This window comes from Lactuca virosa, chromosome 5 (assembly GCF_052849685.1).
Source record: "Lactuca virosa cultivar CGN04683 chromosome 5, Lactuca_virosa_CGN04683_v6, whole genome shotgun sequence".
NCBI lineage: Eukaryota > Viridiplantae > Streptophyta > Magnoliopsida > Asterales > Asteraceae > Lactuca > Lactuca virosa.
In genome coordinates, this window is record NC_136430.1 from 333,709,366 (window position 1) to 333,781,454 (window position 72,089).

General features: G+C 36.5%; 3 non-coding genes across 3 annotated transcripts; all 3 read left to right on the plus strand.

The window, feature by feature from the left end:
- The first annotated feature begins 18,738 nt into the window (after nucleotides 1-18,738).
- LOC145118221 (U2 spliceosomal RNA) lies at nucleotides 18,739-18,935 on the plus strand. The gene has a single exon (XR_013713186.1). It is a non-coding gene; the product is annotated as a U2 spliceosomal RNA (small nuclear RNA).
- Nucleotides 18,936-37,298: 18,363 nt separating this feature from the next.
- On the plus strand, nucleotides 37,299-37,495 carry LOC145118222 (U2 spliceosomal RNA). The gene has a single exon (XR_013713187.1). It is a non-coding gene; the product is annotated as a U2 spliceosomal RNA (small nuclear RNA).
- Nucleotides 37,496-64,693: 27,198 nt separating this feature from the next.
- Nucleotides 64,694-64,890, plus strand: LOC145118223 (U2 spliceosomal RNA). Its single transcript, XR_013713188.1, has one exon. It is a non-coding gene; the product is annotated as a U2 spliceosomal RNA (small nuclear RNA).
- Nucleotides 64,891-72,089: the final 7,199 nt, after the last annotated feature.

Genomic DNA, 72,089 nt, shown 5'->3' on the forward strand with positions numbered 1-72,089 from the left:
CATATAAGCATATTTTTTTATTACTGTTATATTCATTTGTGAATAAATGATAACTTTTTTTTTCAGAAAATTATAAAAACAGAAAAACGTCATTTTGAGGCACTAAACAGTCCTGAATAACCGAAAAACAGCGTACGTCACGGCAAAGCTGTGAGTTTTGTAAATCACACCATTTTACATCAAATATGTGAATTTCGTCCAATTCCGAGACTAAAATTCATTGCGGCAATTTTTTTGATGATGTCACTAAATTTTCATTCCTACTAGTGATGACATCATTATGACAGGTTATTCTATTCATATATTAATAAAATTTAGAAATCATTACGACATATTTACTGATAATGTCACTAACTTCAATCCTACTACTAAAAACATCATTATAATCTATTATTTTTATTTATGTGAATAAACTATACATGTTGATTTATTCATTTGTGAATATAACCTTTATATATAAAAATAAATAATACACTATAAGAATTGGTTTGTGAATAAGTTTTTTTGTATATTGTAACAATATTATTTTATATGTAAATTTTACATTATACTTAGACAAACAACATTGTATTGGTTAATAATATTATTTACATTTGAATTTAACACGATCAAAATGAAGAATATATTACATTGTATAACATTTACACATTAATATAAAAATATATTGTCTTCGTCAATGATATCTTCTCATTTACATTAACCAATCGTCAACCATTGGGATATGAACCAACCATTGATTGAAATGTAATTCATCTATTGAGTTATAACCAATCCTGACAAACATGTGAATACACATAAAAAATGTTAATAAAAATATATTGTTAGTTTATCATAATAGCATTTTATCACATGATATATTCATATATGAATGTATAAGCATATGTGGATATTATGTGATATTTGTTGTTTATATTATATATTCATACATAGTATATTCATATGCGTACGCCGTGCGTACACCCTGTACGCCCAACGTACGCTCCACCCCAAAATCTCACATTTTCATAATTAAGACTTGAATAAAAACAAATATAATACCTGATAAATCCCGGATGTTACACCCATTCGAGAGGGTAGGTTTGGTTTTTTCTTAAGCTATGATAATTCATTTAATGAGTTCATTCATAATTCATAATACAGGTCACTTAATGTTCCTATGAGTGGATATAATTTTACCCAAATTAGTGATAATGATGAAAGTGAGCAAATTGGAAATATTTTTAGTGTTCGAGAATCTTGTAGATGTTTCAGGTTTTATATCGAGAGATCAACTTCAGATTATATAGACCCGTTCTTTTCAAACATGTGGTGCCAGATTACATACCATTCCTTTCAAGTTGTATAATTATTGGATGAAATGGGATAATTTTGACGATGTTGTTATAAAGACTTAGAATCATCCCTTAGATTTGGTTATCACAAGCAAACATGTGTTGTTTGAAAAAAAAATGAAGGGTTACCGACATAAAAAGACATTAAAATTTCAGTTTTGGTTTTAAATGACCATTTACCCTTTTTTATTTTGTACCCCTTAGACCATCCAACTCGAAATTTTACCCGTATAAAACACTATTTTGCTTAAAATTACCAGTTTCTCGGTCATAATTGTTGAATATACATTGACTTCTGATACTTAAAGCCTCCCCTTCCACCACCGTGTCCACCCTTCTATTTTCCCCTTTCTCTCTTTTCTGCGGTAAAGGGGCCCTAATTTCCTCTCACAATCTTCCAAGGTTTGCATCAATCGAAAATCACCACCGTCCACCTCTTCCCACTTCCACCGCCATTAAAATGCATTCAAGTTTCCGATTTCATTTGATTATGTGCTTGGATGATTTGCGATGGAATGTTCTCTCAAATCGATTTAGTGGTTAAAATGATCGGGCTGGGAGTTTGCCATTTCCTTCTGCTTATCTCTACATTTCCCTCCATCAGTTGATTACCAAGGATTCAATGAAAGGAAATAGAAGAAAAAAACAGGGGGTTGGAGCGTAAAGACGATGAACAGGCTTCATATTTTCGTGTCCGGTAAAAATTGAAGAACATGGAAACTTCAGTTCCCCCTCTCTTTAAACATCATGTGTGAGTAAAAGAAAATAAGATGATGAGCAGGTCAGAATTGATTTGCAGATGTAGCTTAAAGATCAAAGAACAAGGGCCAGATTTAGAATTAGAGGAACAGAGAGGAGTAGAGAGTCAGTGCAATGGAGGAGAAGGGTGGCGTGAGGGAAAAGGGTGGCGTGCAGAAGAAGAGGAGGCGGCGGCAGGAGGGTTGAAAAAGAAATAGAGATTATGTAATACAAGTGGAATTGATTATAAGAGTCAAAGGTCAACGTCTAAGTGGCATAAAATATGCCATGTCGTCTACGTTTTAGCTGAATTTATATGTTAACGCAGAACAAAAGGTGATATTCCCCTTAATAACAGGTCAATTGTGAGTTTATACCTTTAAAAGGCACAAAAACTAGTTTAAGGACCTTTTAAAACCAAACACAAAACCTTGTTGGGTTTTTATGACAATAACCCAAAAATGAATGAATTTATCAAAATTTAGGGGGAAAAAGACAAAAAGAATGGAAAAGGATGGTGAAAAGAATGTGTTACAGGAAGACTTTGTGAGATTGATCAAGGAGATGCCACTCCAAGAGTCACGGGGACCGTTTGAATATTTTGAGAAAAATTCATGATTATGAGAAATTGGAAACTTTAGATGTTATTCAAAAGCTAAGATTTAATAGAGCATTGAAAGGGACAGAAACACAAAGTACGTTAATGGTATTCTTAATTGAAAGGCCATGCAACTAGTTATTTGTGGCATAAAAGCAGTTTGTGATTACCAGGAGGATCCGCAAATTGGTGAGAATATTTTTTTTTCGTAATAAATTAAATTCAGCAGGTTCGAAGGTGGGAGAGTTCAAAAACGTAGCACACAGTGTACAACTCTTGCTTCAGATGAAGACAATTGTTTGGAAGTTCCGTGCACGATCTAGGAAATTAACAGTGTTGTTTATTCATGTAGAGGGGATAGAGTTCCGGGTCCGGATGGTTTTTCCTTTAGGTTTGTAAAAAAAATCATGGTTTTTACTAAAAAATGATATTTGTGATTGTGTCACGGAATTCTTTCTTTCGGCTAATATTCCCCATGGCTGTAGTAGTTCTTCACTCTGATTCCAAATGTGAGGAGCTCTTTAATAGTAATACATTATCCACCAATTAGTTTTAGTGGGTTAAAATACAAAATCATTGCTAATTGGTTGGCTAATTGATGATTTAAGATGAAATCATTCAAAGGTAAAAGTTAATGAACGAGGATGTTTGAAGTATATTGCTACTTCAGATTTTCGGCGAAGATAAGTGTTGTGCCTATTTGGGCGTTGACGTTATCTGAGACTCAAGTTTATTTCACGATTATAAGTTAAATAGATTTTTTCCAATAAGTGGAACTTAAAGTATGTGTCTTGTACCTATTTAAACTCCTCTTATGATGTCTTATATTGATAACTATGTGGCCGTAGGGATATAAAGGTAAAGTAACTAAAGACCTCATATGTGAAATTAAGTCTGACCTGGGTAATACTAATATGAGATGAAAAGCAATGTTAGGGGAACAAGTTATGAGTAAGAGGAATTCTTATGATGATGTAAGCACTTAAGATTAGCCTTATTGTTTATTAAAGAACAAGATATAGATAGAATGAGAGGAGAAGATTGAACTAATGGATGACATTTGGAGTTTGAAGCAAAGGAGGTTGATAGTAGTCAAGTTACATCATGAATTACATCCCAGCACTCAGTTGAGTTACTCTTTTATTTTAGAAGCTTGTTTTGAGTTTTGAAAGTCTTTGCTGTCTGATGTTTTCATGTGAACCCACTCCCATAGTTCCAACCATGGACCTGGCTTTTTATACTATAAGGACCTTTGAAGGGTTTTATTCATGTTAACAATATGGGAAGTTCCAAGAGACTCAAAAATCAGTTGGTTTTAATGATATATTTTCATCCGGAGATGAAACAAGAGACTCAAAAATCAGTTGGTTTCAATGATATATTTTCATCAGGAGATGAAACAGAACAAGATACGGTTATTATGTATGACTCATCATTGTGACAAAATGGACAAACAAGAAATTTTTGAGGTAAAAAATTTAAAAAGTGGGTGTCCATTTGAGTCGGACTAGTCGGCAATATAGGCCAGAAGAGCCAAGACTTGTTATCCTACCACTGTCGGAAGCGAGGAGTTGTCGCAGCTCTGTGAAGCCAGCCTAACGCATTGCCCCCTTCTCTAGGTTCCAAGAGACCCAAAGCCTTCGCTCAAGCCACTTGAACCAACTCTCGACTTGGAACGGGCAAGTCAAATTACACACCACCAGATCCAACCAAACTTGACCAAATCATAATCCAACCCACTTTGATACCCCCACTTGGGTTACAGGCAAACGTTACCAGGCCCGGTGACCAACTCTCTACAAGATAAATCTATAAAATCGTCTTGGAATCCTTCACACACCAATGTGGGAACATTCATCAATATATATACATAAACAAACTACATTTTCTTGTCTAAATTATTAACAGTTCAAGTTATTTTGAAAGAGTATCAGCATAAAAGTGGTGAGTTCATAAGTATTTTATGAAAAATGGATGTTGTTTCCTTAAAGTTTGTTACAAGTTTGTTTCCAGAAAATCCAATATTTTCTAAAAGGTTTGTTGTAGTCTTAACTGAAACAAGGCTTAGTATGTAAGTAAATCGTCATACTTATGTGTGTGTTTTATATTTAAATAAAACTCGTTTGTATAAAGCCTTAGAATTTTCGTGAATTGTATGTTTTGTTAATACCCCATGTGAGATGTTATAACCATACTAAAGACTAGAAGGCCTTATATGCGACGTTCTTCAGGCATCGGAATGTTATGACACTTGTCACCCCACACCTGTCGGTCTAGCTGTTGCAAGCAGCTTAGGTGCGGGTTTGTCAGACCCAGTATAGATCTATACACAACTATCATGTTCTCCCTCCAGGAGATTCTGATTATAACTAAAGGACTTTTCTGTGGTACCTAGAGTACCCCGAAGGAGAATGTCTCACAAATTTATTCATTAACAAGTTCACATAGTGTGTAGTGAAATACTCGTTTGTAACGATAGTGTTACTGTTTTCTTTGTTAAATGTAGTGTTCAAAACTATACCTATTATAGTTTATCAAAAGTGTTGTATGATAGTATGAAACCTTGTTATGCATGTCTATGTATTTCAATAAAATGACATTAAAAATACTAAGTATAAATCTTACACACCTTGCTCAACATGTTACAAGGTGTGAATAACCCCTTTTTTGTTTGTTTTGACAGTTTTATCCTTAACTGTCACTATTTTAGAGTATTTATAGAAAAATAATCGTAAGTCAAAAACTACATCTGTAAACTCGGAGAGTTTGTAAAAAGAGTCTATTGTGTTCATAAATTTTCCCATAATTTTTGGTGGTCTCAAACCAGTGTGAAAATGTTCATCTTCACAACCTGGTCCGATTTTGTTGCTGCAGTGATAGGCAGTTTTGTAAAAATCACCATAAATTTTATAAAAATCGTATGGAGATGTGCAAGTAGTCCTTTTAAAGGTATAAACGTGAACTATTTTCATATTAAAAAGTTTTGAAAAATATTAAGTTTAACTTGGGTAAAACAGTTCGTGAACAGGTCACAACTTTTCTGTTGTAAGCTGTCAAGTTAAGTTTTGAATATGTTTTGGTGTTTTAACTTGTATCCCCCCCCCCCCTGAAAACTGAAGAAAACTAGAAAATGTAGGGGTATGAACTCACATTGAGTGATTTCTATAGGAGTGGAAAGTTGAAGTCGAGGAGTATCAAGTCAAGAACACTTGATGAACACACGGAAGCTTGGATGATCCTAAGAACGATTTTTGGTATTAAGATATGAGTCGATGATCCAAGAGTGTTATGAAATTATGGAATAATACTTGAGTTTAGATGGAATGTTTACCAAAAAGTTCAGTAGTAGCTCAAGAACACTTTCACAAAGTGGTGAGAAGTAGAGAGAAAATGAGGCTCTCTTGGTGTTTTGAGAAGTATAAGTGTTTGGAATGATCAAGTAAGCCAAGAAGTTCTCCAAGGATTTCTATATATATATTGAAGGTTGTTGGAGCAACTTGTAAGTTTGAAGTGATGTTTACCTTGGTTTGTGTGATGTGGATAAGGTTGACTAATAAGGAGATGACACATGGAAGGCAAGTGGGCACACTTGACCCACTTGTGGTGTAAACATTCTTAGATATTTCTTTTAATATAAAATATTGATTTATAATTAATAAATCCTTGATAAATGAATAAAATATGAGTTTTGGGGGTTTAAAATGGTAAAAATATGAATTTGGTGAAAAATCCCCGTCAAAAATGTCAAAAACGGGCTTAAGAAGCGAAAGTAGTCGAAAACCGGGCATTAAGGAGCGAACCATCGAGTTTCGGCTCTTGGAAGTGCTGAGGAACGAAGGTAGTGAAGGAACCGAGAGAAGGGAGAAGGGACCGAAGGTGGGGGTCTCGGTCCGAAATGTGAGGGAAGCGAAATAGACCGAGCCCTCGGTCTATTTCGGCTGTATCAAGGTTCGATCCTGCTGAGGTTCGGTCCGAGGAGGGCAGTTCGCTTCTGACAAGTTCGGTTCTGACAGCTTCGATTCCGAGAGGCTTCGGCTCTAAGAGGTTCGATTCCTAAGAGGTTCGGTTCCTCAGAGGTTCGGTTCCTAAGAGGGGTTTCGGTCCTATTTAGCTGTTTTTCAATATAACTTACCGTTTTGAGCGGTTTTTGGCCAAGTTAAGGGTCGGGATGACCCGGATGACTATAAAAAGTTGAGAGAGATTTTGAGAGAGATTTTGGGAGAGATTTGGGAGAGATTTGTTTTTAGATATTATTATTGTATAATCTCGTAATGCAAGGTTCGTGAACCTCGTTATGCTTCGTTTATGATTGTTTTAAGTCCCCGAAAGGGTCCTTAGTCGTGTTTTGAAGCGTTTAACTCCCTTTTTAGGGTTTTACATTGCTAAACACATAGAATATTTGAAACACTTGAATTCTTGGCATACCAATACACATTTTATAGAATAACTTTTCACATACAAGTATTGGTTAAGTTTGACCGGTTTGACTTGTTGACTTTGACTTTGACTTGTTGACTTTGACTTTGACTTGAATTTGACGGTTGTCACATGTGTGGAGAGAGGGCATGTGCAACGGGATTCCAAAAAGAATCAGATATGCTTTCACTGTCACCAGCCAGGTCATTTCAGGTCCAGCTGTCCTGCGTTGAGGACGGAAGGAATTCAGATTCCAGCGATCTTCGTTCCTCAGGAGGTCAAGGTCAAGCCGCAAGAAGTCTCTGGTATGTAATTGGAAAACACCATTCTATAATAATATTGTGGTCAAGTCGTCTATGATCGGTATTTATTTTGTCTTGGAATATTGTTGAGTATGGATAAGCAGTAATTTCGGGTTAGTTGCCTGTTCTGATCTATGTGTTGTGAAGTTTCATGAGTTGTTAGGACATTGGAGGTGTCAGGAGAAATTTATTATCAAAGGATTGTAGGTGATTAGAGTTCATGAATTCATTAGAGGATGGGAAGTAGAGTGGTTGATTAGAATTTTATCACCTATGGCAAGGGTTGTGCCCTTTCAGTTTTTCTAGCTCGAAGGAGTGAGCAGGCTTGTCACCCCAAGATCGGGTTGTATTCCAGCTCGGGGTCAGTTGGTTGCAGGGATTGGCGATATTATTTCAGCGCAGGTGGGTCGATGTGGCATAAGTATTTTGTGAGGTCCGGTTTGCCTTGGATCTCTTGTATCAGGTGGTAAGGATTGATTGTGCGAACTATTGCAATTTTGGGATTATAGACTATGTCTTGGGAATATTTTGTAGCCGATTTAGGGAAGAGGTTGCTTCAGCTACTGCAGTTCAGCTGTGAACGTTTAAGCGGGAAACTTGTTTGGAACACCTTTGAAAAAAGGGGTAGCGTGTGGGAGGTCTGCGGTTAGGGTCCCACATAAGGGTTATTCAGCATTGTCAGGGATCAGTGGTTTTGGCAACCGTTCGTGATTGACGGACGAAAGCACCAAGGGAAGTAGCTCGTTGTCGAGGTATTAGTTGGAGTATCTATCTTTTGGTCTTCAGGACTTGAGTGTGGGCTCATTCAAACATTTGTGACAGTTGGTTTCACTGGGATTCAGGAAGTGTTCATTTGGTTCTTGAAGTGTGTGGCCAATTGGGATTGGCTAGTAATGGAGCACTAGTTAGAAGGGTTGGTTGTTATCAGATCGATCGTTGGATAGTGAGAAGGATTGGCAATTCTCCAGTTTTAATGTATTGTGAAGACTTAGTCGAATCTAAGTGGGGGAGAATCACCCCGGGATACAGAAGCACGAGCGGTGTCGAAAATTAGGTTAAGTTCCGTATCGTGGTCAGGAAGAAAGGCGGCCCAAGTGGCTATTTGGTTTGAGGGTTGTGGGAGTTGGGAGTTCGGTAAACTTCCCAGCATGTGTATCGCGTCTTCTCGGTGCTTGATAGCAGAATTTGGGGAATCAGTTTGGCGTTCCAGTCATGAATTGAGTTCATTTCGGATGTTCAGTCGGGTGTGTGATAGACTCTGAGGCTAAGTGGATTGATAGATTGAGGATAAGGTATCATACTGCGTTAGTGTTATAACGAAAGTGTTGTAAGACTACGGGGGTAGACGTAGCATTCACTAGCGGTCAGATGGTGTGGGAAGTGCTGTGAGGTTGTGAGATGATTTGTAGTATTCACGGATTCTTACAGACGATCAGGTCAGGGTGAGCCTGTTCGCAAGATTGTGGGTAGACCATAGCATAATCGGAATCAGGAAAACGGTAGGTCGTTGGAGACCAGACATGATGTAAGACTACAGTATTGTGGTAGCGTTCACTTTTCGTATATGATTTGATGGCGTCAGGTTGTTAGGTTTCTATGATCAATGGATCAGAAGGATTGATGGAGCCATGCGTGGCGATATAGTTAGGGCGGTTATTGCTAGACGAAGTTCCTTCGGGAGTCACGTGCGGCGTAGTTAGGGCGGTTATTGCTAGACGAAGTTCCTTCGGGAGTCACGTGCGGCGACTGTGAGATTACCATTGGCTCAGGAACCGGTCAGGACTTCGGTATTCCAGATAAGTTGGGACCGGGGAGGTCTCAGTGGACTTCGGAAGCAACCAGAAGACAGCCTACTGTTTCGGTCAGTTTCTGTGATCAGGGGACATTAACTACTTGGGTTTGCAGGTGTGCGAAAAGTATATGTAAGCGTTTGTAGATCTATGTACGGGTATTGAGTATGCTGCTATGTTATAGCAATCAGTAGGTTTGTCCCCAAGTATTGAACATGCTGATGGAGTATGCTGAAGACTCTGTATGGGTTTTGTTAGTTATGTGATCAGGTTCTGAGAATATATGTGTTATGGAGTAGCAACTTGTTCTGCAAGTGTACAGTGTAGGGTGAGGTTTCGGCACTGTGACGTTTGTTGGTGTTGTGAAGGACATTGTTTAGGCCCTTTTGGGCAATGGAGGAGGTGAGTGCCCCCAGGATGGAGTGCTGGGCATCTGAAGCGACGACAGCGGTGTCGATAGGTTATCGGAAGCATTCCAGTCATAAGCTGAGGGCCGGAGAGGGTGTACCAGGCTCATGTTGTGGGCTCAGAGGTAATCCAGACCTATGCTGAGGACCATGTAATGACATTCCAGTCATAGGCTGTGGGCATAAAGATTGTGTTGGTTATGTCGCTGGTAGGAGCGCGTTCGGATTGGATGTATTGTTGAGATTCGGGGGACTTGCACTCGGTTGTGACGAATCAGAGGATGGTGGATGAGACGTAAGGATAGATCCTTGGATCTCAAGTTATGAGTAGACCCGAGTCATGTCATAGAGGTATTCCAATCTAGGGTATTCCATCATGAGGATGACCGGACCCTATGATTGATTGGACCTGATATGTTTGGTATTCCAACCCGGGGGTTGATTGGGCCAAACATGTGTGGGGATACGAGGGTATTCCATCCTAGGGATGTCTGGACCCGTCGTAGGTATGCCTGGTATTCCAGACCGAGGCTGATTGGGCCAGGTATGAGTGTTTGTACTTGTTAGCTGGTTTATTATGTATGATATTTAGGGAGCTGAAGGACGCTTTATCCTGTCAGCACAAAGGGTTCGCTTCAGGAAGAGGGAAAGTTGGGTTTCCGATACTTTGGATCATCAGGATTTTGCCAGGTTGGCAAAGTGGCAAGTAGAATAGACCTTTGGAAAAAGAGTCAGTTGGATTTCACATCGCCTTTCATGTTTTGCAATTGCGGAAGTGCATGCCGGATGAGGAGGCAGTAGTATCATTGGATGACATTCAGGTTGATGAACGGTTGAATTATGTTGAGAGGCATGTGGCCATACTGGAGAGGAAGATGAAAGTTATGCGGAACAAGGAGATACCTTTGGTAAAGGTATAGTAGGAACATCGGAGGGGTTCAGAGTGGACTTGGGAGCCGGAGGCTGAGATACGGGAGCACTATCCGGAATTGTTCATCGCAGCGGACTTCGAGGACGAAGTCTAGTTCAAGTGGGGGAGAATTGTAACGCCCCGATTCTCAGGTATTAATATTGTGGCTTTAATTTTCAAGTTTCAAGGTCTACTCGACGAGTTGGATGCCCTGACTCGTCGAGTAGTAGCAGGTTTGGGACACGTGTTTAAGTGACCAACTCGCCGAGTCGGAAGAGTGACTCGACGAGTTGGAGCTGGAGGGTGAAACCCTAATTTCCGGGGTTTTGCACCCTATTTAAAGAATCATAAGCCTCCTTCAGCTAGGGGTGTAAGTGAGACAAGCCAACTCGTGAGAAACTCGAGACCGACTCAGAAAATACTCGAACTCGACTCGGCCTTAATCGAGCCGAGCTCGAGCTCGAGCTACTCGAGTACCTTATCGAGCCGAGCTCGAGTACTAAAATACTCAGCTCGTAAGGCTCGCGAGCTTAGTCGAGCTTAGTGTAATTTACATATAATTGTTCATTTATAGCATACATGTCATTTCTTTATAATTATTCATTTATGACATATATGGTTGATGTTATATTGATATTAGGTGATTAATAGTGGTTTTTTTTTTTTGTAGTTTGGACATTTGCATGTGGAATGCTTAATATTTCTTACTCAATTTAGTGATTTTGATTTTTTTTAAATATTAGTCGAGCCGCGCCGAGTCGAGCTCGAGACTGTCGAGTATTTCACGAGCCCGAGCTCGAGCTTAAAATCAAGGTTCGAGTCGAGTTCGAGCCGAGTTTCGAGCTCGAGTATTTTAGTCGAGCCGAGCTTCAAGCTTGGTAGTATTCGGCTCGACTCGGCTCGTTTACACCCCTACCTTCAGCCTCTTTACAGTCCCTTGAGAGCTCAGCAAAACCCTAATGCGTGTGTGTGTGCTCCATTGTGTGTTTTAAGCTTTGAAAGAGGATTATTGGGGAGAAGAGCTTGGGGAAAACAAGTGGATTGAAGCAAGGAACTCGTGGGAATCAAGATCTACTTCAGTTGGTATATTTTGGGAAGGTATTAAGCAATTATCTTAACCCCCATTTCATTCTAGATCTCTTTTGGATGGATTTTAGGGCTTTTCTAGTATAATAAGAAGCCATTCATGGGTATAAGCTAAGATCTAAAGTTGTAACTTCAGATTTGGACTTTCTTTGGACTCTAAGTCCATAAAGTTTCAGCTTTGGCAAGCATGAACCTTCCCTCTAGTGTGAGACTTCTTTGCAAGCTTGGTTTTTGTCATTTTAAGGCTTTAGAGCTTTGCATGCATATAAAGTTTGCAACTTTACATGATAAACATGACTTGGGAAGTTGGACCTGCAATTTGGAGCCTTAGCATGGCTTAAAAAGCCTCTGTATGGATGAAGGACTGAAGGAACTCGGCGAGTTGCATGAACAACTCGGCGAGTCCGATGAAGATTGCCTTGGGCTCGGCGAGTCGGTTAGGGTTTTCCCGACCTTTGGACACGTATGAACCCGACGAGTTGTAAAGGGGAAACTCGACGAGTTGGCCAAGAGAGTTTGCGGCCACTGACATTAGGAACTCGACGAGTCGCTCAAGTGACTCGGCGAGTTAGCAAGTTATGCAAGGAACTCAGCGAGTGGTTGGTTGTACTCGACGAGTTGAGGTCAACATGGACTGTTGACCTTGACAGTTGACTTTGACTTTGACCAGGGTTGACTATTGGACTTCTGGGGCATTTTGGGAAATTGGAAATTTACAAGCATGGTTCTATGGTGCATTCAGGTGGTGGAGTTGTACCGGCAATCCAAGAGCTTGGGTTTATCTTTGAGTTGACAGTGCGAGGTGAGTTATCCTCACTATAATCAAGGGTCTAAGGCACCAAGGCCGACCCTTTGGATTGTTATCTGGTTATGTTATGCTGGTATGATCTGTTAGATCAGTATCCTAGAGGGTAGGATAATATTATGTGGTATGTGGTATGATATGTTAGATCAGTATCCTAGAGGGTAGGATAATATTATGTAGTATGTGGTATGATCTGTTAAATCGGTATCCTGGTAGATAGGATGGTATTATGTGCTATGTGGTCTGATCCGTTAGATCAGTTGTCGTCTATGGACTGTTATGTGATTATCTGTTATATAAATGCGTACATAATTGTTTGGCGGTTGAGGCTTATCTGCTTTGTGCGAAAGCCAATAGACCTGGGCATTCCAACCTGTTGGTTGTGGGCCGTGAGTATTCCATCCCGAGGATGATTGGACTCATAGTATGTGGGCATTCCAACCTGTTGGTTGTGGGGCTGGGGTATTCCATCCCGAGGATGATTGGACCCATAGTATGTTGGCATTCCAACCTGTTGCTTGTAGGCCTGGGGTATTCCAACCCGATGGTTGACTGGACCCATAGTATGTTGTTTATGATTATATGTGTATTATTGTAGGTATGGGTATTTTGGGGGAACTCGCTAAGCTTTCGAGCTTACAACTTCAGTTTATTGTTTCCGGTACATCAGGGGATCGCGGCAAGGCGAAGGCATGGTCATACAGCTCCTCATGAATTGTTTATGTTTCTGGAAAACTCTGATATTATACATTTTGAAAACAAATTTGTAATGATTTTTAATGATTTGAAATGTTTTTAAAAGTTTTAAATTGGCCTGAATTTTATGGGTGTTACATTATTAGATGTTATAATACGATTTAAAATCGTCACAAATTTTTTATAAAAAATAAGTGGAAGAAAATATTGTTTCATTGTTAATATCAATAACATAATTATCTTTAACATGTATTTTCCAAACTTTTAACTATGTAATTTTATTTTGTGCAAAGCGCGAATATTGACCTAGTAAATAATGTATGATTCAAAACTTTTGCACCAAATCAATTGGGATATTTTTTTATTTCCTTGGTACGCAATGTTTATAAGGAACGAGAAAACGAAGTCAACCCATACGGATCAACCAAGACCACTAGTACATTTATATGGTAAGAAAACTCAAGTCGAGGAAGGGAATTCAAAATCTTTTGCCTCAATGTCGGTGGGGAGAAGGGGAGAAATGTAGTCAACATGAACATATAATGATTTTTGGATCAAAATTATCTCTTGATTGTGCTGGACTTTTCATGTATGGTTATTGGTTGTGTTCATAATGTGAAACTCATTGAAAACTTATATAAGGTGTGCAGTGAAGAATGATTTAATATGATTAAAGTTAACTATATTGGTGGCATGTTGGTGTGAATTGAATTTAAGTCTCAAAATCCTTGCATTAAGTTCAAAAAATATGAAGAGTATATTGGTACTTTAAGGAGATGAGTTTGTTAACAAATAACTTTTTGGTTGATTAAAGGATGGCGTGACTTGAAATTGAGGACCTTCCTTTGTGTGCTTATACATCTGTTGCGTTCAAGAAAATTGCAAGTTCTTAGGGTGAAGCTATGTTTATTGATGGGGATAAAAAAGAAAGACATATTTAATGGACGATTGTGTGTAAAAACCAACATAAAATCACAAAAATAGCAGAGTGTGTTACGGTGGTAATTGAAGAGGTGAAGTATACAGTGTGCGTGAAATTGATTAGATGGTGTGTTCCAAACATTTAGAAGAATGTGGATGATATAAGTCTACAAGAAGAATACAATGACCCATTTGATGGTGAGGATGCGAGTGAAAATGAGGAGGAGGATGTTTTTGTCGAGGTTGTTTAACCTACATATAAGCAAACACTAACAGTTTGGATAAAATTTATAGAGGTGGATCAAAACAAGTAGGAAAAAAAGGTATACATAAGAGGGATGCCATGTGTTTTGAGGATGATAATACTAATTCAGACTAACAAATATCTTAGAAAGAGATGGTCATTGTGAAACACATAACTAACAATAAGGAAGGATAAATAAAGTCAAATAATATCAATGAAGATGGAAGCTCGTCTCAATCCATGTCGAAACCATAAGGATTTGATGGGGGTCTATTTCATTATGTTGTTGTCGAGGGATTCCAAAAGAAAACCATAGTCGAGGAGCATGATTTTTTGTTGATAATTCATTGGATAAGCCGGTTAATTCATCCTTCTACTTAGCCACGTCCAGATGCACTCGAAATGGTGTAAATCATACATTCTTATATTATTGAGAGAGAACATGATGTATACATGAATATTCTTTCTCTTTAAATGTTTGTGGGATTAAGAGCACTTTTAAATGGAATAAATACATGAAGTTGTGTAAAAAGCATATTGTTATATTTTTGGGGATTCATAAACATGTATGGTCCCTTATATCTTGTAAAATTAAAGATTATTTAAGGAAAGGGGTATTACTATGCATTTGGGATCCTTCGGTGGTTGTAAAGGACATAGTTTCTTGTAAGGAATACATTATCATTATCGAGGTGGAGTGAGTGTTTCCTAAGTTATAATTCTTGATGATCAATATGTACAATCCTCGTGATGAAAAGGGAAAGAAGGCACTTTGGGAGCTCATCTGGTCTTTCTAGAATCTTGGTGTATATTTCATTATTATTGGAGACTTTAATTCATTTAGAGACTTTATTATTGGAAAGAAGTTAGAGACCCATTCGAGAGGGTAGGTTTGATTTTTTCATAAGCTATGATAATTCATTTAATGATTTCATTCATAATACGGGTCACTTAATGTTCCTATGAGTGGCTATAATTTTACCCAAATTAGTGATAATGATGAAAAGTGAGCAAATTGGAAAGATTTTTAATGTTTGAGAATCCTATAGATGTTTCGGGTTTTATATCAATGGCATTGGAGAGATCAATTTCAGATTATAGACCCGTTCTTTTCAAACATGTGGAGGCAGATTACATACCATTCCTTTCAAGTTGTATAATTCTTGGATGAAATGGGATGATTTTGACGATGTTGTTATAAATTCTTAGAATCATCCCTTATATTCGGTTAACACAAGCAAACAGGTGTTGTTTGAAAAAAAAATGAAGGGTTACCGACATAAAAACACATTAAAGTTTCAGTTTTGGTTTTAAATGATCATTTACCTTTTTTTTTGTACCCCTTAGACCATCAAACTCGAAATTTTACCCGTCTAAAACACTATTTTGCTTAAAATTACTAGTTTCTCGGTCATAATTGTTGAATATACATTGACTTCTGATACTTAAAGCCTCCCCTTCCACCACCACCGTGTCCACCCTTCTATTTTCCCCTTTCTCTCTTTTCTGCGGTAAAGGGGCCCTAATTTCCTCTCACAATCTTCCAAGGTTTGCATCAATCGAAAATCACCACCGTCCACCTCTTCCCACTTCCACCGCCATTAAAAAGCATTCAAGTTTCCGATTTCATTTGATTATGTGCTTGGATGATTTGCGATGGAATGTTCTCTCAAATCGATTTAGTGGTTAAAATGATCGGTGTTGTAAAGGCGATGAAAACCACACACACAGAGAGTGTATGTGTGTGTTTCAATTTTTTCATCCTCTCAGTTTATCAATTCAAGAAATTAAGTTACAATAATTTAAGAATTTACTTCTCCATTGCCACACAAACTGTAAAACGATGAAACCCAACACAAACATTGTATTTGTGTGTTGCCGTTTTCATCCCCTCATTTACTCTCACCCTGTCGTTAAGAAAACTTGAGGTATTTAAGGAGCACATCTCCATTAAAAGAGGTAAAATACCCGTCGGCCATAATGAGAATGAATTACGAAAGCGACTCTTCAAAAATAACCAAACACAAAAGCTTGTTGGGTTTTTATGACAATAACCCAAAAATGAATGAATTTATCAAAAATTAGGGAAAAAAGACAAAAAGAATGGAAAAGGATGGTGAAAAGAATGTGTTACAGGAAGACTTTATGAGATTGATCAAGGAGATGTCACTCAAAGAGTCACGGGGACCGTTTGAATATTTTGAGAAAAATTCATGATTATGAGAAATTGGAAACTTTAGATGTTATTCAAAAGCTAAGATTTATTAGAGCATTGAAAGGGACGGAAACACAAAGTACGTTAATGGTATTCTTAATTGAAAGAACATGCAACTTGTTATTTGTGGCATAAAAGCAATTTGTGATTACCAGGAGGATCCGCAAATTGGTGAGAAGATTTTTTTTTCGTAATAAATTAAATTCAGCAGGTTCGAAGGTGGGAGAGTTCAAAAACGTAGCACACAGTGTACAACTCTTGCTTCAGATGAAGACAATTGTTTGGAAGTTCCATGCACGATCAAGGAAATCAACAGTGTTGTTTATTCATGTAGAGGGGATAGAGTTCCGGGTTCGGATGGTTTTTCCTTTAGGTTTGTAAAAAAAATCATGGTTTTTACTGAAAAATGATATTTGTGATGGTGTTACGAAATTCTTTCTTTCGGCAAATATTCCCCATGACTGTAGTAGTTCTTCACTCTCATTGCAAAGGTGAGGAGCTCATTAATAGTAATACATTATCCACCAATTAGTTTTAGTGGGTTAAAATAAAAAATCATTGCTAAGTGGTTGGCTAATTGATGATTTAAGATGAAATCATTCAAAGGTAAAAGTTGATGAACGAGGATGTTTGAAGTACATTGCTACTTCAGATTTTCGGCGATGATAAGTGTTGTGCCTATTTGGGCGTTGACGTTATCTGGGACTCAAGTTTATTTCACGATTATAAGTTAAATAGATTTTTTCCAATAAGTGGAACTTAAAGTATGCGTCTTGTACCTATTTAAACTCCTCTTATGATGTCTTATATTTATAACTATGTGGCCGTAGGGATATAAAGGTAAAGTAATTAACAACCTCATATGTGAAATTAAGTCTGACCTGGGTAATACTAATATGAGATAAAAGCAATGTTAGGGGAACAAGTTATGAGTAAGAGGAATTCTTATGATGACGTAAGCACTTAAGATCTGCCCTATTGTTTATTAAAGAACAAGATATAGATAGAATGAGAGGAGAAGATTGAACTAATGGATGACATTTGGAGTTTGAAGCAAAGGGGGTTGATAGTAGTCAAGTTATTTCATGAATTACTACATCCCAGCAATCGGTTGAGTTACTCTTTTATTTTAGAAGCTTGTTTTGAGTTTCGAGTTCCATTAATGGAGACCCGACTCTTGATATCCACTACCTGAAAGTTGAAATGGACGGCTTAAATGATGCTGTGAGGCTGTTAGAACATGGATTATAGCACCTTATGTACATTCAATTGAGAAATAAACATCACAGATGGTAAAACAAGAGCGAGCATTGAGTTTCGATTGTTGAATATGGATTTTTCCTTTGCATCCATTAACTAAATTCGAATATAATGTTATTATTGAGCATTTTTTTTATTCTAAATATATTTGTTCAGTAAAAGTCATCCCCATAAATGTTAGAATCAAATTGGAAGTGATTGTAAGATGTTAGGAGGTGAAGATAGTGTGATACCAGCAATGACCAAATAGCAAGCCGATGAGAAGAGAAGGACATGTTGGTTGAAAAAGCGGATAGTATCTTGGAAAGGAATAGTGAACACTTACGGGAAGCATAATGTAAGGTTGAATGTTACCTGGTAACGGGACGACATATCGAAGAAACGGTTGCCCGGAAAATAATTTTTGTCAGGTATTTAAACGAGTAAGAAATGTGTTGGATATGATTATAAAATTATATGGTTTCAAGATATAATATGATTTTTATGAGCAAAACAAGTGAAAAGGATTATGTAGATTAAAAACACGTATTTTGATAGGATGGATTTTAACAAGTTGGACTTATCTGATTAGTTTGAGTCTGCCCATTAGTTATTGTGTTTAGTTATTAATTTACTTAATAGATATGTGATATAAAACTAAATGGACAAAAGAAAAGCATAGTAGGTACATGAGTGGAAGGAGTCATTCGTAATTGAGTAATTATCAACATGAAATGAATTTGTTTTGTTTGTTGGTGTTGAGTGAATTTAAACTACAGAAAAATAAGAAAAGAAAAGGCAATGCAATCATAAACACATATGCATATGCAGTAGTAGTCTAAGTTTGATCTGAATATATACAGAAAGTAAAGAAGCAAAAGAATAATATTTAAGTTGTTTTTGTTGTGAAGGAAGGAACCAGGAAGGGAGCTGGCAGTGAAAGTGAAAGAGTCTGCATCCCAATTCCCACATTGGGTGAATGAAGGAAGCAGGCAAGAGGGAGGCGAGTACAAAAGGGGAAGCCCACAGCTGTAAGAAGCATACCTTTCTCGGCCTTTTGGCTAAGATCAAGTGTAGTATCTGTTCTTATCAGTTTAATATCTGATATGTGGGCCATCGGCCCACTCGATATTAATCTTATTTTTTATGGGGGAAGGCCCGTTACAGTAGCTTGCTGCTGGGGTTCTTCATGCGTCGCCTTGGTCTTACACTACAGCCAAGGCCAGGCGCACCCCTCCAATACTCAGTTCAATGTTTAAAATTAGCTTAAAATAGGCTTAGAGATTTGAAAGTCTTTGCTGTCTGATGTTTTCATGTGAACGCACTCCCATAGTTCCAACCATGGACCTGGCTTTTTGTACTATAAGGACCTTTGAAGGGTTTCATTCATGTTAACAATATGGGAAGTTCCAAGAGACTCAAAAATCAGGAGGTTTTAATGACATATTTTCATCAGGAGATGAAACAGGACAAGGTACGGTTATTATGTATGACTCATCACTGTGACAAAATGGACAAACAATAAATGTTTTGAGGTAAAAATTTTAAAAAGTGGGTGACCATTTGAATCGGACTAGTCGGCAATATGGGCCTGAAGAGCCAAGACTTGTAATCCTACCACTGTCGGAAGCGAGGAGTTGTCGCAGCTCTGTGAAGCCAGCCTAACGCATTGCCCCCTTCTCTAGGTTCCAAGAGACCCAAAGCCTTCGCTCAAGCCACTTGAACCAGCTCTCGACTTCCACTGGAACGGGCAAGTCAAATTACACACCACCAGACCCAACCAAACTGGACCAAATCATAATCCAACCCACTTTGATACCCCCACTTGGGTTACAGGCAAACGTTACCAGGCCCGGTGACCAACTCTCTACAAGATAAATCTATAAAATCGTCTTGGAATCCTTCACACACCAATGTGGGAACACTCATCAATATATATACATAAACAAACTGCATTTTCTTATCTAAATTAACAGTTCAACCAACATATTGCAATTGGACTTCTCGTCATGTAAAACAAAACTATCTACGACGTTAACGACATTGAGGGATTTTCGTTCTTCGAAACCATCACATGGTTTTTTTTTCTAGTCCAACTTATCAAGAACTTGTATGACTATTAATGTGAAGAGATGACGACAAGGTCCCTCTTACTTCTAAAAGCTTCGGGAGAAGTCGTCTATGTTGCCCCACCAAAACATAACACCAACGCCAAATACAAGCTTCACCTCGCAATGTCGATTTACTTTATATGTAATCTGATTTATTGTTTATGTTATTGAAAATAATTATACTTCACACACCATACCTTTTATTTAAATAATACAAAATAGAACACAATTAATTATGAGAAACTTTGCACTTCAACTTATATAGAACATTTTTATATGTAAACATCTCGGAGGCACTCGTCGAGATATAGTATTTTCAAGTGTTAGATGGAAATGAAAGATGATTGCGGTTCAAAATGGTAAAGCACATACAATGTTAATTGTGCAACGTTTTGAAAAAAAATAGCGTTGACCTAACCTATAGCGTTTTGATGTGGTGGGGGAGGGGGGATTGTTAGCTGCATTCGAGGTGGATTCAGTGCGAAGGTCAACGAGAATCGTGTCGGATAATCCTAATGCATGCTTCCTGCAACGACCATTCCTGGTAACACGCAGGGTTGACAAAGATAGGTTAGAAAGCTATACCGGGGAGGGACCCCGGTATTACTCTCTGATGCCAAAGTTAGAAGTCATGTTCGATGATAAATTTTGGGTGGAGTCAATTTGCTTGAGATTACTTACCCTTTATGAACAGATGGAGCCTCGTTTTATAGTCATGACTAAAACCAGTCCAATGCCTCTCATCCCGAGTCTTGCCTTGGTCCTTAGGTTGCAACGGTGACACCCTTTTAAGTAAAATATGCTTGACCCCTTTTCCGTGTTTCCTAGGATGTTACTTTATAGGTTGAATAGGTTGAATACCGTTTTTGTGGTTTTTTACCGGGATGTTTTTTTTGGCAGCCTGATATTGCTTGAGTTGGCTTGATATTACTTGGGTTGACGCCCATACCCCATTAGGTAAGATATGTAGATTGTCAATGGATGTTTGGAAAGAAAACAGAATCAAATGAGAAGGCTAATTTAAAGAAGTTTGGAAATTTGCCTTTCATGAATTCTATTAAAAATTTTCATGGGGATTTGGAAATGAAGGGTATGTGGAAGATATGTGAAAAATACGGTGTAGTGGTTGATGCTTCTATGGCTAAGAAGTTGTCAGGGAGTAACTTACTTTTGTCATATTCTTGCACATTGATAATCTATCTATATATCTATAATAATATATGCATATTTTCAAGCACAACATGCATTTGAACCACCCAAAACTCTTCCAATTTCAACCTAATATATCTAATATATTAGCTTAAATATATTATTAAATGTGAAATATGATCATATTAATGGTAGATTTTTTTGAATTATCAATATAATATACTTAAAATGTTAAATCCAAAATATAAATAAAATAACATTTAAATATCATATCAAATCCAAAATATAAATAAAAATTTTGAATAAACTTAAAAATATTAAATTACTACTTTTTTAATTTATTTTAAATTTTCCAAATGTAAAACCTAAATTGACATGTCAATTTAACTAAAAGTATTTAAAATTATTATTTAAGATAATATTTTTTCCCTAATAAGTGACTTTTGATTAATTTACAATAATACTAGTTATAAATAACATAAAGTTATTTATGACATTACATTACAAAGGTCAAAAACTAATATCTAAATTAAATAATGACTTTTGATTAATTTACAATAATACTAGTTATAAATAACATAAAGTTATTTATGACATTACATTACAAAGGTCAAAAACTAATATCTAAATTAAATAATGATACTGCTCAAAAGCAACACTAAATCTAACTTCATATTTTATTTTGTTCAAAAATCAGTCGCGAGTAGCGGCAATTAATAAATATGATTTTATTAGATGTTATAATATGATTTAAAATTGTCACAAATATGTTATAAAAATCAAGTGTAAGAAAATTTTGTTTCATTGTTACTATCAATATCATAATTATCTTTAACATGTATTTTCCAAACTTTTAACTATGTAATTTTATTTTGTACAACGCGCGGATATTCACCTAATAAATAATGTATGATTCAAAACTTTTGCACCAAATCAATTGGGATATTTTTTTTATTTCCTTGGTCCGCAATGTTTATAAGGAAATAGAAAACGAAGTCAACCCATACAGGTCAACCAAGACTACTAGTACATTTATATGGTAAGAAAACTCAAGTCGAGGAAAGGAATTCAAAATCTTTTGCCTCAATGTCGGTGGGGAGAAGGGGAGACATGTAGTCAACATGAACATATAATGATTTTTGGATCAAAATTATCTCTTAATTGTTCTTGACTTGTCATGTATGGTTATTGGTTGTGTTCGAAATGTGAAACTCATTGAAAACTTATATAAGGTGTGGAGTGAAGAATGATTTAATATGATTAAAGTTAACTATATTGGTGGCATGTTGGTGTGAATTGAATTTAAGTCTCAAAATCCTTGCATTAAGTTCAAAAAATATGAAGAGTATATTGGTACTTTAAGGAGATGAGTTTGTTATCAAATAACTTTTTGGTTGATTAAAGGATGGCGTGACTTGAAATTGAGGACCTTCCTTTGTGTGCTTATACATCTGTTGTGTTCAAGAAAATTGCAAGTTCTTAGGGTGAAGCTATGTTTATTGATGGGGATAAAAAAGAAAGACACATTTAATGGACGATTGTGTGTAAAAACCAACATAAAATCACAAAAATAGCAAAGTGTGTTACGGTGGTAATTGAAGTGGTGAAGTATACAGTGTGCGTGAAATTGATTAGATGGTGTGTTCCAAACATTTAGAAGAATGTGGATGATATAAGTCTACAAGAAGAATACAATGACCCATTTGATGGTGAGGATGCGAGTGAAAATGAGGAGGATGTTTTTGTCGAGGTTGTTTAACCTACATATAAGCAAACACTAACAGTTTGGATAAAATTTATAGAGGTGGATCAAAACAAGTAGGAAAAAAAGGTATACATAAGAGGGATGCCATGTGTTTTGAGGATGATAATACTAATTCAGACTAGCAAATATCTTAGAAAGAGATGGTCATTCTGAAACACGTAACTAACAATAAGGAAGGATAAATAAAGTCAAATAATATCAATGAAGATGGAAGCTTATCTCAATCCATGTCGAAACCACAAGGATTTGATGGGGGTCTATTTCATTATGTTGTTGTCGAGGGGTTCCAAAAGCAATCCACAATCGAGGAGCATGATTTTGTGTTGATAATTCATTGGATAAGCCGGTTAATTCATCCTTCTACTCAGCCACGTCCAGATTTATTTGAAATGGTGTAAATCATACATTCTTATATTCTTGAGAGAAAACATGATGGATACATGAATATTATTTCTCTTTAAATGTTTGTGGATTAGGAGCACTTTTAAATGGAATAAATACATGAAGTTGTGTAAAGAGCATATTGTTATATTTTTGGGGATTCATAAACATGTATGGTCCCTTAGATCTTGTAAAATTAAAGATTATTTAAGGAAAGGGGTATTACTATGCATTTGGGATCCTTCGGTGGTTGTAAAGGACATAGTTACTTGTAAGGAATACATTATCATTATCGAGGTGGAGTGAGTGTTTCCTAAGTTATAATTCTTGATGATCAATGTGTACAATCCTCGTGATGAAAAGGGAAAGAAGGCACTGTGGGAGCTCATCTGGTCTTTCTAGAATCTTGGTGTATATTTTAATATTATTGGAGACTTTAATGAAGTTAGAGACCCATTCGACAGGGTAGGTTTGGTTTTTTCTTAAGCTATGATAATTCATTTAATGATTTCATTCATAATACGGGTCACTTAATGTTTCTATGAGTGGGTATAATTTTACCCAAATTAGTGATAATGATGAAAAGTTAGCAAATTGAAAAGATTTTTAGTGTTTGAGAATCCTGTAGATGTTTCGGGTTTTATATCAATGGCATTGGAGAGATCAATTTCAGATTATAGACCCGTTCTTTTCAAACATGTGGTGGCAGATTACATACCATTCCTTTCAAGTTGTATAATTCTTGGATGAAATGGGATGATTTTGACGATGTTGTTATAAATTCTTAGAATCATCCCTTATATTCGGTTAACACAAGCAAACAGGTGTTGTTTGAAAAAAAAATGAAGGGTTACCGATATAAAAACACATTAAAGTTTCAGTTTTGGTTTTAAATGATCATTTACCTTTTTTTTTTACCCCTTAGACCATAAACTTGAAATTTTACCCGTCTAAAACACTATTTTGCTTAAAATTACCAATTTATCGGTCATGATTGTTGAATATACATTGACTTCTTATACTTAAATCCTCCCCTTCCACCACCGTGTCCACCCTTCTATTTTCCCCTTTCTCCCTTTTCTGCGGTAAAGGGGCCCTAATTTCCTCTCACAATCTTCCATGGTTTGCATCAATTGAAAATCATCACCATTCACCTCTTCCCACTTCCACCGCCATTAAAAAGCATTCAAGTTTCCGATTTCATTTGATTATATGCTTGGATGATTTGTGATGGAATGTTCTCTCAAATCGATTTAGTGGGTTAAACTGATTGGTGTTGTAAAGTCGATGAAAACCACACACACAGTGTATGTGTATGTGTGTGTGTCCGTTTTTTCATCCTCTCAGTTTATCAATTCAAGAAATTATGTTACAATAATTTAAGAATTTACTTCTCCATTACCACACAAACTCAAAATCGATGAAACCCAACACACACATTGTATGTGTGTATTTCCGTTTTCATCCTCTCATTTACTCTCACCCTGTCCTTAAGAAAAGTTGAGATATTTAAGGAGCACATCTCCATTAAAAGAGGTAAAATACCCGCCGGCCATAATGTGAATGAATTACGAATGTGACTCTTCAAATTTCAAGAACCGTGACGATGTGCGTGGGGAGGGGGTGTGTTTGCCATTTCCTTCTGCTTATCTCTACATTTCCCTCCATCAGTTGATTACCAAGTCTTCAATGAAAGGAAATGGAAGAAAAAAAAACAGGGGGTTGGAGTGTAAAGACGATGAACAGGCTTCATATTTTCGTGTTCGGTAAAAATTGAAAAACATGGCAACTTTAGTTCCCCCTTTCTCTAAACATCATGTGTGGATCAAAGAAAATAAGATGATACGCATGTCAAAATCGATTTGCAGATGTAGCTTAAAGATCAAAGAACAAGGGCCAGATTTAGAATTAGAGGAGCAGAGAGGAGTAAAGAGTCAGTGCAATGGAGGAGAAGGGCGGCGTGAGGAAAAAGGGTGGCATGCAGAAGAAGAGGAGGCGGCGGCAGGAGGGTTGAAAAAGAAATAGAGATTATGTAATACAAGTGGAATTGATTATAAGAAATAGATGATGAGCAGGTCAGAATCGATTTGCAGATGTAGCTTAAAGATCAAAGAACAAGGGCCAGATTTAGAATTAGAGGAGCAGAGAGGAGTAAAGAGTCATTGCAATGGAGGAGAAGGGCGGCATGAGGAAAAAGGGTGGCGTGTAGAAGAAGAAGAGGAGGCGGCGACAGGAGGGTTGAAAAAAGAAATAGAGATTATGTAATACAAGTGGAAATGATTATAAGAGAGTCAAAGGTCAACGTCTACGTAGCATAAAATATGCCATGTGATCTACGTTTTAGCTGAATTTATATGTTAACGCGGAACAAAAGGTGATCTTCCCCTTAATAACAGGTCAATTGTGAGTTTATATCTTTAAAAGGAACAAAAACTAGTTTAAGGACCTTTTAAAACCAAACACAAAACCTTGTTAGGTTTTTATCAAAATTTAGGGAAAAAAGACAAAAACAATGGAAAAGGATGGTGAAAAGAATTTGTTACAGGAAGACTTTGTGAGATTGATCAAGGATATTAGGGGTGAAGCCAGGATCTAAGAATAACAGGGCTGATGGTCTAACGTCCTAATAATATATTAAAATATAGTGTTATATCCCAATGAAAATATAGTCTAAAATTTTATAAGAGACATTAAATTGAAGAATTTCGAGAAATAACAAAAAATGAGGGGTGGTTTAAAGAAAATAACCAAGAAAAAATATATTTCGGAAATTGACCAAATGATCCGCACAGCACCCTCTGTGGATCGATTAAAGCTTCTACGGATCCCTCGCAGCTCTGCGGAATTGCGTGGAATCGAGTTTTATGCGGAATTACAGGGATAAATTTGTAAATTCACAAAAAATACCCCTTTACGTTACACAGCTCCGCAGAAGCAGGCTAGGGCAGTCGATTCGCGAAGGAACTAGTGCGGTCTTCGATTCCTGGACGTCGAACTGAAAATGTCGGGGCGATCTCGATTCCTGGAGCAGCTGCACTCCGATGTGTTATCCGATGGATATGGAACTCAAGTAATATTTCAATTTTTTTTCCTAATCTTTGTATAAACTCGGAAGTAGAAATTGATTATATGAATTTGAAATTGATAGGTTAAATGTTACATATAAACATGTATGTTTGTTAGGGTGTTAGGACTGGAATCGAAGAAATAAGAAATCAATTTTTCCACTGGTTTTCGTCAAGAACAGATCCACAGAGACCCTCTGCTCAAGAACAGATCCGCAGAGGAGCCCTCTGCGGAACGATAAACCCCACTGCAGAATCTTTTTTTTTTTCGATTTTCTATAATTATTATCTCTTAAAATGGATTATTATCTCTTAAAATGGACCATTGAATATTGAGATCATTTTATGTTGATTATATGTAAATTAATATTAAAATCGATTTCCAATTATTTCTATAATTTAAAAAAAACATTGAAAATTTCTATAATTATTATTAAAATGGACCATTTATGTAAAATTTATAATATATATGAGACCATTTCTATAAAAATTATGTAAATTTGTTATAAAAAAGGGACAGTTTATTTTGAAAGATAATTATTCACGTAGACCATTGTATAAAAAGTTATAGAATAAAAACATTATTTTTGTTGCATAAAATTGCTAAAAAACAATATATAAGTACAATGTTATAAAAATAAAAGTACAATGCTATTTAAAGTTACTTTTCAGTATAATTTTTGAAATTTTTGCATATATGTTTAATCTTTTGCAACATAGTTTGAGTGGATGGGCTGCATAATGTACTTTTAAAGGGGCGTTGGGGACTGTGTTGAAAAAGTACATCACAAAACTAAATAGTAGGCGGGTTGAATTATTTCGAGAGACAGCTTTTGGGATCTTCATTGGTATGCCAATCCCGAATGGTGACCCGATGCTCTCTTACTTGATGATGTTGCATGAGGTTCGTGATGTAGAGGTAGCCACGGCTGGGAGGTTTCAGTTCGAGTTACAAGACAGGGTGGTTGAATATGGTGAAACGGAATTTTGTTTGATTGGCGGTTTGAGATTTGGACCGTATGTTTATATAATAAATACAAAAGTCAGCACAAGTTCAACATTAAGGAATCGTTGTTCCCCAATGCGAGAGATGAAGATTTACGACCGAAAGATTTAGAAGACTACATAAAAGGGCTTGCATTCTCGACGTGTAGCGATAAGGATGTGGTAATGGTTATGCAAATGATGTTTTTGTTGAGAGGTCTCATAGGACGAGACAACAATACGTGCATTCCGCCGGCAGTGTATGAGCTAGCTGATAGTCAATATAATTGGAACATGTATTAAATTTATTATTTATTATTTATTTATAAATACTTGATGATTTATATTAATTATAATGAGTACGACAGGTTTGCATGGGGTACGTATTTGTGGAGGTATAGTGAAACACAATTACAATTATGGTTTGGTAAAATCTATAGATATTTACGAGATAATGAGAGTGTGGGTTACGCGAAGAGGATGAAGTATACGGTGACCGGTTTTCAGCTTCCGTTTAAGGTTAGTTTTAGGTGTAATTACTTATATTTTTTAAGTGCTTATAAGTTTGGACAAAGCATAATTTTTTCTCGTAATACTAGGTATGGATTTTGAAGACATTTCCAGAATCTTTGAGGTTTGCGCATCACACAGAAAATGAAATTCCAAGAATGAGGGCATGGAGAATAAAAACACAATTATCTCTCGAGCAATGTTTACGTATATTAGACGTTTCAGTGGTATAGTTATACATTCCTTATATTAATTATACATGTTTAAAAATTACAACAATTTCATATACTCAATTTTAATTTTTTAATTTTGCAGGAAAATAACATCCCACGTGTTTTTGAACCAACGCCTGTTGAGATCAATTTGCAATTCTTAATGCGTTATGTAAGTTGGACTCTAGACAAAGTGCAGTCGCCACCGCAACAACATAGTCCTCCTAAGGAGCGGTCTCCATCACCGCAACAACAATGTCTTCCTAAGCAGCGGTCTCCATCACCTCACTTGTCTCAGTTTCAGGGAGAGGCTCTCATTTTTGGGGAGGAGATTACACCTCAGCCTCTCATTTTCAGGAAACATACCACAAACCTCCGGAAGACAGTAAAATAGACAAGTTATTTGGCGTTGTTACTCAATTGAAAACCACAATCGAGCACTTTGGGAAGAGAATGGATAAATGGGAAAAAGATAAATAATTTGGTGTGAACGATATGGAAAATGTGGATGCGGGGGAAGCATTTTATCATGGTTTGGATCCCGAGTCGGGCCATACGTAGGTGCAGACGCCACCGCCTTTTGTTGAAGTTGAAGATAACACGGTTACACCGTTAAAAGGGCAGTTAAAAATGAAATCAAAATTTTGTAGGGAGCCTTACACACAGGTATAAAATTAAGTAATTTCTATTTATATAGTATATAATCGTTCCAAATTAATTAACATATTCATTTTGTAGGTTCCGTCGACGGAACCATTGAAGAACAGAAAAGGGAAAAAACCGCAGAAGTCCAATAATGTAGAAAAAAGACCATTACTATTGGACGGTTATCTCGATAGTGATAATGAATTTTGGAAATTGTGGGGAAAGAAGATGGGAGTGATATTTTTGGAGCATAAACTTTTAAAAGGTATTTATATGAATTGGGAATTTTGGTCAAGTTTACTTGGTATTGGCTCTCGATACTTGCTCCCTGAGGCACCACACATCCCTTATTTTATATTACAAAAGTGTTGGATAATTAATTGTACGAAATGAAATGTTTTTTTTCTAACACGCATCATTTGGTTATCTGGACGTCCCTACTCAAGGAAATAAAGTCGTCGGCTGGTAGGTGGACGATGATTAATCCTGAAGGCACGACTTTGGAACCTGGGAAACAACATTATTTGAGGCGTGTAGCAGCCAGGATGGTTGATGGACCACATTGGAAGGATATTGATCGGGTTAGTATATTTATTTATATATATATCATATAATATTAAATTTGTATATATCTAATAACTTATCATTTTTTTGAAGGTTTTAATTCCCATCAACATACCGCACCTGCATTGGTATTTGGCTGATTTGGATCTCCTTACATGGAAAATGAGCATATATGATTCAGCCGAATGGTGTGGTTTTTTTTAAAACATATGCAGGTGACGATAGTTTCAAATTGTTGGGAGATAGTATATTAAGTGAACTAGACCACATATCATATTGGGCCCATTTTCCCAATAGACATAAACCTACTAAGATGGAATTCGTTAAAGCTAAACATGTGACGCAGCAGGAAAAAGTAAAAGAATGAGAAAAACGAGATTGTGGAGTTTATGTGTGCATGTTCATGGAAATGCTTACATCGGGTGTGCCAGTAGAGACACATCAGTCCCCTAGAGATACGGAATTTAGTTACCGTAATAGGATGGCAGAAATTATTTGGAATAGTAGACTTTGATTGTATTATGATTATTGATTTAAGAATATTTTCTTATGTTTTGATTATGTTATTTGGAATAGTAGACTAGTATAGTAGAGGTTTGATTAAGTTAAAATACAAGATAATACATATAACAAAACAAACGTACAACAACAGCTACATTAAGGCTAATTACCAATTGTCATTGGGATTCTACAAAAGATACAAAATGCAGCACATTACCACTTTAGGCTGACTTTACAAAAGATACAAAAAAAACTTCACATCCCAATACATACACCTTACACTAACAGCTACACCAAAAGCTTCACATCCAACACTAATTAGCTAACTTAAAACAAAACAAACATACCCAACAACCAGAACAACTACGAACATCTTGTACATAGGTATGCTCTTATTGGAATCACACATCCCCTTCTCCATGCTTGCTACTAGACTCTTCTCCTTACTCAGGAGAAACTCCAACTCAACATTCTTAGTCCTCAAGTTTTTTATGACACCAAGATCCTCTTTGGAATCCAACTGCTGCTTCATGGAATAGATGAGGTTTTTATAGTAACTATCTTCCAGTGCAACATCTTTCCATTCAAAGTAATCACATTTCCTCAGTCTTGTCTGTATGGAACCCACATGAATAAAACATCAAAACATAATCACTAATCACCAAATGCAATTTAAGAAGCCCTAAAAAATCTTGCATTAACAAATCAAACTAGATCGAAGCTTACCAAGTTGTTGTTGGAGTTCCAAAAACGTCTGTCGGGGTTAGTGAGCTTCCAGCATGTCCGATCCTTAGCTGGAACATCGCAATCATAGTTGTTAACATCGTCTTTAACAAACACACGAGCAACTTGGAGGCGATTTCTTGCATTAGGCGAGCTCGCAGACATTGTGTTGAAGAATCGAACAAGCTGATTATATAAAGGAGGGTGTTTGCTTCGACTTTTCACGAAGGGGTTAGAAAGAAATGAATGAGGTACAAATCGGGATTTTAGTTAATAGCATAATTGGGAAGATAACACGTCAGGTGCCACGTTGGAAGTCCAAGTAAGGGGTTTTTGACACATCACTTAGCGGAAATCGGTAGTGTACACCTCTGCAGATCAGTTATAGAACTGTTTTCTGTGGATCAGTGTACAGCTCTGCATAACTGTTACGGAATACGCAAAATTGTTTTCTGCAGATCAGTATACACCTCTGCGAATCTGTGTACACCTATGCGGATCAGTGTACACCTCTACAGATCAGTTATACAAGTTATAGACGTATTTAAGTGGTTTTTTGTGAGTTTGTGAGTTTCAATTACCAGTAGAAGTTGTTTTTTCATTGTGTTTGTGGAGAGTGATTTGTAAAATGAGTTTTATTATCTTGTGTACGGGAGGTTGTGGCAGTTAGTTAATGAAGAAGAGGTTTATGTTATAAATAATGTGAAAAACTATGTTTTAAAACTTCCTCCTAACATTGACCACAAAATGTTATTACAAATGGTGAGAAGTAAGGCATGTGTGTTAAATAGTCACATATGTTTGTCTTTTAAACACCCGGAGTTAGGGTATGTCATGGAGCTTGGAGATGAAACTGATGTATTTCAATTGAGACATGTAATGTCTAAATCAAAGAAGGCGGTGCATTTGTATTTAACGGTGGTAGGTGAAGAAGCTGAAGAGCAAGCGGTGGTTATCAACCAGTTTAATCCAACAAAAACTAATAGAGGTCGTTGAGAAAGCCAATGTGATGGAAACCGTTCAAGGGGAAGAGGAAATGAAGTGTCAGTGGGTGATGAAAAAAAAAGTTTCGGTTACTGATAAATTTGTATCTGATAATGTTACTTTTGTATCAGATAATGATAAAGAAGCAAAAGTGGGCATGACTGAATTACAACGTCAAAATTTGTTCGAGCTTGGAGAAGTTCCTGAAATTCATGATCGAAGATGTGAAGAAAAATCAAATGAAGGGTGGTCGGATGATGAGTACACGTAAAGAAAAAACTGCTTTAATCCATGGTATTGTATTCCTTCTATTCCTGATTGTCCAGAACCTATTCTTGAACCTGGACCATTTCATAGTTTAGGTCAGAATGATAAATTAATTGTCAATCAAACCTATAACACCAAAAAAGAGATAACATTTGCTGTTAAATTCAAAGCCGTTAGAGAAAAGTTTTAGATAAAGGTTGAAAATTCTTCAAAATCTCGGTACCAGGTTGTTTGTATGCAAGAAAACTGTCATTGGCGTTTATACGCATCTCTTATTAAAGGAACAGAAATGTTTGAAATTAAGACGTTTAATGATGAGCATACATGTTCTTCATTGCTTATACACCCAACTCATAGGCAAGCAAATAGCGAAGTTGTGGGAACCATAATACATAACATTATGGGTCAAGGAAGTTTGAGAGTTTGGAAGCCTAATGCTATAATTAGAGATATGAATGCTTTGCTACAAATAAATATGAGTTATTCACAAGCGTGGCATGCTAGAGAATTTGCTCTGGGATTGATGATGGGGACCCCCGAAGAATGTTTCTCCAAACTTCCAGTTTATTTTCACAATCTGAAGAAACATAATCCTGGTACTGTGGCGTACATAAAAACTGATTCGGAGGATCGTTTTGAGTATTGCTTTTTCGCTATTGGATGCGCGGTAATATATTTTTAAATATGTTTGTTATTTTCTTAAATGTTTATAAACAAATTATATTGTTGATATATTAATGGTTTTTATATTGTTGTTGCAAATACGTGCTTTCAGAGAGTGTTGTAGAAAAGTTATTATTATGGATGGTGCTCATTTGAAGGGAAAGTACAAAGGCACCATATTGCATGCAGTAGCCATGGATGGAAACAATCAGATCTTGCCTATTGGGTATGGAATTTGCCCAAAAGAGACTACGGATTCTTGGACATGGTTTCTTGAAAAACTACATGAATGCATTGGTGATGTGGAAGGTCTGACAATGGTCACAGATAGAGCACCCACAATTGCTGTAAGTATTCAAAATGTTTTTCCAAATGCTCAACATGGATTGTGTGGTTTTCATCTAATAGGAAACATAGTCCACACCTTTGGAAAAAACAAAAAAACAACAATTTTGTTTTGGAAGCTGGTAAGAGCTTACAAAACCACTGAGTTTGAATTTTATTGGGGGAGACTTTGTAATATAAGAGATGATGTAGCGACATATCTCAGTCAAATTCCACTTGAGAAATGGACCAGAGCGTATTGCCCTACCACAAGGTATGATTATATGACCTCAAATAGTGTGCAGTCCATGGATGTTGTATCAAATAAAGCAAGGAAGTTGCCTATATTACCACTTCTTGAGTTCTTTCGCGCACTTATGCAGAAATTGTTTTACAAACGGCGGATAGCTGCAGGAATGATTATGTTTAATTTTAAATTATATGATAAGTGTCATATATATTAATATATGTTTGTTTTAACAGAAAAAGTACAACAATACTTACAAAGTGGGCTGAAGATATGGTTAAAAAAATAAAGAGGAGATTCAAGGATGGTCGGTATCCGGTGTTGACAATACAACATATCAAGTGCATGACTTCAAAAGTGGCGTCACAGTGAATTTGAGGGAAAAGACTTGTTCTTGTAGATATTGGCAACTAACTGGTTTGCCATGTGGTCATGTGATAATGGTTTTAATGCACTTGAAAAGTGATCATTGTGGGCATATGGCTATAGATGCTAATAAAATTGAAACATATCGAAGAACGTACGAGCATGCCGTATACCCTCTTTCAGAACTTAGTGATTGGGAGGTTCTGGATGACCTTATGGTTTTTAACCCTCCTATGATGGAAATACGTCAAGCCGGTAGACCAAAAAACACCAATTGTATTCCCTCTCAAGGTGAGGAACCATAAATAAGAAGGTGTAGTAGATGCCATAGCACAACTCATAATGCAAGGACGTGTAAGTAAATCGTTCCAAAGAACCAAAGTAAAAGTAAAAAATGTACTGGGGCGTCATGGAGTGGGACAAAAGCGACAAAAGAGGAACCGACGCAAGCGACCGAAAACCAATGGCAGCATGAGCCAGAGAACCAATGGACGCAACATACCGAACAATAATGGCAGCAACAACCAGACAACCAATGGACACAACAGACCGAACATCAATGGCAGCAACAACCACATAACCAATGGACGTAAGGGACCGAATACCAACCGCAGGAAGAGCCACAGAACCAATGGCAGGGTTGCACCGAGTACCAATGGCAGCAAGAGTCAGATAACCAATGGACGCAAGTGACAGTCAACTTAGGGACACAAGCAACAGAAAACCCATGGACGGAATACGAGAACAGATCAAAGTTTCCGTGGTTCGATTTGAATGAATGAAGTTTATTTCAACGTATGTTTATTATGAAGGTTGTATGTTTATGTTTTCTAAAGTATGTTTTGTAACCTACTTAAAGTATGTTTATTATTCAGAATACCGGTGTGTGTAATTTTATAAAAAAACATGGAATATTTGTATAATTTTAATTATGTTATTTATATGCACCGGTTTGTATTACGTTATTTATATGTATTTGGTTTGTATTAGGTTATTAACGAAACCAGTTGAGTTAACTTCTACTTTATTTCATTGAACATAAAATACAAAACAGTACAAATACATGGAAAACATACATCAGTAACAAACGTATTATATAAAACATTTCATTATTTTTAACCTTTTTTTGTAAATTTTTTTACATAATAATCACATAAGGTATTGGTGTATTTAAAAAAAATTAATATTAATAAACGAAAATGAACGCAAAAAAAAACGCAAAAAATGACAAAAAAATTTAAAAAATTAAAAAACCCAATTTCCGCAGAGCTGTAGAGGGATCCATAGAAGCTTTAATCGATCCGCAGAGGGTGCTCTGCAGATCCTTTGGTCAATTTCCGAAATCTGTTTTTTCTTGGTTATTTTCTTTAAACCACCCCTCATTTTTGGTTATTTCTCGAAAATCTTCCATTAAATTTATGGCTTTTTTATTATGATTGCCTTATGATTAAAAAATCCAATTTACCAATCATAATAATATAATAATTAAATATTACAAAAGTTGTTAAGAATACAATTAAATTTAAAATATATCTTATCTTATTAATAAAAATTTGAAAGAAGCATTGTAACTCAAAGCTTTTATCATCATTTTCTTTTAACTGTGAATCGGTATTAATCATATTGGATATAAGTATTCACGTCATATTATTTTAAGCTTATTAAAACATAAGGGGGTCAATGGGCTTTTCTCACAACCTATATGGACTTGTTATATAATTTATAATTCCATGGGTACATTCAATTAAAATGGTTGGAGGGGGCGCTGCATCCGGCAGCCCCCCCACGAACTCCGCCCCTGAAGGAGATGCCACTCCAAGAGTCACGGGGACCGTTTGAATATTTTGAGAAAAATTCATGATTATGAGAAAATGAAAACTTTAGATGTTATTCAAAAAGCTAAGATTTAATAGAGCATTGAAAGGGAGGGAAACACAAAGTACGTTAATCGTATTCTTAATTGAAAGACCATGCAACTTGTTATTTGTGGCATAAAAACAGTTTGTGATTACCAGGAGGATCCGCAAATTGGTGAGAAGTTTTTTTTTCGTAATAAATTAAATTCAGCAGGTCCGAAGGTGGGAGAGTTCAAAAACGTAGCACACAGTGTACACTCTTGCTTCAAATCAAGACAATTGTTTGGAAGTTCCGTGCACGATTAAGGAAATTAAAAGTGTTGTTTATTCATGTAGAGGGGATAGAGTTCCGGGCCTGGATGGTTTTTCCTTTAGGTTTGTAAAAAAAATCATGGGATTTACTGAAAAATGATATTTTTGATGGTGTCACAGAATTCCTTCTTTCGGCTAATATTCCCCATTGTTGTAGTAGTTCTTTCTTCACTCTAATTTCAAAGGTGAGGAGCTCATTAATAGTAATACATTATCCACCAATTAGTTTTAGTGGGTTAAAATAAAAAATCATTGCTAAGTGGTTGGCTAATTGATGATTTAAGATGAAATCATTCAAAGGTAAAAGTTGATGAACGAGGATGTTTGAAGTACATTGCTACTTCAGATTTTCGGCGAAGATAAGTGTTGTGCCTATTTGGGCGTTGACGTTATCTGAGACTCAAGTTTATTTCACGATTATAAGTTAAATAGATTTTCCAATAAGTGGAACTTAAAGTATGCGTCTTGTACCTATTTAAACTCCTCTTATGATGTCTTATATTTATAACTATGTGGCCGTAGGGATATAAAGGTAAAGTAATTAACAACCTCATATGTGAAATTAAGTCTGACCTGGGTAATACTAATATGAGATAAAAGCAATGTTAGGGGAACAAGTTATGAGTAAGAGGAATTCTTATGATGACGTAAGCACTTAAGATCTGCCCTATTGTTTATTAAAGAACAAGATATAGATAGAATGAGAGGAGAAGATTGAACTAATGGATGACATTTGGAGTTTGAAGCAAAGGGGGTTGATAGTAGTCAAGTTATTTCATGAATTACTACATCCCAGCAATCGGTTGAGTTACTCTTTTATTTTAGAAGCTTGTTTTGAGTTTCGAGTTCCATTAATGGAGACCCGACTCTTGATATCCACTACCTGAAAGTTGAAATGGACGGCTTAAATGATGCTGTGAGGCTGTTAGAACATGGATTATAGCACCCTATGTACATTCAATTGAGAAATAAACATCACAGATGGTAAAACAAGAGCGAGCATTGAGTTTCGATTGTTGAATATGGATTTTTCCTTTGCATCCATTAACTAAATTCAAATATAATGTTATTATTGAGCATTTTTTTTATTCTAAATATATTTGTTCAGTAAAAGTCATCCCCATAAATGTTAGAATCAAATTGGAAGTGATTGTAAGATGTTAGGAGGTGAAGATAGTGTGATACCAGCAATGACCAAATAGCAAGCCGATGAGAAGAGAAGGACATGTTGGTTGAAAAAGCGGATAGTATCTTGGAAAGGAATAGTGAACACTTACGGGAAGCATAATGTAAGGTTGAATGTTACCTGGTAACGGGACGACATAACGAAGAAACGGTTGCCCGGAAAATAATTTTTGTCAGGTATTTAAACGAGTAAGAAATGTGTTGGATATGATTATAAAATTATATGGTTTCAAGATATAATATGATTTTTATGAGCAAAACAAGTGAAAAGGATTATGTAGATTAAAAACACGTATTTTGATAGGATGGATTTTAACAAGTTGGACTTATCTGATTAGTTTGAGTCTGCCCATTAGTTATTGTGTTTAGTTATTAATTTACTTAATAGATATGTGATATAAAACTAAATGGACAAAAGAAAAGCATAGTAGGTACATGAGTGGAAGGAGTCATTCGTAATTGAGTAATTATCAACATGAAATGAATTTGTTTTGTTTGTTGGTGTTGAGTGAATTTAAACTACAGAAAAATAAGAAAAGAAAAGGCAATGCAATCATAAACACATATGCATATGCAGTAGTAGTCTAAGTTTGATCTGAATATATACAGAAAGTAAAGAAGCAAAAGAATAATATTTAAGTTGTTTTTGTTGTGAAGGAAGGAACCAGGAAGGGAGCTGGCAGTGAAAGTGAAAGAATCTGCATCCCAATTCCCACATTGGGTGAATGAAGGAAGCAGGCAAGAGGGAGGCGAGTACAAAAGGGGAAGCCCACAGCTGTAAGAAGCATACCTTTCTCGGCCTTTTGGCTAAGATCAAGTGTAGTATCTGTTCTTATCAGTTTAATATCTGATATGTGGGCCATCGGCCCACTCGATATTAATCTTATTTTTTATGGGGGAAGGCCCGTTACAGTAGCTTGCTGCTGGGGTTCTTCATGCGTCGCCTTGGTCTTACACTACAGCCAAGGCCAGGCGCACCCCTCCAATACTCAGTTCAATGTTTAAAATTAGCTTAAAATAGGCTTAGAGATTTGAAAGTCTTTGCTGTCTGATGTTTTCATGTGAACGCACTCCCATAGTTCCAACCATGGACCTGGCTTTTTGTACTATAAGGACCTTTGAAGGGTTTCATTCATGTTAACAATACGGGAAGTTCCAAGAGACTCAAAAATCAGGTGGTTTTAATGACATATTTTCATCAGGAGATGAAACAGGACAAGGTACGGTTATTATGTATGACTCATCACTGTGACAAAATGGACAAACAATAAATGTTTTGAGGTAAAAATTTTAAAAAGTGGGTGTCCATTTGAATCGGACTAGTCGGCAATATGGGCCTGAAGAGCCAAGACTTGTAATCCTACCACTGTCGGAAGCGAGGAGTTGTCGCAGCTCTGTGAAGCCAGCCTAACGCATTGCCCCCTTCTCTAGGTTCCAAGAGACCCAAAGCCTTCGCTCAAGCCACTTGAACCAGCTCTCGACTTGGAACGGGCAAGTCAAATTACACACCACCAGACCCAACCAAACTGGACCAAATCATAATCCAACCCACTTTGATACCCCCACTTGGGTTACAGGCAAACGTTACCAGGCCCGGTGACCAACTCTCTACAAGATAAATCTATAAAATCGTCTTGGAATCCTTCACACACCAATGTGGGAACACTCATCAATATATATACATAAACAAACTGCATTTTCTTATCTAAATTAACAGTTCAACCAACATATTGCAATTGGACTTCTCGTCATGTAAAACAAAACTATCTACGACGTTAACGACATTGAGGGATTTTCGTTCTTCGAAACCATCACATGGTTTTTTTTTTCTAGTCCAACTTATCAAGAACTTGTATGACTATCCTGGTACCCCACAAGCTTTGGATTCCAGTGGGTCGGAAAGACAATTAATGTGAAGATACGACGACAAGGTCCGTCTTACTTCTGAAAGCTTCAGGATATGTTGTCTATGTTGTCCCACCAAAACATAACACCAACGCCAAATAGAAGCTTCATCTCGCAATGCCAATACCACCTTGTTCAATTTTGCAAATCGATCAAACTTTGACACGTAGAGATCCAATGTAGGGTATCCGATAATTCTCATAAATGGGGCCACTACGTCACTAGATATTTTTATACGATTGATATGACTTCGACGCATAGAGGTACACACCATCACCGTTTCGTTTATTCCATTTCATGTCAGCGTTACATACTTACATGTGCAGAGCTAGTGCATCCGCTTCAACTCCCGCTAAATGGGAAACGATGAAGGTCATTAAACCACCACTAATAGACCCTCACCCAGGAAAATCGTAGCATTTGTCTATGTAGAATTGAATCGTTATTTAGATTTCATAGTGTCACACACCCGTCATGTGATTTACTTTTTATGTAATAGAACTTGGTGTTTCCGTAATTGAAAATGATCATACTTCACACATCATAATAATACATAATATGATACAACTAACTGAGTATTCAATTTATGTAGAACAAAACACAACACTCAGTAAACATCAAGCCTAAAATCTCATAGACTGCAACATACCCAATGGAACATTTATGGACCGATCGGCCGAAAATGTATAAGCAATGAGCATGTTTAACACCAAACCCTAATGTCTACCTTATGGTCCTTGGTAAGCGCACTAGGTCTAAGGTACAAGGGAATGAAAACACACCATTGACATGATGACTTGTGTAGAAATCTCTTTCTAAACGATGCCTTTTTTTAGATTTTTCTTCGATAATTATGGGCATGTATCAACATATCAAAAGAAACCCTACGTAACATCCTATGACCATTATCGGATTACAAATAGCTTATTCGAAATGGATTTTTGAAAGGCTACATTATATGGACATCCATGTAAGATGACTTATTTGTGTTAACCCCACCAAATATAACAAACATACAGGAACATGACCTTGTAGTGTTAGGGATTCTTGGAGGATAGAAGCCCAGGTTGAGGGTTGTGAGGAGGGCTTCCTTGTATGTTATTGTTTCAATCCAGGTTTGGGATTGTATGGAATGTGTGTAATGAAAAGACACATGCACCAAGGAGTCACAATCAATCCATCATGTATTTGTAGGGGCATTAAAATTAAAGGACTTATAAATCATAAAATATGCATGTTACATTTCATCGCAAGCAATTTCATGAATATAAGACGGTTTCTGTTGAATATGTCGTTTCTTATGACATAATTCACAATAATGTATTGTTAGGCTTACTGGTATGTTCATTTGAATTTAGGACCTTTACTCAAATTTATTTCTCAATTACATGAGCATTTTCATTCCCTTTTAAATATGTTTTTGCATATTTATTGCTCATTTAATTATCATCGTACAAAAGGATAATATAATTGTTTCCTCCCCGAGGCTCGAACTCGTGACCCCCACCCTTCTATATTGCCCATCGACTTAACCACTTGAGCTAAAGTTATTCAAGTATCTTAATTAAATATATGCAAAGAAGAGAATAATATGATCTAATGGGATTAAAAATAGAACAAATTACTGAAATCGTCCCTGTGGTTTTACGAAAATTACGTGTTTGGTCCTAACTTTTTTTTTGCACTCTGACGATCCCTACCATTTTAGTTTGTTGCGTTCTTCGTCCCTGACCAAGGTGAAAAGACTCTTTTGCCCTTTCTAATATATTTTCCCTTATTATTATTATTGATTGTATGTTTATTAATAATAAAAACAATAATTAGGCCCACTTTACAACTCCCCCCCCCCCACCATAACCAGTTAACCCCACCATATTTTTGCCCCCACCCACTTCTTTCATCACCGGCAACCATTGCCGACGACCTCCAATTGCCGGACACCATCTCCGACTACCTCTTCTTTCCGATCATCACCATCATTCCCACCCTCACCCACCATACATGAAGATGAACAACTCCAATCGCCGGACACAATCTCTAACCACCTCTTCTTTCCGATCATAACCAAAACCTACAACTCTTTTGGAATCCATTTATCAAGAAAGAGAATCCATATACTGATAGAAGAAATCGATTTCATAAAGTGTATATAGAGACGTGAAACTGTAAGGAAAGAAAAAAAATGGAAAAGGGTGTGTGTGTAGGGGGGTTAGTTGCGGTAGTGTTAGCTCCGGTGGATGGCGACGTAGACAGGTGAGGTCACCGGCGTAGGGAAACGAGAGGAACAATGGTGAAGAGGGAGGAGCGAGGAGGGAGCAGATATAATCGATGGTCAGACCTCTCGATGGATCAGATGGGGGAGACGATAAGAAAACAGACTAATTAACCAGATATCCTTCCGTCTTCAGCCCTAAACCTTTGTAACTCATCTTCTTCCATCTACCACGTCTTCTTCACCCACTGAATTCAAGAAACATTTCCTTCTACCGCAACCAATTTCAATGATTGTAGGTTTTCATCGATTCAACAACCAATCAAATTGGAAATGATGGTTTTCTTCTGCTTGATTATCTCATTCCCCTCCCAAATCGGTAAAAGAACAGAACACTTACGCTCTATCTCTCGATTGTCTTCTTTCTCGACTGTCTGTTGATGAACCAGGGGAAACATGCTTTCACATTCTTCTTCTGGTTCGATTTTTGGGTTTCCGTGAAAAAGGATATCGGGGTTGTCATCTGTCTCCACCCATATGTGTTCAATAATTTCTTCTTTAATCTGCATTCCATTGTTGCTTTTCGGTGGTGATTTGGATTTCAGTTGTTTTTTTTTTGCTGGTTTTGTTTCTTGATTTGGTTTTGATTTGATTTTAGTTGATTTTGATTTGATTTCGGTAGGTGGAGAATGATGTAGAAAGAAATAATGGGGTAGAGAGTGGATCTAGGGAGAGGAAGAATTTTGATGGTGAGGGGTTCAATGGTTGCCGACGGTATAAGAGAAGGAAGGCCCCCGAAGAATGTGGCAGTCGGAGAAGATGACCCAACGGTGGCTGATTTGGGGCAACAAGAAGCAAGATAATTGATAGTGTCCGTGGGTTTGAGATGTGGGCCCATAAATATTTTTTGTTAAACTTTTTTGTTAATAAGATAATATTAATAAGAATTTAAAATCAATTATAGAAAAATAGAAAAACAAATAAAAAATAAAAGAAAGGGTATCTTAGTCATTTCAGGTGTGATAGGGACTGAACGTGCAACAAATATAATCAATAGGGATGGTCCGAGTGCAAAAAAAAAAGTTAGGGACCCAACACGCAATTTTACCCAAACCACAGGGACGATTTCAGTAATTTGTTCTTAAAAATAATTAAAGCACATCGGTATAACCTAATTAACACCAAAATAATAGGGCTAAAGGCTCTTATTCAACTGTTAGTTTCACTTTGGCTATACCCACAATTAAATATTATGGGGTCCAAAAATTATACTATGCTACATAAATATTGCAATAACCTTTGGGCATAAATACAATATTTTTGCATGTTATGCTTAAAATTCATTATATGAATCGTTATCCAATTAGCCCTTGGGTTCCTTGAATAACAACTCAAACAATTGCTTAACTACAATGTAAAGGCTAAGCAACCTTTCTTTAGTACAACCACTTAAACATTACATCAAACTTACCACTCATCATTTATAATTTTAAAATTAAAGGTTTATCCAATTTTATAGATAGTGAGCTAGTTTGATAAACACTTATAAAATCATAATTATAATATCATATGCCAACTAAATTATCTAGTTCCTGAGAAGTAACATTAAAAACCATACAATTTTAAACCCTTACATATGGTAAGTGAGACTTAAACAAATAAGATATTAGTTTATGATAACACCATATTGTACACAAATAATAGCAAAAAAAAAGTAATTAATGGCCATTAGAAAAACAACAAAACAAAACAAAACAATCTTATGCGTCTTGTATGACGATGCCATATTTTACTTAACAAGCCAAATTATTTTTTTCATGTTGAAAAAAAAATACGTCACCAAATGCTCCATTTTTTAAATTTATCTTTTCCAAAACAAATATATATATATATATATATATATATATATATATATATATATATATACATATATATATATACTAGATGTGTTCCCGCGCAAAGCGGCAGCGAAAAATATATTTTTTGGCGAATAGATTTCTTACGGGGAAATAATTATTAAATTTTAGACAAAACTGCAAATTTGGTCCTTGTGGTTTTCAAAAACTTTTGGATGGGGTCCAAAAAGTTTCCAGCTTGCATAAAAGGTCCAAAATCAAGGTTTTTCTGGGTTTTTGGTCCAAAAAAACTTAAAAAGACGATTATGCCCTTTTATTTTCTTTTTTGTATTTTTTATAATTATTCTAACACTGTTTTAATTAAAAAATAAAGAAAAAAGAAAAAAAGTATCCCCCACCTACTGTTCTCTCTCTCTCTCTCTCTCTCTCTCTCTCTCTCTCTCTCTCTCTCTCTCTCTTCATCTTCTCAAAAATCTCATGGACTTCATCTTTGATATCCCCAAATTGATGAACAAAAGCCAAAATCAAGCAATAGAAAGAAATTGAAACCCAAACACACAGACACACACATTCTAACGCAAAGCACCCACATCGATTGGAAACAATCTCATCACAGTGAGTCTCTTGTCTCGATCAGACGAAGCAAATAAAAGGGGGAAGGCAATCGCCTTCAAATTAGAGTGGTGGATGGACAGAGAGGGTCGACGGAAGCAACATTAGGAGGTGGCGATGGTTCACAGCAGTGGCAGCAACGAGGTGGTGGTCGGTGACGGGTGGCTAGCGATAGCAGCTCCGCTGCCTCGTTCCCTTTGCGTCTGGCAGCACACGACGGGGAAGACGAGGGAGGAGGGGAGAGTTTGGTGGTGGTCAAAAATTATGGTGGTAGGAGGGTAATGACGACCGCAAGCAGTGGCGGCCGTGGGTGGCAGAGGTTGCTCTGACAGCCTCCTGCTGTTGTGTCCGGGTTTCTGCTTGACGAGAATGACAAGAGGCGTATATGGGAAGGTGACAGGGGGTCGGAGTAGGGCAGGAGATACAAAGGAGGGGGTGTTTGGATTGTTGTTGTCTTGGTGGTCGGAAAACGGCTCCACCTTCGGTGGATTTTCTTGGTCGTGAATGAAGAAGAAGGAGGAGGGGTAGTATTTTTATGGTAAGATGCAAACCAGAGGGGGAAGAGATGGTATCAGAGAGAGAGAGAGAGAGAGAGAGAGAGAGAGAGAGAGAGAGAGAGAGAGAGAGAGAGAGAGAGAGAGAGATTTTAGTTTTTTTTAATTATTTACATACCAAAATAAATAAAGAAAATAGAAAAGTAAAATGAAAAGGGTAAATACGTCTTTTCAAGTGTATCGGAGACCAAAACCCCAGAAAAACTTTGATTTTGGATCTTCGATGCAAGTTGAAAACTTTTTGGACCCCATCCAAAGGTTTTTGAAAACCACAGGGACTAAATTTGCAGTTTTGTCTAAATTTTATTATTAGTTATTATGTAAAAAAGTTACCAGTTTTAAATAAAATATTTATGTTTAGACCTTATACTTATATTGTATTTTATATAGTTAATGTAAAGTAACTAATATTGGTGTCTTTTTTTCAACAGTAAAAAATTAATACTGGTGTGTATTTTAAAAAATTTAAATTAATTTATATAAATGAATTTAATATTTTAATATTATCATTTTGTTCGAAATTAAATTTCTTAATAACTTTCCTTAATTCAAGTCTTCAAATATGCATAATTGATTTATACAAAAAACTTTCTAATTTATACCTCTTAAAATTGAAAATATGATTAATATGTTTTATAATAGAGTATATATATATATATATATATATATATATATATATATATATATATATATATATATATATATATGTTTAGGTTCTATGGAAAACAAAAAACCCTAAACATCATAAAAATGCATAAAAAAAATACTTAGAGATCACAAAAAAAAATTTTGAATTTTTTTATAAATAATCGCTGCTTTTTCTTAAAATTCGCTGAAAAAAAAATAAAAAATCAAAATTTTTTTTATAAAAAAAAAATTCAAAATTTTTTTCAGCGAATTTGTATAGAAAGCTGCGATTTTTTCAAAAAAAAGTTTTATGATCTCCAGGTATTTTTTTACTGTTGAAAAAAAAAAAGACACCAATATTAATTACTTTATATTAACTATATAAAATACAATATAAGTATAAGGTCTAAACATAAATATTAATTACTTTATGAAGTGTCGATGTTTTTCTAGGTAAGTTCAATTGAGAAAAAATAAAAAGTTGAGAATGGAGGAATCAAATCTCAACCAATCATTTTTATATATGTAAAATACATTTAGATTAAGTCATTAACGTATGATGTTCTTATGGATCGTTCATATGTTCTTCATCAACATCATCTGTTTTTCATTCATCTGGATCGTTCCTGTGTTCTTCATCAATATCATTTGTTCTTCATCAACATCATATGTTCTACTACTTGTTTGTCATCAACGTCTTCATCAACATCATATGTTCTACTACTTGTTTGTCATCAACGTCACATGTTCTTCATAGAAAAACATCGACACTTCATAAAAACATTAATTCTTCATCAAAATTCTTCGTTTATTCATCAAAACGTTGTGATTCATCATCAAAAACATTTATTCATACTATTAAATGTAAGTCGTGATTTAATCTTGTCCAGTTTCGTTGATGTCAAGCAAAATCGTTAAACATAATCCATATTTATTAATGTCACGTCATTTAGCGAACACCAGTCATCGAAATTTCATCAATCGAACATCACCAATATCAAACAACAGATAGCAATCGAAACTTCATCAACATAACCATATATTTGAAGAATTTTAAAAAAAATCATTTTCCAGGTTTGAAAAAATTCGATTTTCATACATTTTTTCACAATTTTTGATCTCAACGTATTGATTATTGATCGATTTTGATAGAATTTGATTTGTGTTGTAATTATTGGCTTCAATTATTGATTTTTTTACCATAATTATATAAGATAATTTATTTGCACACAAACTGTTCGATGAAATGCTTAAACTAGATATATCACGTAATATTCACAAGTGAATATGTCTTTACACGAGAACCAATGTATGTCTTTTAAAAACACAAACTAAGTATGTAATTCATGTGTGAATAACATACAAAAATTATATTCACATGTGAATATATGTAATATTCACAAATGAATACATGTAATATTTATAAATGATAACGCATTTTTTTTGTAAAATTAAAAAAATGAAAATACTTCGTTTTGAGGTATAAAGCAAGTTTGTAATTCATATGTGAATAACATATATAAACTATATCCACATGTGAATATATGTAATATTCACAAATGAATATATGTAATAATCAAATGTGAATATATATGTATTATTCACAAATGAATAAAACTGTTAATAAAACCAAGAAGTACAAAATATATAAAATTAAAGATAAAAAAAGTATTCGATCAGAATATATATTTATTCACATATAATTAAGCTTTTTATGGTTAATAAAATAATCATATAAGCATATTTTTTTATTACTGTTATATTCATTTGTGAATAAATGATAACTTTTTTTTTTCAGAAAATTATAAAAACAGAAAAACGTCATTTTGAGGCCCTAAACAGTCCTGAATAACCGAAAAACAGCGTACGTCACGGCAAAGCTGTGAGTTTTGTAAATCACACCATTTTACATCAAATATGTGAATTTCGTCCAATTCCGAGACTAAAATTCATTGCGGCAATTTTTTTGATGATGTCACTAAATTTTCATTCCTACTAGTGATGACATCATTATGACAGGTTATTCTATTCATATATTAATAAAATTTAGAAATCATTACGACATATTTACTGATAATGTCACTAACTTCAATCCTACTACTAAAAACATCATTATAATCTATTATTTTTATTTATGTGAATAAACTATACATGTTGATTTATTCATTTGTGAATATAACCTTTATATATAAAAATAAATAATACACTATAAGAATTGGTTTGTGAATAAGTTTTTTTGTATATTGTAACAATATTATTTTATATGTAAATTTTACATTATACTTAGACAAACAACATTGTATTGGTTAATAATATTATTTACATTTGAATTTAACACGATCAAAATGAAGAATATATTACATTGTATAACATTTACACATTAATATAAAAATATATTGTCTTCGTCAATGATATCTTCTCATTTACATTAACCAATCGTCAACCATTGGGATATGAACCAACCATTGATTGAAATGTAATTCATCTATTGAGTTATAACCAATCCTGACAAACATGTGAATACACATAAAAAATGTTAATAAAAATATATTGTTAGTTTATCATAATAGCATTTTATCACATGATATATTCATATATGAATGTATAAGCATATGTGGATATTATGTGATATTTGTTGTTTATATTATATATTCATACATAGTATATTCATATGCGTACGCCGTGCGTACACCCTGTACGCCCAACGTACGCTCCACCCCAAAATCTCACATTTCATAATTAAGACTTGAATAAAAACAAATATAATACCTGATAAATCCCGGATGTTACACCCATTCGAGAGGGTAGGTTTGGTTTTTTCTTAAGCTATGATAATTCATTTAATGAGTTCATTCATAATTCATAATACAGGTCACTTAATGTTCCTATGAGTGGATATAATTTTACCCAAATTAGTGATAATGATGAAAGTGAGCAAATTGGAAATATTTTTAGTGTTCGAGAATCTTGTAGATGTTTCAGGTTTTATATCGAGAGATCAACTTCAGATTATATAGACCCGTTCTTTTCAAACATGTGGTGCCAGATTACATACCATTCCTTTCAAGTTGTATAATTATTGGATGAAATGGGATAATTTTGACGATGTTGTTATAAAGACTTAGAATCATCCCTTAGATTTGGTTATCACAAGCAAACATGTGTTGTTTGAAAAAAAAATGAAGGGTTACCGACATAAAAAGACATTAAAATTTCAGTTTTGGTTTTAAATGACCATTTACCCTTTTTTATTTTGTACCCCTTAGACCATCCAACTCGAAATTTTACCCGTATAAAACACTATTTTGCTTAAAATTACCAGTTTCTCGGTCATAATTGTTGAATATACATTGACTTCTGATACTTAAAGCCTCCCCTTCCACCACCGTGTCCACCCTTCTATTTTCCCCTTTCTCTCTTTTCTGCGGTAAAGGGGCCCTAATTTCCTCTCACAATCTTCCAAGGTTTGCATCAATCGAAAATCACCACCGTCCACCTCTTCCCACTTCCACCGCCATTAAAATGCATTCAAGTTTCCGATTTCATTTGATTATGTGCTTGGATGATTTGCGATGGAATGTTCTCTCAAATCGATTTAGTGGTTAAAATGATCGGGCTGGGAGTTTGCCATTTCCTTCTGCTTATCTCTACATTTCCCTCCATCAGTTGATTACCAAGGATTCAATGAAAGGAAATAGAAGAAAAAAACAGGGGGTTGGAGCGTAAAGACGATGAACAGGCTTCATATTTTCGTGTCCGGTAAAAATTGAAGAACATGGAAACTTCAGTTCCCCCTCTCTTTAAACATCATGTGTGAGTAAAAGAAAATAAGATGATGAGCAGGTCAGAATTGATTTGCAGATGTAGCTTAAAGATCAAAGAACAAGGGCCAGATTTAGAATTAGAGGAACAGAGAGGAGTAGAGAGTCAGTGCAATGGAGGAGAAGGGTGGCGTGAGGGAAAAGGGTGGCGTGCAGAAGAAGAGGAGGCGGCGGCAGGAGGGTTGAAAAAGAAATAGAGATTATGTAATACAAGTGGAATTGATTATAAGAGTCAAAGGTCAACGTCTAAGTGGCATAAAATATGCCATGTCGTCTACGTTTTAGCTGAATTTATATGTTAACGCAGAACAAAAGGTGATATTCCCCTTAATAACAGGTCAATTGTGAGTTTATACCTTTAAAAGGCACAAAAACTAGTTTAAGGACCTTTTAAAACCAAACACAAAACCTTGTTGGGTTTTTATGACAATAACCCAAAAATGAATGAATTTATCAAAATTTAGGGGAAAAAAGACAAAAAGAATGGAAAAGGATGGTGAAAAGAATGTGTTACAGGAAGACTTTGTGAGATTGATCAAGGAGATGCCACTCCAAGAGTCACGGGGACCGTTTGAATATTTTGAGAAAAATTCATGATTATGAGAAATTGGAAACTTTAGATGTTATTCAAAAGCTAAGATTTAATAGAGCATTGAAAGGGACGGAAACACAAAGTACGTTAATGGTATTCTTAATTGAAAGGCCATGCAACTAGTTATTTGTGGCATAAAAGCAGTTTGTGATTACCAGGAGGATCCGCAAATTGGTGAGAATATTTTTTTTTCGTAATAAATTAAATTCAGCAGGTTCGAAGGTGGGAGAGTTCAAAAACGTAGCACACAGTGTACAACTCTTGCTTCAGATGAAGACAATTGTTTGGAAGTTCCGTGCACGATCTAGGAAATTAACAGTGTTGTTTATTCATGTAGAGGGGATAGAGTTCCGGGTCCGGATGGTTTTTCCTTTAGGTTTGTAAAAAAAATCATGGTTTTTACTAAAAAATGATATTTGTGATTGTGTCACGGAATTCTTTCTTTCGGCTAATATTCCCCATGGCTGTAGTAGTTCTTCACTCTGATTCCAAATGTGAGGAGCTCTTTAATAGTAATACATTATCCACCAATTAGTTTTAGTGGGTTAAAATACAAAATCATTGCTAATTGGTTGGCTAATTGATGATTTAAGATGAAATCATTCAAAGGTAAAAGTTAATGAACGAGGATGTTTGAAGTATATTGCTACTTCAGATTTTCGGCGAAGATAAGTGTTGTGCCTATTTGGGCGTTGACGTTATCTGAGACTCAAGTTTATTTCACGATTATAAGTTAAATAGATTTTTTCCAATAAGTGGAACTTAAAGTATGTGTCTTGTACCTATTTAAACTCCTCTTATGATGTCTTATATTGATAACTATGTGGCCGTAGGGATATAAAGGTAAAGTAACTAAAGACCTCGTATGTGAAATTAAGTCTGACCTGGGTAATACTAATATGAGATGAAAAGCAATGTTAGGGGAACAAGTTATGAGTAAGAGGAATTCTTATGATGACGTAAGCACTTAAGATTAGCCTTATTGTTTATTAAAGAACAAGATATAGATAGAATGAGAGGAGAAGATTGAACTAATGGATGACATTTGGAGTTTGAAGCAAAGGAGGTTGATAGTAGTCAAGTTACATCATGAATTACATCCCAGCAATCAGTTGAGTTACTCTTTTATTTTAGAAGCTTGTTTTGAGTTTTGAAAGTCTTTGCTGTCTGATGTTTTCATGTGAACCCACTCCCATAGTTCCAACCATGGACCTGGCTTTTTATACTATAAGGACCTTTGAAGGGTTTTATTCATGTTAACAATATGGGAAGTTCCAAGAGACTCAAAAATCAGTTGGTTTTAATGATATATTTTCATCCGGAGATGAAACAAGAGACTCAAAAATCAGTTGGTTTCAATGATATATTTTCATCAGGAGATGAAACAGAACAAGATACGGTTATTATGTATGACTCATCATTGTGACAAAATGGACAAACAAGAAATTTTTGAGGTAAAAAATTTAAAAAGTGGGTGTCCATTTGAGTCGGACTAGTCGGCAATATAGGCCAGAAGAGCCAAGACTTGTTATCCTACCACTGTCGGAAGCGAGGAGTTGTCGCAGCTCTGTGAAGCCAGCCTAACGCATTGCCCCCTTCTCTAGGTTCCAAGAGACCCAAAGCCTTCGCTCAAGCCACTTGAACCAACTCTCGACTTGGAACGGGCAAGTCAAATTACACACCACCAGATCCAACCAAACTTGACCAAATCATAATCCAACCCACTTTGATACCCCCACTTGGGTTACAGGCAAACGTTACCAGGCCCGGTGACCAACTCTCTACAAGATAAATCTATAAAATCGTCTTGGAATCTTTCACACACCAATGTGGGAACATTCATCAATATATATACATAAACAAACTACATTTTCTTGTCTAAATTATTAACAGTTCAAGTTATTTTGAAAGAGTATCAGCATAAAAGTGGTGAGTTCATAAGTATTTTATGAAAAATGGATGTTGTTTCCTTAAAGTTTGTTACAAGTTTGTTTCCAGAAAATCCAATATTTTCTAAAAGGTTTGTTGTAGTCTTAACTGAAACAAGGCTTAGTATGTAAGTAAATCGTCATACTTATGTGTGTGTTTTATATTTAAATGAAACTCCTTTGTATAAAGCCTTAGAATTTTCGTGAATTGTATGTTTTGTTAATACCCCATGTGAGATGTTATAACCATACTAAAGACTAGAAGGCCTTATATGCGACGTTCTTCAGGCATCGGAATGTTATGACACTTGTCACCCCACACCTGTCGGTCTAGCTGTTGCAAGCAGCTTAGGTGCGGGTTTGTCAGACCCAGTATAGATCTATACACAACTATCATGTTCTCCCTCCAGGAGATTCTGATTATAACTAAAGGACTTTTCTGTGGTACCTAGAGTACCCCGAAGGAGAATGTCTCACAAATTTATTCATTAACAAGTTCACATAGTGTGTAGTGAAATACTCGTTTGTAACGATAGTGTTACTGTTTTCTTTGTTAAATGTAGTGTTCAAAACTATACCTATTATAGTTTATCAAAAGTGTTGTATGATAGTATGAAACCTTGTTATGCATGTCTATGTATTTCAATAAAATGACATTAAAAATACTAAGTATAAATCTTACACACCTTGCTCAACATGTTACAAGGTGTGAATAACCCCTTTTTTGTTTGTTTTGACAGTTTTATCCTTAACTGTCACTATTTTAGAGTATTTATAGAAAAATCATCGTAAGTCGAAAACTACATCTGTAAACTCGGAGAGTTTGGAAAAAGAGTCTATTGTGTTCATAAATTTTCCCATAATTTTTGGTGGTCTCAAACCAGTGTGAAAATGTTCATCTTCACAACCTGGTCCGATTTTGTTGCTGCAGTGATAGGCAGTTTTGTAAAAATCACCATAAATTTTATAAAAATCTTATGGAGATGTGCAAGTAGTCCTTTTAAAGGTATAAACGTGAACTATTTTCATATTAAAAATTTTTGAAAAATATTAAGTTTAACTTGGGTAAAACAGTTCGTGAACAGGTCACAACTTTTCTGTTGTAAGCTGTCAAGTTAAGTTTTGAATATGTTTTGGTGTTTTAACTTGTATCCCCCCCCCCCTGAAAACTGAAGAAAACTAGAAAATGTAGGGGTATGAACTCACATTGAGTGATTTCTATAGGAGTGGAAAGTTGAAGTCGAGGAGTATCAAGTCAAGAACACTTGATGAACACACGGAAGCTTGGATGATCCTAAGAACGATTTTTGGTATTAAGATATGAGTCGATGATCCAAGAGTGTTATGAAATTATGGAATAATACTTGAGTTTAGATGGAATGTTTACCAAAAAGTTCAGTAGTAGCTCAAGAACACTTTCACAAAGTGGTGAGAAGTAGAGAGAAAATGAGGCTCTCTTGGTGTTTTGAGAAGTATAAGTGTTTGGAATGATCAAGTAAGCCAAGAAGTTCTCCAAGGATTTCTATATATATATTGAAGGTTGTTGGAGCAACTTGTAAGTTTGAAGTGATGTTTACCTTGGTTTGTGTGATGTGGATAAGGTTGGCTAATAAGGAGATGACACATGGAAGGCAAGTGGGCACACTTGACCCACTTGTGGTGTAAACATTCTTAGATATTTCTTTTAATATAAAATATTGATTTATAATTAATAAATCCTTGATAAATGAATAAAATATGAGTTTTGGGGGTTTAAAATGGTAAAAATATGAATTTGGTGAAAAATCCCCGTCAAAAATGTCAAAAACGGGCTTAAGAAGCGAAAGTAGTCGAAAACCGGGCATTAAGGAGCGAACCTGCGAGTTTCGGCTCTTGGAAGTGCTGAGGAACGAAGGTAGTGAAGGAACCGAGAGAAGGGAGAAGGGACCGAAGGTGGGGGTCTCGGTCCGAAATGTGAGGGAAGCGAAATAGACCGAGCCCTCGGTCTATTTCGGCTGTATCAAGGTTCGATCCTGCTGAGGTTCGGTCCGAGGAGGGCAGTTCGCTTCTGACAAGTTCGGTTCTGACAGCTTCGGTTCCGAGAGGCTTCGGCTCTAAGAGGTTCGGTTCCTAAGAGGTTCGGTTCCTCAGAGGTTCGGTTCCTAAGAGGGGTTTCGGTCCTATTTAGCTGTTTTTCAATATAACTTACCGTTTTGAGCGGTTTTTGGCCAAGTTAAGGGTCGGGATGACCCGGATGACTATAAAAAGTTGAGAGAGATTTTGAGAGAGATTTTGGGAGAGATTTGGGAGAGATTTGTTTTTAGATATTATTATTGTATAATCTCATAATGCAAGGTTCGTGAACCTCGTTATGCTTCGTTTATGATTGTTTTAAGTCCCCGAAAGGGTCCTTAGTCGTGTTTTGAAGCGTTTAACTCCCTTTTTAGGGTTTTACATTGCTAAACACATAGAATATTTGAAACACTTGAATTCTTGGCATACCAATACACATTTTATAGAATAACTTTTCACATACAAGTATTGGTTAAGTTTGACCGGTTTGACTTGTTGACTTTGACTTTGACTTGTTGACTTTGACTTTGACTTGAATTTGACGGTTGTCACATGTGTGGAGAGAGGGCATGTGCAACGGGATTCCAAAAAGAATCAGATATGCTTTCACTGTCACCAGCCAGGTCATTTCAGGTCCAGTTGTCCTGCGTTGAGGACGGAAGGAATTCAGATTCCAGCGATCTTCGTTCCTCAGGAGGTCAAGGTCAAGCCGCAAGAAGTCTCTGGTATGTAATTGGAAAACCCCATTCTATAATAATATTGTGGTCAAGTCGTCTATGATCGGTATTTATTTTGTCTTGGAATATTGTTGAGTATGGATAAGCAGTAATTTCGGGTTAGTTGCCTGTTCTGATCTATGTGTTGTGAAGTTTCATGAGTTGTTAGGACATTGGAGGTGTCAGGAGAAATTTATTATCAAAGGATTGTAGGTGATTAGAGTTCATGAATTCATTAGAGGATGGGAAGTAGAGTGGTTGATTAGAATTTTATCACCTATGGCAAGGGTTGTGCCCTTTCAGTTTTTCTAGCTCGAAGGAGTGAGCAGGCTTGTCACCCCAAGATCGGGTTGTATTCCAGCTCGGGGTCAGTTGGTTGCAGGGATTGGCGATATTATTTCAGCGCAGGTGGGTCGATGTGGCATAAGTATTTTGTGAGGTCCGGTTTGCCTTGGATCTCTTGTATCAGGTGGTAAGGATTGATTGTGCGACCTATTGCAATTTTGGGATTATAGACTATGTCTTGGGAATATTTTGTAGCCGATTTAGGGAAGAGGTTGCTTCAGCTACTGCAGTTCAGCTGTGAACGTTTGAGCGGGAAACTTGTTTGGAACACCTTTGGAAAAAGGGGTAGCATGTGGGAGGTCTGCGGTTAGGGTCCCACAGAAGGGTTATTCAGCATTGTCAGGGATCAGTGGTTACCGTTCGTGATTGACGGACGAAAGCACCAAGGGAAGTAGCTCGTTGTCAAGGTATTAGTTGGAGTATCTATCTTTTGGTCTTCAGGACTTGAGTGTGGGCTCATTCAAACATTTGTGACAGTTGGTTTCACTGGGATTCAGGAAGTGTTCATTTGGTTCTTGAAGTGTGTGGCCAATTGGGATTGGCTAGTAATGGAGCACTAGTTAGAAGGGTTGGTTGTTATCAGATCGATCATTGGATAGTGAGAAGGATTGGCAATTCTCCAGTTTTAATGTATTGTGAAGACTTAGTCGAATCTAAGTGGGGGAGAATCACCCCGGGATACAGAAGCACGAGCGGTGTCGAAAATTAGGTTAAGTTCCGTATCGTGGTCAGGAAGAAAGGCGGCCCAAGTGGCTATTTGGTTTGAGGGTTGTAGGAGTTGGGAGTTCGGTAAACTTCCCAGCATGTGTATCGCGTCTTCTCGGTGCTTGATAGCAGAATTTGGGGAATCAGTTTGGCGTTCCAGTCATGAATTGAGTTCATTTCGGATGTTCAGTCGGGTGTGTGATAGACTCTGAGGCTAAGTGGATTGATAGATTGAGGATAAGGTATCATACTGCGTTAGTGTTAGAACGAAAGTGTTGTAAGACTACGGGGGTAGACGTAGCATTCACTAGCGGTCAGATGGTGTGGGAAGTGCTGTGAGGTTGTGAGATGATTTGTAGTATTCACGGATTCTTACAGACGATCAGGTCAGGGTGGGCCTGTTCGCAAGATTGTGGGTAGACCATAGCATAATCGGAATCAGGAAAACGGTAGGTCGTTGGAGACTAGACATGATGTAAGGCTACAGTATTGTGGTAGCGTTCACTTTTCGTATATGATTCGATGGCGTCAGGTTGTTAGGTTTCTATGATCAATGGATCAGAAGGATTGATGGAGCCATGCGTGGCGATATAGTTAGGGCGGTTATTGTTAGACGAAGTTCCTTCGGGAGTCACGTGCGGCGTAGTTAGGGCGGTTATTGCTAGACGAAGTTCCTTCGGGAGTCACGTGCGGCGACTGTGAGATTACCATTGGCTCAGGAACCGGTCAGGACTTCGGTATTCCAGATAAGTTGGGACCGGGGAGGTCTCAGTGGACTTCGGAAGCAACCAGAAGACAGCCTACTGTTTCGGTCAGTTTCTGTGATCAGGGGACATTAACTACTTGGGTTTGCAGGTGTGCGAAAAGTATATGTAAGCGTTTGTAGATCTATGTACGGGTATTGAGTATGCTGCTATGTTATAGCAATCAGTAGGTTTGTCCCCAAGTATTGAACATGCTGATGGAGTATGCTGAAGAGTCTGTATGGGTTTTGTTAGTTATGTGATCAGGTTCTGAGAATATATGTGTTATGGAGTAGCAACTTGTTCTGCAAGTGTACAGTGTAGGGTGAGGTTTCGGCACTGTGACGTTTGTTGGTGTTGTGAAGGACATTGTTTAGGCCCTTTTGGGCAATGGAGGAGGTGAGTGCCCCCAGGATGGAGTGCTGGGCATCTGAAGCGACGACAGCGGTGTCGATAGGTTATCGGAAGCATTCCAGTCATAAGCTGAGGGCCGGAGAGGGCGTACCAGGCTCATGTTGTGGGCTCAGAGGTAATCCAGACCTATGCTGAGGACCATGTAATGACATTCCAGTCATAGGCTGTGGGCATAAAGATTGTGTTGGTTATGTTGCTGGTAGGAGCGCGTTCGGATTGGATGTATTGTTGAGATTCGGGGGACTTGCACTCGGTTGTGACGAATCAGAGGATGGTGGATGAGACGTAAGGATAGATCCTTGGATCTCAAGTTATGAGTAGACCCGAGTCATGTCATAGAGGTATTCCAATCTAGGGTATTCCATCATGAGGATGACCGGACCCTATGATTGATTGGACCTGATATGTTTGGTATTCCAACCCGGGGGTTGATTGGGCCAAACATGTGTGGGGATACGAGGGTATTCCATCCTAGGGATGTCTGGACTCGTCGTAGGTATGCCTGGTATTCCAGACCGAGGCTGATTGGGCCAGGTATGAGTGTTTGTACTTGTTAGCTGGTTTATTATGTATGATATTTAGGGAGCTGAAGGACGCTTTATCCTGTCAGCACAAAGGGTTCGCTTCAGGAAGAGGGAAAGTTGGGTTTCCGATACTTTGGATCATCAGGATTTTGCCAGGTTGGCAAAGTGGCAAGTAGAATAGACCTTTGGAAAAAGAGTCAGTTGGATTTCACATCGCCTTTCACGTTTTGCAATTGTGGAAGTGCATGCCGGATGAGGAGGCAGTAGTATCATTGGATGACATTCAGGTTGATGAACGGTTGAATTATGTTGAGAGGCATGTGGCCATACTGGAGAGGAAGATGAAAGTTATGCGGAACAAGGAGATACCTTTGGTAAAGGTATAGTAGGAACATCGGAGGGGTTCCGAGTGGACTTGGGAGCCGGAGGCTGAGATACGGGAGCACTATCCGGAATTGTTCATCGCAGCGGACTTCGAGGACGAAGTCTAGTTCAAGTGGGGGAGAATTGTAACGCCCCGATTCTCAGGTATTAATATTGTGGCTTTAATTTTCAAGTTTCAAGGTCTACTCGACGAGTTGGATGCCCTGACTCGTCGAGTAGTAGCAGGTTTGGGACACGTGTTTAAGTGACCAACTCGCCGAGTCGGAAGAGTGACTCGACGAGTTGGAGCTGGAGGGTGAAACCCTAATTTCCGGGGTTTTGCACCCTATTTAAAGAATCATAAGCCTCCTTCAGCTAGGGGTGTAAGTGAGACAAGCCAACTCGTGAGAAACTCGAGACCGACTCGGAAAATACTCGAACTCGACTCGGCCTTAATCGAGCCGAGCTCGAGCTACTCGAGTACCTTATCGAGCCGAGCTCGAGTACTAAAATACTCAGCTCGTAAGGCTCGCGAGCTTAGTCGAGCTTAGTGTAATTTACATATAATTGTTCATTTATAGCATACATGTCATTTCTTTATAATTATTCATTTATGACATATATGGTTGATGTTATATTGATATTAGGTGATTAATAGTGGTTTTTTTTTTGTAGTTTGGACATTTGCATGTGGAATGCTTAATATTTCTTACTCAATTTAGTGATTTTGATTTTTTTTAAATATTAGTCGAGCCGCGCCGAGTCGAGCTCGAGACTGTCGAGTATTTCACGAGCCCGAGCTCGAGCTTAAAATCAAGGTTCGAGTCGAGTTCGAGCCGAGTTTCGAGCTCGAGTATTTTAGTCGAGCCGAGCTTCAAGCTTGGTAGTATTCGGCTCGACTCGGCTCGTTTACACCCCTACCTTCAGCCTCTTTACAGTCCCTTGAGAGCTCAGCAAAACCCTAATGCGTGTGTGTGTGCTCCATTGTGTGTTTTAAGCTTTGAAAGAGGATTATTGGGGAGAAGAGCTTGGGGAAAACAAGTGGATTGAAGCAAGGAACTCGTGGGAATCAAGATCTACTTCAGTTGGTATATTTTGGGAAGGTATTAAGCAATTATCTTAACCCCCATTTCATTCTAGATCTCTTTTGGATGGATTTTAGGGCTTTTCTAGTATAATAAGAAGCCATTCATGGGTATAAGCTAAGATCTAAAGTTGTAACTTCAGATTTGGACTTTCTTTGGACTCTAAGTCCATAAAGTTTCAGCTTTGGCAAGCATGAAACTTCCCTCTAGTGTGAGACTTCTTTGCAAGCTTGGTTTTTGTCATTTTAAGGCTTTAGAGCTTTGCATGCATATAAAGTTTGCAACTTTACATGATAAACATGACTTGGGAAGCTGGACCTGCAATTTGGAGCCTTAGCATGGCTTAAAAAGCCTCTGTATGGATGAAGGACTGAAGGAACTCGGCGAGTTGCATGAACAACTCGGCGAGTCCGATGAAGATTGCCTTGGGCTCGGCGAGTCGGTTAGGGTTTTCCCGACCTTTGGACACGTATGAACCCGACGAGTTGTAAAGGGGAAACTCGACGAGTTGGCCAAGAGAGTTTGCGGCCACTGACATTAGGAACTCGACGAGTCGCTCAAGTGACTCGGCGAGTTAGCAAGTTATGCAAGGAACTCAGCGAGTGGTTGGTTGTACTCGACGAGTTGAGGTCAACATGGACTGTTGACCTTGACAGTTGACTTTGACTTTGACCAGGGTTGACTATTGGACTTCTGGGGCATTTTGGGAAATTGGAAATTTACAAGCATGGTTCTATGGTGCATTCAGGTGGTGGAGTTGTACCGGCAATCCAAGAGCTTGGGTTTATCTTTGAGTTGACAGTGCGAGGTGAGTTATCCTCACTATAATCAAAGGTCTAAGGCACCAAGGCCGACCCTTTGGATTGTTATCTGGTTATGTTATGCTGGTATGATCTGTTAGATCAGTATCCTAGAGGGTAGGATAATATTATGTGGTATGTGGTATGATATGTTAGATCAGTATCCTAGAGGGTAGGATAATATTATGTAGTATGTGGTATGATCTGTTAAATCGGTATCCTGGTAGATAGGATGGTATTATGTGCTATGTGGTCTGATCCGTTAGATCAGTTGTCGTCTATGGACTGTTATGTGATTATCTGTTATATAAATGCGTACATAATTGTTTGGCGGTTGAGGCTTATCTGCTTTGTGCGAAAGCCAATAGACCTGGGCATTCCAACCTGTTGGTTGTGGGCCGTGAGTATTCCATCCCGAGGATGATTGGACTCATAGTATGTGGGCATTCCAACCTGTTGGTTGTGGGGCTGGGGTATTCCATCCCGAGGATGATTGGACCCATAGTATGTTGGCATTCCAACCTGTTGCTTGTAGGCCTGGGGTATTCCAACCCGATGGTTGACTGGACCCATAGTATGTTGTTTATGATTATATGTGTATTATTGTAGGTATGGGTATTTTGGGGGAACTCGCTAAGCTTTCGAGCTTACAACTTCAGTTTATTGTTTCCGGTACATCAGGGGATCGCGGCAAGGCGAAGGCATGGTCATACAGCTCCTCATGAATTGTTTATGTTTCTGGAAAACTCTGATATTATACATTTTGAAAACAAATTTGTAATGATTTTTAATGATTTGAAATGTTTTTAAAAGTTTTAAATTGGCCTGAATTTTATGGGTGTTACATTATTAGATGTTATAATACGATTTAAAATCGTCACAAATTTTTTATAAAAAATAAGTGGAAGAAAATATTGTTTCATTGTTAATATCAATAACATAATTATCTTTAACATGTATTTTCCAAACTTTTAACTATGTAATTTTATTTTGTGCAAAGCGCGAATATTGACCTAGTAAATAATGTATGATTCAAAACTTTTGCACCAAATCAATTGGGATATTTTTTTATTTCCTTGGTACGCAATGTTTATAAGGAACGAGAAAACGAAGTCAACCCATACGGATCAACCAAGACCACTAGTACATTTATATGGTAAGAAAACTCAAGTCGAGGAAGGGAATTCAAAATCTTTTGCCTCAATGTCGGTGGGGAGAAGGGGAGAAATGTAGTCAACATGAACATATAATGATTTTTGGATCAAAATTATCTCTTGATTGTGCTGGACTTTTCATGTATGGTTATTGGTTGTGTTCATAATGTGAAACTCATTGAAAACTTATATAAGGTGTGCAGTGAAGAATGATTTAATATGATTAAAGTTAACTATATTGGTGGCATGTTGGTGTGAATTGAATTTAAGTCTCAAAATCCTTGCATTAAGTTCAAAAAATATGAAGAGTATATTGGTACTTTAAGGAGATGAGTTTGTTAACAAATAACTTTTTGGTTGATTAAAGGATGGCGTGACTTGAAATTGAGGACCTTCCTTTGTGTGCTTATACATTTGTTGCGTTCAAGAAAATTGCAAGTTCTTAGGGTGAAGCTATGTTTATTGATGGGGATAAAAAAGAAAGACATATTTAATGGACGATTGTGTGTAAAAACCAACATAAAATCACAAAAATAGCAGAGTGTGTTACGGTGGTAATTGAAGAGGTGAAGTATACAGTGTGCGTGAAATTGATTAGATGGTGTGTTCCAAACATTTAGAAGAATGTGGATGATATAAGTCTACAAGAAGAATACAATGACCCATTTGATGGTGAGGATGCGAGTGAAAATGAGGAGGAGGATGTTTTTGTCGAGGTTGTTTAACCTACATATAAGCAAACACTAACAGTTTGGATAAAATTTATAGAGGTGGATCAAAACAAGTAGGAAAAAAAGGTATACATAAGAGGGATGTCATGTGTTTTGAGGATGATAATACTAATTCAGACTAGCAAATATCTTAGAAAGAGATGGTCATTGTGAAACACATAACTAACGATAAGGAAGGATAAATAAAGTCAAATAATATCAATGAAGATGGAAGCTCGTCTCAATCCATGTCGAAACCACAAGGATTTGATGGGGGTCTATTTCATTATGTTGTTGTCGAGGGATTCCAAAAGAAAACCATAGTCGAGGAGCATGATTTTTTGTTGATAATTCATTGGATAAGCCGGTTAATTCATCCTTCTACTTAGCCACGTCCAGATGCACTCGAAATGGTGTAAATCATACATTCTTATATTATTGAGAGAGAACATGATGTATACATGAATATTCTTTCTCTTTAAATGTTTGTCGGATTAAGAGCACTTTTAAATGGAATAAATACATGAAGTTGTGTAAAAAGCATATTGTTATATTTTTGGGGATTCATAAACATGTATGGTCCCTTATATCTTGTAAAATTAAAGATTATTTAAGGAAAGGGGTATTACTATGCATTTGGGATCCTTCGGTGGTTGTAAAGGACATAGTTTCTTGTAAGGAATACATTATCATTATCGAGGTGGAGTGAGTGTTTCCTAAGTTATAATTCTTGATGATCAATATGTACAATCCTCATGATGAAAAGGGAAAGAAGGCACTTTGGGAGCTCATCTGGTCTTTCTAGAATCTTGGTGTATATTTCATTATTATTGGAGACTTTAATGAAGTTAGAGACCCATTCGAGAGGGTAGGTTTGATTTTTTCATAAGCTATGATAATTCATTTAATGATTTCATTCATAATACGGGTCACTTAATGTTCCTATGAGTGGCTATAATTTTACCCAAATTAGTGATAATGATGAAAAGTGAGCAAATTGGAAAGATTTTTAGTGTTTGAGAATCCTATAGATGTTTCGGGTTTTATATCAATGGCATTGGAGAGATCAATTTCAGATTATAGACCCGTTCTTTTCAAACATGTGGAGGCAGATTACATACCATTCCTTTCAAGTTGTATAATTCTTGGATGAAATGGGATGATTTTGACGATGTTGTTATAAATTCTTAGAATCATCCCTTATATTCGGTTAACACAAGCAAACAGGTGTTGTTTGAAAAAAAAATGAAGGGTTACCGACATAAAAACACATTAAAGTTTCAATTTTGGTTTTAAATGATCATTTACCTTTTTTTTGTACCCCTTAGACCATCAAACTCGAAATTTTACCCGTCTAAAACACTATTTTGCTTAAAATTACTAGTTTCTCGGTCATAATTGTTGAATATACATTGACTTCTGATACTTAAAGCCTCCCCTTCCACCACCACCGTGTCCACCCTTCTATTTTCCCCTTTCTCTCTTTTCTGCGGTAAAGGGGCCCTAATTTCCTCTCACAATCTTCCAAGGTTTGCATCAATCGAAAATCACCACCGTCCACCTCTTCCCACTTCCACCGCCATTAAAAAGCATTCAAGTTTCCGATTTCATTTGATTATGTGCTTGGATGATTTGCGATGGAATGTTCTCTCAAATCGATTTAGTGGTTAAAATGATCGGTGTTGTAAAGGCGATGAAAACCACACACACAGAGAGTGTATGTGTGTGTTTCAATTTTTTCATCCTCTCAGTTTATCAATTCAAGAAATTAAGTTACAATAATTTAAGAATTTACTTCTCCATTGCCACACAAACTGTAAAACGATGAAACCCAACACAAACATTGTATTTGTGTGTTGCCGTTTTCATCCCCTCATTTACTCTCACCCTGTCGTTAAGAAAACTTGAGGTATTTAAGGAGCACATCTCCATTAAAAGAGGTAAAATACCCGTCGGCCATAATGAGAATGAATTACGAAAGCGACTCTTCAAAAATAACCAAACACAAAAGCTTGTTGGGTTTTTATGACAATAACCCAAAAATGAATGAATTTATCAAAAATTAGGGAAAAAAGACAAAAAGAATGGAAAAGAATGTGTTACAGGAAGACTTTATGAGATTGATCAAGGAGATGTCACTCAAAGAGTCACGGGGACCGTTTGAATATTTTGAGAAAAATTCATGATTATGAGAAATTGGAAACTTTAGATGTTATTCAAAAGCTAAGATTTATTAGAGCATTGAAAGGGACGGAAACACAAAGTACGTTAATGGTATTCTTAATTGAAAGAACATGCAACTTGTTATTTGTGGCATAAAAGCAATTTGTGATTACCAGGAGGATCCGCAAATTGGTGAGAAGATTTTTTTTTCGTAATAAATTAAATTCAGCAGGTTCGAAGGTGGGAGAGTTCAAAAACGTAGCACACAGTGTACAACTCTTGCTTCAGATGAAGACAATTGTTTGGAAGTTCCATGCACGATCAAGGAAATCGACAGTGTTGTTTATTCATGTAGAGGGGATAGAGTTCCGGGTTCGGATGGTTTTTCCTTTAGGTTTGTAAAAAAAATCATGGTTTTTACTGAAAAATGATATTTGTGATGGTGTTATGAAATTCTTTCTTTCGGCAAATATTCCCCATGACTGTAGTAGTTCTTCACTCTCATTCCAATGGTGAGGAGCTCATTAATAGTAATACATTATCCACCAATTAGTTTTAGTGGGTTAAAATAAAAAATCATTGCTAAGTGGTTGGCTAATTGATGATTTAAGATGAAATCATTCAAAGGTAAAAGTTGATGAACGAGGATGTTTGAAGTACATTGCTACTTCAGATTTTCGGCGATGATAAGTGTTGTGCCTATTTGGGCGTTGACGTTATCTGGGACTCAAGTTTATTTCACGATTATAAGTTAAATAGATTTTTTCCAATAAGTGGAACTTAAAGTATGCGTCTTGTACCTATTTAAACTCCTCTTATGATGTCTTATATTTATAACTATGTGGCCGTAGGGATATAAAGGTAAAGTAATTAACAACCTCATATGTGAAATTAAGTCTGACCTGGGTAATACTAATATGAGATAAAAGCAATGTTAGGGGAACAAGTTATGAGTAAGAGGAATTCTTATGATGACGTAAGCACTTAAGATCTGCCCTATTGTTTATTAAAGAACAAGATATAGATAGAATGAGAGGAGAAGATTGAACTAATGGATGACATTTGGAGTTTGAAGCAAAGGGGGTTGATAGTAGTCAAGTTATTTCATGAATTACTACATCCCAGCAATCGGTTGAGTTACTCTTTTATTTTAGAAGCTTGTTTTGAGTTTCGAGTTCCATTAATGGAGACCCGACTCTTGATATCTACTACCTGAAAGTTGAAATGGACGGCTTAAATGATGCTGTGAGGCTGTTAGAACATGGATTATAGCACCTTATGTACATTCAATTGAGAAATAAACATCACAGATGGTAAAACAAGAGCGAGCATTGAGTTTCGATTGTTGAATATGGATTTTTCCTTTGCATCCATTAACTAAATTCGAATATAATGTTATTATTGAGCATTTTTTTTATTCTAAATATATTTGTTCAGTAAAAGTCATCCCCATAAATGTTAGAATCAAATTGGAAGTGATTGTAAGATGTTAGGAGGTGAAGATAGTGTGATACCAGCAATGACCAAATAGCAAGCCGATGAGAAGAGAAGGACATGTTGGTTGAAAAAGCGGATAGTATCTTGGAAAGGAATAGTGAACACTTACGGGAAGCATAATGTAAGGTTGAATGTTACCTGGTAACGGGACGACATAACGAAGAAACGGTTGCCCGGAAAATAATTTTTGTCAGGTATTTAAACGAGTAAGAAATGTGTTGGATATGATTATAAAATTATATGGTTTCAAGATATAATATGATTTTTATGAGCAAAACAAGTGAAAAGGATTATGTAGATTAAAAACACGTATTTTGATAGGATGGATTTTAACAAGTTGGACTTATCTGATTAGTTTGAGTCTGCCCATTAGTTATTGTGTTTAGTTATTAATTTACTTAATAGATATGTGATATAAAACTAAATGGACAAAAGAAAAGCATAGTAGGTACATGAGTGGAAGGAGTCATTCGTAATTGAGTAATTATCAACATGAAATGAATTTGTTTTGTTTGTTGGTGTTGAGTGAATTTAAACTACAGAAAAATAAGAAAAGAAAAGGCAATGCAATCATAAACACATATGCATATGCAGTAGTAGTCTAAGTTTGATCTGAATATATACAGAAAGTAAAGAAGCAAAAGAATAATATTTAAGTTGTTTTTGTTGTGAAGGAAGGAACCAGGAAGGGAGCTGGCAGTGAAAGTGAAAGAGTCTGCATCCCAATTCCCACATTGGGTGAATGAAGGAAGCAGGCAAGAGGGAGGCGAGTACAAAAGGGGAAGCCCACAGCTGTAAGAAGCATACCTTTCTCGGCCTTTTGGCTAAGATCAAGTGTAGTATCTGTTCTTATCAGTTTAATATCTGATATGTGGGCCATCGGCCCACTCGATATTAATCTTATTTTTTATGGGGGAAGGCCCGTTACAGTAGCTTGCTGCTGGGGTTCTTCATGCGTCGCCTTGGTCTTACACTACAGCCAAGGCCAGGCGCACCCCTCCAATACTCAGTTCAATGTTTAAAATTAGCTTAAAATAGGCTTAGAGATTTGAAAGTCTTTGCTGTCTGATGTTTTCATGTGAACGCACTCCCATAGTTCCAACCATGGACCTGGCTTTTTGTACTATAAGGACCTTTGAAGGGTTTCATTCATGTTAACAATATGGGAAGTTCCAAGAGACTCAAAAATCAGGAGGTTTTAATGACATATTTTCATCAGGAGATGAAACAGGACAAGGTACGGTTATTATGTATGACTCATCACTGTGACAAAATGGACAAACAATAAATGTTTTGAGGTAAAAATTTTAAAAAGTGGGTGACCATTTGAATCGGACTAGTCGGCAATATGGGCCTGAAGAGCCAAGACTTGTAATCCTACCACTGTCGGAAGCGAGGAGTTGTCGCAGCTCTGTGAAGCCAGCCTAACGCATTGCCCCCTTCTCTAGGTTCCAAGAGACCCAAAGCCTTCGCTCAAGCCACTTGAACCAGCTCTCGACTTCCACTGGAACGGGCAAGTCAAATTACACACCACCAGACCCAACCAAACTGGACCAAATCATAATCCAACCCACTTTGATACCCCCACTTGGGTTACAGGCAAACGTTACCAGGCCCGGTGACCAACTCTCTACAAGATAAATCTATAAAATCGTCTTGGAATCCTTCACACACCAATGTGGGAACACTCATCAATATATATACATAAACAAACTGCATTTTCTTATCTAAATTAACAGTTCAACCAACATATTGCAATTGGACTTCTCGTCATGTAAAACAAAACTATCTACGACGTTAACGACATTGAGGGATTTTCGTTCTTCGAAACCATCACATGGTTTTTTTTTTCTAGTCCAACTTATCAAGAACTTGTATGACTATTAATGTGAAGAGATGACGACAAGGTCCCTCTTACTTCTAAAAGCTTCGGGAGAAGTCGTCTATGTTGCCCCACCAAAACATAACACCAACGCCAAATACAAGCTTCACCTCGCAATGTCGATTTACTTTATATGTAATCTGATTTATTGTTTATGTTATTGAAAATAATTATACTTCACACACCATACCTTTTATTTAAATAATACAAAATAGAACACAATTAATTATGAGAAACTTTGCACTTCAACTTATATAGAACCAAATATGATACACCATAAACACTAAACCTAAAACCTCGTAGACTCCGAAATATATAATCGGTGCCTTCATCGGGGCATGTTTAACCCAAACCCTAATGTGTACCTTAGGGTCCTTCGCACGTACACTAGGTCTAAGATACAAAGGAGTTGAAAACACATCGTTGACATGATGACTTTGGCTACTTTAATGGGTAGATTCCGTACTCGTTTGTCTAAATGGAAACCGAGGATGTTTTAATTTGGGGCTAGGCTCACGTTGGTCAAGTCGGTGCTTGTTGTTGGGGTGTATTTCAATTTTCCAACCACGGTGTGCAAAACCTTAGAGAAACGAAGATCTTTTTTTTTTGGGTGCGGAGTCAGATGAGAATAAAACTTCAATAGGTTAAATGGGACCTAATTTTAAACGATAAGTTGTATGGTGGTCTTTTGGTCGGTAGTTTTGAGGTCTTTTAATTTAGCTTTATTATACAAGTGGCGTTGGCAATTTTTAAATGATCCGAATTTGTTATGGGTCATGTTAGTTAAAAGTTGCTACGGGATAGACGGTGGTTTTTTGAATGGTCTTACTAGTCAGCTAAAAGGTGGAGTTTGGACTGATACATGGTCGTGCATAGATCAACCTTTTTGCTTACGGTTTCCTCGACCGTTTTATTTGGTTGCAGATCCGACGGCGTGGGTTTCTTATTACGGATCAGATGATGGCTGGTTTCCAATCCGGAGTTGTGAGATTAGGAGAGGAGCTTTAGCGGAGCATAGTGATCATCTTTTTGAGTTGCTTAACTCTTTGGTCCAGGTGAGGATACTCGGAAATGATCTCTGGACAATTATGGTTATTTGTAGAAATGAATATGCTCCCATATGGAGTTGAACAAACGCGTTGGAACAAGTATTTACCTATTAACGTGAATGTCTTTATATGGCGAGTATTTTTGAATATATTGCCTACATTGTGGGGACATCTGTATAAACTGACTTCTTTGTGTTAACCCCACTAAATATAAGAAACCCGCGGACATATCTGATATTATTTTTTTGTAAGTGTTGTTTTTTTAGTTTTGTCTTTGATAATCACAGGCATGTGTTAACAGAGAGAAAGAAAGCCGAAGGCCTATTTAAATCCATACAAGCATTTCCTAACAATGAATAACTTATTGGAAATGGATTTTTTAAATGCTACGTTAAGGGGACATCCTGCTAAAATTAAATTTTTATGTTAATTCCATTAAATTATAACACACATAGGAACATATGTGATGTCATTTTTAAGTATAAATGTTAAAAAGCGACATCTCAGAGACCATGAAGCCCAAAGATATTTTCAAAATACAACACCAACATTACATAAGTTAAAAAAAATCAAAATGCAAGTTATATTTTGATATAATGGCATGAAATGAAGTCATATCGTTGAAAACCGATGGTACTAAACACCTCGGAGGCAATGGTCAAGATATAGTTTTTTCAAGTGTTAGATGCAAATGAAAGATGATTACGCTTCAAAATGGTAAAGCACATACAATGTTAATTGTGAAACATTTTGAAAAAAAATAGCGTTGACCTAACCTATAGCGTTTTGATGTGGTGGGGGAGGGGGTGATTGTTAGCTGCATTCGAGGTGGATTCTGCGAAGGTCGACGGGAATCGTTTCGGGTAATCCTAATGCATGCTTCCTCCAATGACCATTCCTGGTAACACGCAGGGTTGACAAAGATAGGTTAGAAAGCTATACCGGGGAGGGACCCGATATTACTCTCTGATGCCCAAGTTAGAAGTCATGTTCGATGCTTAATTTTGGGTGGAGTCAATTTGCTTGAGATTACTTAATTACCCTTTCTGAACAGATGGAGCCTCGTTTTTAGTCATGGCTAAAACCAGTCCAATGCCTCTCATCCCGGGTCTTGCCTTGGTCCTTAGGTTGCAACGGTGACACCCTTTTAAATAAAATATGATTGCCCCATTTTCCGTGTTTCCTGGGATGTTACTTTATAGGTTATCAGAAGGTAGGATGATTCTTGGTGTACGTGGTCGATATTCGTTGATAGGTTGAATACCATTTTCGTGGTTTTTTACCGGGTCGGTTTTTTTTGGCTGACCTGATATTGCTTGAGCTGGCTTGATATTACTTGGGTTGACACCCATACCCCATTAGGTAAGACATGTAGATTGTCAATGGATGTTTGGAAAGAAAACATAATCAAATGAGATGGCTAATTTAAAGAAGTTGGGAAATTTGCCTTTCATGAATTTTGTTAAAATTTTTCATGGGGATTTGGAGATGAAGGGTATGTGGAAGATATGTGAAAAATACGGTGTAGTCGGATGAGAAAAAAAGCTTCATTGGGTCGTATGGGACCTAATTTTGAACGATAAGTTGCATGGTGGTCTTTTGGTCGGCAGTTTTGAGGTCTTTTAATTTAGCTTTATTATACAAGTGGCGTTGGTGTTTTTTTAATGATGCAAATTTGCTATGGGTCATGTTAGTTAAAAATTGCTATGGGATAGACGGTGGTTTTTTGAATGGTCTTACTAGTCGGCTAAAAGGTGGAGTTTGGGATACGTTGGTGAATACAGTGGTGTCTTTGCATAAGAACATGGTGTTAGATCAAACCATTTTGATTAAAAAACTAGATGATGGGTCGACTATTAAGTTTTGGACTGATACCTGGTGGTGCGGAGAACAACCTTTTTGCTTACGGTTTCCTCGGCCGTTTTATTTGGTTGCAGATCCGACGGCGTGGGTTTCTGATTACGGCTCAGACGATGGTTGGTTTCCAATCCAGAGTTGTGAGATTAGGAGAGGAGAGCATAGAGACCATCTTTTTGAGTTGCTTAACTCTTTGGTCCAGTTGCAGATACTTGGAAAAATGGAAATGGTCTCTTGACAATTATGGTTATTTCTAGAAATGAGTATCCTCCCATATGGAGTTGAACAAACGCGTTGGAACAAGTATTTACCTATTAAGGTGAATGTCTTTATACGGCGGGTGTTTTTGAATATATTGCATACATTGTGGGGACATCCGGATAAATTGGCTTCGTTGCGTTAACCCCATTAAATATAAGAAACTCGTGGACATATCTGATATTATTTTTTGGTAAGCATTGTTTTTTTTAGTTTTTTCTTTGATAATCACGAGCATGTATCAACATTGAGAAATAAAACCGAAGCGCTAGTTATATCCATACGACCATTTACTAACAATGAATAACTTATTGGAAATGGATTTTTGATATGCTACATTAAGGGGACATCCGGATAAGATTACATTTGTATGTTAATTCCATTAAATTATAACACACAAAACAAATATGATGTTATTTTTTAGTATAAATGTTAAAAAGTGACATCTCAGACTAAGACCATGAAGCCCAGAGATATTTTCAAAATACAACACCAACATTATATAAGTTTAAAAAAAAAATCAAAATGCAAGTTATATTTCAATATAAGGGCATGAAATGAAGTCATATCGTTGAAAAACCGATGGTACTAAACATCTCGAAGGAAATGGTCGAGATATAGTTTTTTTAAGTGTTAGATGGAAATGAAAGATGATTACGCTTCAAAATGGTAATGCACATACAATGTTAATTGTGAAACATTTTGAAAAAAAATAGTGTTAGACCTAACCTATAGTGTTCCGATGTGGGGGAGGATTGTCAGTTGCATTCGAGGTGGATTCAGTGCGAAGGTCAATGGGAATCATGTCGGGTAATCCTAATGCATGCTTTCTCCAACGAGCATTCTTGATGCCCAAGTTAGAAGTCATGGTCAATGCTTAATTTTGGGTGGAGTGAATTTGCTTGAGATTACTTACCCTTTCTGAACAGATGGAGCCTCGTTTTATAGTCATGGTTCGGACCAGTCCAATGCCTCTCATTCCAGGTCTTTCTTTGGTCCTTAGGTTGCAACGGTGAGAAGACCCTTTTAAATAAAATAAGTTTGCCTACTTTTTCAGGTTTCTGGGATGTTGCTTTATAGGTTATGTTCAGAAGGTAGGATGATTCTTGGTGTATGTTGTCGGTATTCGTTGATAGGTTGAATACCTTTTTCGTAGTTTTTTACGAGGTCGGAAATTTGGCTGACATGATGTAACAACCTGTTATTTCGACTTTATGTAATAGTATATATGTATAATAAAGGGAAATTTGTGTATATTATATACATTTACATATCAACCTTCAAAAATGAAATGTTAAACAAACTTGTTTGGGATGAACATAGTGGTAGAAATCATGTCAAGGATTCCAAAAATATAAATAACGCCCAATTCTGAGTTATAACGAAAAAGTTATGACCTATCGAAAATCCGCGACAAAACCGACAAAACACTGTTTAACGTAAAAAGTGAATTTTTAATAAAATGCTTTTTAACCTTAACTATCTAAATGAAAGTTATAGTATACGTTAAACCGAGAGTGAACATAAAAAGAACGCCAAAATCTGACTTCCTATGAAGAAGTTATGATTTTTCTAAGATTCGACATAGCAGTACACAGCTAAAAAATCAAAATAAAGATCGAGTGATTTTTAGCCAATGCAATCTAAACGAGAATTGAAGATCTCGTCAATAGTAGTACAACGATAAAAAGACAGACGAAAACGGACATCAGATGAAGAAGTTATGAATTTTTAACGGACTTTTCCTGTCCCGGCCCGTTAAAAATATAACTTTAAAAATAAAGTCAAAATTAGCCGACGGAGTCTAAACGAAAGTTGTATAGCATAGACTCACCTACACATGGATACAAAGAACGTCAAAAACGGAGCTTATATGCAAAAGATATGAATTTTAGAAGTTTGGAAAAAGGGAGTACGCCCCGCGTACAAGAGTATGCCCAGCGTACTCGGAAACAAGGCCAAGAGCCTGCCACGTCTACGCTCCGTCACCATCTCGCTGCATGCGATCCATTCATGCATACTAGCTCCGACGCGTAACGACTAGGCTGGCCACGTACGCTACGCCCAGCGTACGGGAATGCCTCAGCCTCCTATAAATAGAAACCGAGCCTCCGGTTTTAGGTGTCATTTTATATCCTCTCTCCTATATTTTCTCACTTTTAAGCCTCTCGATACTACCTCGACGCCCCGATGACGTATCCAAGTTCCGACGAAAGCCTGAAGCCCCGAAATTCTCGAAAAGCTAACCTCTTTCCAGTCGAAGTGCTGCCCGAGCTTTTGAGAAGATGGAGCTATTTTGAGTCATGTCTTCTTTTTGTATAATAGTTTTGGTTTCAATATACAATGATTGAACACATGTAAATATTTATACTTTTTAAATACAATGGTTGTTTGTACTTTGATTACTATGATGCATATGTTGTGATACTACAAATGAAGTCATCCACCCCCGGAAGTTTCCGCCGTCTGGTTTGGGGGTGTGACACCTGATATTGCTTGAGTTGACTTTGTATTACTTGGGATTACACCCATACCCCATTAGTCAAGACATGTAGATTGTCAATGGATGTTTGGAAAGAAAACGGAATCAAAAGAGAACCCTAATTTAAAGAAGTTGGGAAATTTGCCTTTCATGAATTTTGTTACAATTTTTATAATAATATATACATATTTCCAAGCACCACATGCATTTGAACCACCCAAAACTCTTCCAATTTCAACCTAATATATCTACTATATTAGCTTAAATATATTATTCAATGTGAAATATGATCATATGGATGGTAGATTTTTTTGAATTATCAATCTAATATACTTAAAATGTTAAATCCAAAATATAAACTAAATATCATTTAAATATCATATCAAATCCAAAATATAAATCAAAATTTTGAATAAACTTAATCATATTCAAAGACTATTTTTTTAAATTAGTTTAAAATTTCTAAATGTAAAACTTAAATTGACATGTCAAATTAACTAAAAATATCTAAATTTATTATTTAAAATAATATTTTTTCCCTAATAAGTGATTTTTGATTAATTTATCATAATAATAGTTATAAATAACATAAAGTTATTAATGACATTACATTACCTTAAAAAAAAGGTCAAAAACTAAGCTTTGAAGGGGATTGCAAGCACCTGGATATG